This window comes from Hypanus sabinus, chromosome 2 (assembly GCF_030144855.1).
Source record: "Hypanus sabinus isolate sHypSab1 chromosome 2, sHypSab1.hap1, whole genome shotgun sequence".
In the NCBI taxonomy this organism is placed as follows: Eukaryota; Metazoa; Chordata; class Chondrichthyes; order Myliobatiformes; family Dasyatidae; genus Hypanus; species Hypanus sabinus.
The window spans coordinates 23471277-23535978 of NC_082707.1; the positions used below are offsets into that span (position 1 = coordinate 23471277).

At 42.7% G+C, this 64702-nt stretch overlaps 1 pseudogene; it reads right to left on the reverse strand.

The window, feature by feature from the left end:
* Positions 1-3994: 3994 nt before the first annotated feature.
* LOC132403287 (carboxypeptidase B-like) lies at positions 3995-40167 on the reverse strand (annotated as a pseudogene).
* Between the last annotated feature and the right edge of the window lie 24535 nt (positions 40168-64702).

Genomic DNA, 64702 nt, shown 5'->3' on the forward strand with positions numbered 1-64702 from the left:
TTCTTCTGGATTTTGGACCACTCGTCATGAAAATCACTGTGAAACTTCCCTATCATGCGCCATTCTTTTTTGAAATCACCATATTTAAAAATTTCAATTCATAATTCATGTCAGAATAACTGCTGCTAAGATTAAGGAAGACACTTATGTTGGTCCACAAACCAAACAGGTCATCCATGGCAAACAATTCAAAGAACTTCTACTGGGACCAGAGAAAATCGCATGGAAGGCATTCAAGGATATGACTGAAAAATTTCTTGGCAGCTTCAGAGCACCAAGCTACGTGCAGCTGGCCGGCAACATGCTTTAAGCACACAAAACCATGAAGTGCAACATGTCACTAAAGATTCATTTCCTGCATTCCCATTTAGACTTCTTCCCTGCAAATCTTGGCACTGTCAATGATGAACAGGGTGAAAGATTTCACCAGGACATTGCGGTATCAGGGCGACTGGAATCCATCAGTGCTGGCTGATTAATGTTGGACACTTAAGCCAGAAGCCTCAGACACTGAGTACAAACAAAAATCATTAATAAAGCACTTTTAGCTTAGTTGAATTATTGCAAAGCGTCAGCACACCTCATGCAATTAAACACGTTATATTCAATAAAAGTTAATTTATTGTTCCTGAAAGTTTCTACGTGATACAAGTAGGCTGAAATTATATTTATGTTCAGCTTCAAGTGGTCTATCATAACCACAAAAGAAATCTGAGGAAGCTATACTTCTGAAAAAAATTGTTGTCTGGCGTAACCTCTTCTCTGTTTCTCCCACCATTATCAGACCATTGGATAATAAAGCATTGAGCCTTTACTTTGAAAATGATATCATGTTTCTAGTTTCAACAATCTGTCAACACCTGCAAAGACAATGAAAATAAACATAGATTTATCCCTGGGTAATTGCGACTGAATATAAACTAAACAAATATCTGAGGGGCAGAAAGGTGAACTCAAAAGAATTCTTCATAGAAGTGGACGGGAGGAGATTTGTAAAGTTAAATTCCACACTAGTTTGCTGCTGGAACTATGTGGATACTGAGACACAAATCCAGATATAAATGGTATTAAACAGACTGTGGTAGCACTTCCGTGACGGTGGAAAGCAGGGGTATGTAGAGATGGGGGCAAACAAGGCCATAAGTCCCTCTCAAAAGCATTGAGAAATGAGGTTCAGTTCAGAGTTCAAAGCAAATTTTATCATCAAAGTGCATAGATGTCACCACATCCAACCCTGAGATTCTTTTTCCAGCAGGCGTACTCAGCAAATCTATAGAACAGTAACTCAAGTATAACAGGATCAATGAAAGATCAACCAGACTGCAGAAGACACCAGACTGTGCAAACACCTTATCACCATATCAGAATTACAGCATGGAAGCAGGCCATCTCGGCCCTTATAGTCCGGGCCGAACGCTTACTCTCACCTAGTCCCACTGACCCGCACTCAGCCCATAACCCTCCATTCCTTTCCTGTCCATATACCTATCCAATTTTACTTTAAATGTCAATACTGAACCTGCCTCTACCACTTCTACTGGAAGCTCGTTCCACACAGCTACCAATCTCTGAGTAAAGAAATTCCCCCTTGTGTTACCCTTAAACTTTTGCCCCCAACTCTCAACTCATGTCCTCTTGTTTGAATCTCCCCTACTCTCAATGGAAAAAGCCTATCCACGTCAACTCTATCTATCCCCCTCATAATTTTAAATACCTCTACAACTAAATAGCAATAAATAATGTGAACATCATATAACGAGATAAAAAGTCCTTAAAGTGAGATTATTGGTTGTAGGAACTCATTGGATAGGTAAGTGTGTGTAGTTATCCCCTTTTGTTCAAGAGCCTGATGGTTGTGGGGTAGTAACTGTTCTTCAACCTGGTGCTGTGAGTCCTGAGGCTCTTGTACCTTCAACCTGATGGCAGCAGTGAGAAAAGAGCATGGCCTGGGTGGTGAGGATCTCCGATGATTGATGCTGCTTTCCTACGACAGTGTTTCATGTAGATGTGCTCAAATGGTTCGGAGGGCTCTACCTGTGATGTACTGGGACGAGTCCACTACCATTTGTAGGACAATGTTATGGACTTGAGCAGACACGTGCCACATAACAGCAGGACGTACATTTACCCCCTCCAATATTCAGTGCTTTTTAATGTTAGCTCCAGTTTCTGATGGGAAGTATGTTCAGTGACAGGTTCACAATTCTGCACACTTTTGAGTCTCTGATTTAATTTTGGAAGGACAGTTGGAATGAGAGACTGACTTGTGTGGATAACTGCTTTATTGTTGCTGCATGTGCCAAAGTACAGTGAAAATCTTTGCTTTGCATGCCATCCATACAGATCATTTCATCACATCAGTAACATTACGGTAGTACAGGTCCACAATCCCTTTTCTGAAATCCTTGGGATCAGTTGCATTTTGGAATTCAGAATTTTTCGGATTTCAGAATCCGTCCTCATTGGTTCCGGGACTCCCCGTGGATACCAAAAATCGCGGATGCTCAAGCCCCTTACTTAATCTGTCTCAGTGTGGGTGGACTTTAGGATCCAGCGGAGCTCCAGACATACACACATCCTCCCGTATGCTTTAAATCATCTCTAGATTGCTTATAATACCTAATACAATGCAAATGCTATGTAAATAGTCATTATACTGTATTGTTTAGGGAATAATGACAAGAAAAATATTTTATTTTCAACAAAAACATTCAATAAAACATAAAAATAGACAGCTTCAAATGAACCGAACTAAACACATGGTAAATGACTTAGGGGAATAAATGTAGAACTTCACTGTCACTATAAAACTTCAGTAGCTTGTCTTTCTGTTTCTTTAAATCATATACAGTTGTAGTTCCAAAACCATATTCTTCAGTAAGACACCGCACAGACACATCACGATCAAGCTTCTGCAATAACTCCACTTTCTGTTGTTACGTACCCGTGACAGTGGTGTTGAAGCTATACTGGACTTAAGGTAGTGGTCTGGTGATGGTAGAGTGACGTCATTTTCCTGCCAGTCGAGGTCAAGTGACAGGTTTTTTTTAACAGGGTATGAAAGGAGGACCCCTCCCTGTGAGGAGGGGCAGTTTGTGGTTGGATTTGCCATTTTGACTCCATGCCACTGCGTGGTCCAATATTATGACACAGTTTGGTTGAAAGATGGAGTTTTATTCAATGCCTAAAGTTTAAAAGGTCATTGCCGGCAGTTTCTTTATAATACTGCCAGTTAAAAATCAGTGGAGAGTGAAGATCGGGGTTCGGGAGTTAAAAGATCGAGGAAAGTTGATTTCGACAGTGAAACAGGTTCGTCCTTGTTTGATCCTCATTCAGAAGGAATTCGTTGGCTGTCCCTGTGGTAACCCCCGTGAATAGCAGAAAGGAGTGGGGTACAGTTTTGTAAAGGAAAGGTCAGTGCCTTTAAGCCATTTCATTTTCATCTTCGTAAATTCTCTGGGAAAAGTATAGTTCGACAGGGAACCGCAACAACATGACATGAAAGAGAATTTAAAATGTCTAAAAAGTCTCTCCTTTAATGGACTGTAAGCATTTTGAACTTTTGCAGTACTACTTTGAAGAACTGTTTTTGCAACATCGCTTTAAGAACTGTTTAAGCTTCATTGCTTTAAGAACTGTTTAAGCAGCCACACAGCAGCTGATTTCCAGTTACGTTAGTGGTTTGTTTACTTTTGGGGGTTTGTTTTTCAGTGTTTAATTAATGTTTTATTTGTTATAAAAACCCCTGCGTCACTTATTTATTTATTGTTGCTGAATTCCTAACACTGTGTTATTGATAATGATAGATGCTTCCTTCTCTTTTTCTCATTGTTACCCATAGGGGTATCTGCAGCCCTTTTTGACATTTTCACAGTGAAATTAAACACAAAGTCAACAGTTAACACAAAATATCAGCGAACAGCAAATGCATATGTAACCAGGACAAACGCTGAGCCACAACTGACGTCTGGCAGCCTCTGCTGGTGCTGCCACGTCACACCTGAGTGACGTCAGCTGTTGGCGAGAAAAACTTTGGTTTTCGGAGGTTTTTGGATTTCAGAATTTCGGATAAGGGATTGCAGACCTGTACAAGGGAAAACAACAACAGAATACAGAAACGGGAGAATCTGCAGATGCTGGAAATCCAAGCAACACATGCAGAATGCTGGAAGAACTCAACCGGTCAGGCTGCATCCATGGAGAAGAGTACAGTGGGCATTGAGGGCTGAGGCCCTTTGGCAGGACTGGAGAGGAGTAGATTTACAAGGTAGGGGAGGGGAGAGAGGAACACAAGGTGAAGCCTATATACAGAATATAATGCATAGAGAAAGTGCAGTGCAGGTCAAGCAATAAGGGCAAAGAGGTAGATTGTGAGATCAAGACTGAATAGTCTTACAGCATTGGGGGTAGAAGCTGTCATTGAGCCTGGTGGTATGTTCTATCAGACTATTCTATCACTTGTATGTGTTTAGCGCTCCATTTCCAAATCCTTTATCCAAGATTTCGTGGGGTTCAGGCTCACATCTCAGTACAAGGCTCAAAATGAGAATGAGCACGGGATTTCATTTGCTTATTTTGTTCTGGACTGCACTGATAACGGAAAGAAGTGACAAAGATTAAGAGCTGATTTATTTTAGGTCGATTAACTTGCTTACTTTCAGCAGCTTCGTCATAGAATTCAAAGCGAAAGCAGCACGATGTTGTTTCGTCGCTATTGATTTTTCATTCCCAAATTGTTGCATGATTCCACTTAATAGTGCAAAAAGGATATTTTGTACAGTACTGTAATGTAATGAAGTTACACAGAGCTGTCCAGTGGGACTAACAGATATATCAGTATTGCAGTGGAGTAAAAAGAACAAGAACGTCATGAGAGAGAAGCTGGCCAAAGTTGATTGGAAGGGGAGACTGGCAGGGATTATGATTAAACTGGCGTAGCTGGAGTTTCTTGAAGTAGTTTGGAAAATGCAGGGTTGGTTCATCCAAAGAAGAAGCAATATTCTAAAGGCAGGATGAAGCAACTGCCTCTGACAAAGGAAGTCAAAACCAGCATAAAAATAAATCAGAAGGCATACAATATAGTTCAAATTCAAAGTAAATGTATTATCAAAGTAATTGTATGTCACCATGTTCATCCCAGAGATTCATTTTCTCATGGGCATTCACAGTAAATACAACAACACAATAGAATCAATATAGACCACACCCAACAGGACGGACAAACAACCAATGTGCAAAAGACAACAAACTATGCAAATACAAAAAGAAAGAAGGAAAAGTAAATAAGCAATAATCCCACCTCGGCAACTGTGGAATTAAATTTAGCTATTAACCTGGAAGTTAAAGATTGGAGGCAGTGGGCAGTGAGGAAGGTTTTCAAAGCTTGCAGAGGGATCTGGACCAGCTGGGAAAATGGGCTGAAAAATGACAGATGGAAGTTAATACAGACAAGTGTGAGGTATTGCACTTTGGAAGGACAAATCAAGGTAGAACATACAAGGTAAATGGTAGGGCACTGAGCAGTGCAGTAGAACAGAGGGATCTAGGAATACTGATGCAAAATTTCCTAAAAGTGGCACGACAGGTAGATAGGGTAGTAAAGAGAGCTTTTGGTACATTGGCCTTTATAAATCAAAGTATTGAGTATAAGAGTTGGAATGTTATGGTGAGGTTGTATAAGGCATTGGTGAGGCCGAATTTGGAGTATTGTGTACAGTTTTGGTCATCAAATGACAGTAAGGATATTAATAAAGTTGAAAGAGTGTAGAAAAGGTTTACAAGGATGTTGCCAGGACTTGAGAAATTGAGTTACAGAGAAAGGTTGAATAGGTTAGGTCTTTATTCCCTGGAGCGTAGAAGAATGAGGGGAGACGATAGAGGTATATAAAATTATGATAGGTATAGATAGAGTGAATGCAAGCAGGCTTTTTCCACTGAGACTAGGGGAGAAAAAAACCAGAGGACATGGGTTAAGGGTGAAGGGGGAAAAGTTTAAAGGGAACATTAGGGGGGGGGTCTTCTTCACATAGAGAGTGGTGGGAGTGTGGAATGAGCTGCCAGATGAAGTGGTAAATGCGGGCTCACTTTTAAAATTTAAGAAAAACTTGGACAGGTACATGGATGAGAAGTGTTTGGAGGGATATGGGCCAGGTGCAGGTCAGTGGGACTAGGAAGAAAAATGGTTCGGCACAGCCAAGAAGGGCCAAAAGGCCTGTTTCTGTGCTGTAATGTTCTGTGGTTCTAAATCAAAACTCATTACTTTGATGACCCATGAAATGGTTGGAGTTTGATCAGATCGCAGCTCTTTCACTGATGCTCTTCAGGAAGGAATTCTGTTGCTCTAATCTGGTCTCTGTTTTTTATGCTCTATTCAAGGCTGATAAGACCGAACCCTGCAGAGAGCTGCCGACAAGACCTGCTCCTTGGTCATCTCCAAGGCTGTGGTACATCGACTATTCCAGCGTGTCCACTGCTGCGAGCCAGCAGGGCCAAACTGCATCCCAGGGCGGGGTCCTCAAAGTTTGTGCGGAACAGCTGACTGGTGTGTTTACGGATATTTTTAATCTCTCTCTCTCTCCCGGTGTGTTGTGCCCTCCTTTTCAAATCATCCATCATTGTTCCTGTGCCTAAGAAAACCAAGGTAGCACGTTTGAACGATTGGCGCCCTATTGCACTCATCTCCATTATAAGCAGATGCTTTGAGAGGCTGGTTAAAGTCTACATCTGCAGCATGCTATCATTCACACTGGACCCTCTACAATTTGCCTACCGAAAGAACCAGTCTATCGATGACGCCATAGCCACAGCACTACACACCACGCTCACTCACCTCACAGAAGAGGGATGCATACATTAGAATGCTGTTCCTGGACTACAGTTCGGCATTCAACACCATAATCTTCTCCAGACTTGACAGGAAGCTCAGAAACCTCGGCCTGCATCCTGCCTTGTGCAGCTGGATCCTCGACTTCTTATCTGATCTCCAATAGGTGGTAAGGATGGGGTCCCTCACATCTGCCACTCTGGTCGTCAACACAGGACCTCCCCCAGGGTTGTGTCCTGAGTCCCTTCCTCTGCTCCCTTTACACCCAGGACTGCGCTGCCACACGCAGCTCCAATATGCTGATCAAATTTGCGGATGACACAACATTGATTGGCCTTATTTCTAGCAGTGATGAGACGGCCTACAGAGGAGAGTTTAACACCCTGCCTCATGGTGCCAGGACAACAACCTCTCCCTCAATGTCCCAAAAACAAAAGAGCTGATTGTGGATTACAGAAGGAATGGAGACAGGCTAGGCCCGACCAACATCAATGTGTCTGCAGTTGAGAGGGTGAGTAGTTTCAAGTTCCTCGGTACACACATCACTGAAGATCTCCCCTGGAAGGTACACACCGGCTGTGTGGCAACAGCATCTCTTCCAACTCAGGCGACTGAAGAAGATCAGCATGAGTTCCCAAATCCTCAAGACCTTCTTCAGGGGCACCATTGAGAGCATCCTGACGGGCTGTATCACCACCTGAAATGGGAACTGTACCAAACTTGATCGCTGGCATTGCAGAGAGTGGTACAGACCGCCCAGCACATCAGGACTTCCCTCAGCTGAGGACATTTACAGCAGCAGGTACATAAAGGAGGCCTGGAAGATCAACAAGGACACCAGTCACCCCAACCGTAAGCTGTTTCAGCTGCTTCCGTCTGACAAATGCTACTGCAGCATTGAAGCCAGGACCAACAGGCAAAGGAGCAGCTTCTTTCTACAAGTCATTAGACTTTTAAATTCACATGTCTGTACATTGCCATGGAGTCATAATGCTTAGATTTTTACTCCCTCATGTTGTGGGATGGATGAAAGATTTAAATAAATTTAAATTCAAATTCAAATTCTATTGCAAATCTAATTCCAGGGCTGAGCAATATGGCTAACTCTCCAAATCTTTTGAAGTGGCCGACAAAACAATTTTGAGTAAGTAAAAATGGCTGACCATGCCAGTGATGACAAGATCCCAAACAAAATTAACAGGAAGAATGTGTTAAACTGGCGATGCACCGTGTGTCAGTGTATGGCTTATTAGATGGGTCTTCAGATGAGTTTATGAATGAGGAAAAAGAGCTGGAAATTGAGATGTTTTAGTAGCTCATTTCAAATACCAGAATGACAGCAAGGTGCCATCTGTTCCAATCGGAATGTGACTGGAAACGCAGCTTGGACAGCTTGTGTTACTGTTGCAAAGAATGTTTATGACAAGACCTTGAGGGGATGGTACAAGAGGGGCAAAAGGTTTTGAATTATCACTCATCATCGTCATTATGTACCGTGTTGTAAGGCATGGATGATCACGGTCTTTGATTATGATTGTTCTTGGCAAAGTTTTCTACAGAACTGGGTTGACATTGCCTTCTTCTGGGCAGTGTCTTTACAAGACAAGTGACTCCAGCCATTATCAATACGCTTCAGAGATTGTCTGCCTGGCGTCAGTGGTCGCATGACCAGGACTTTTGATCTGCACCGGCTGCTCATACGACCATCCACCACCTGCTCCCATGGCTTCATCTGATCCTGATCAGGAGGGCTAAGCAGGTTTTCTACCTTGCCCAAGGGTGATCTGTAAGCTATCGGAAGGAAGGAGCACCTTACACCTCCTTTGGTAGAGACGTACCTCCACCCCGCTACCCAAGAATTCCAGAACCTGTCACTAAAATTCCAATTAAAAAAATATTGCCAAAGGGGAATAGATTGGTGGTGCTCATGGGTGAATGGACTGTTCAAAACTATGATAGCCAATTTGAAGGAGCTGTTCTTAAAATGTTGAGAGTGAGTATTCAGGCTCCTATACCTCCTTCCAGACGGCAGTAGTGAAAAAAGGGCATGTGAAGGTGAAGGTCTTGAACGATGGATGCTGCCTTCTTCCGAAACCGCTTTTTGAAGATGTCCTTGATGGTGGGGAAGCTAGTGCCCATTGTAGAGCTGGATGAGTCTTTGCAGCCTCATTGGACCCTGCCCATTGAAGCCTCCATTCCAGGCCATGAAGCAACCAGACAGAATGCTCTCCACCATGCACCTGTGGAATTTTGCTGGAGTCTTCTCTGGGAATTAGCACTGAATCAAGCCGTGGTTCCTAATCTGTGTGGTATTTCTGCCACCCTTTCTAGGCAGAGAGTTCCAGACCCCTATCACCCTCTGGTTGAAGAAAACATCTCCTCCAACTCCCGTCTGAGCTTTCTCCCAAGTACTTCCCATCTATATTCCCCCGTTTTAGAGAAGTTTGGTCAGGAAAATGGGTGCTTTCAACTTAGTCTTTCTCAATCCCGCATGATTTTATTTACTCCAGTTGTTTCCTCTGAGCCTCCTTTGTTCCTTAGCTTATATAATCATCACTCATTTTTAAAATGTTACAGTCCCAGCAACATCCTGGTAAACCTCTGCACCCTCCCCTCTGCAATCAAAACTTATGTGAATTTTAAGTAGTGGGGAACGGGGTTGTTTGGATTATTCTGAGAGCTGGCATAGACTTAAAGGCGAGTTCAGTGTCATATGTACACGTCCATGTTTGTACAGGTGCATCACAGTCACACAGTGTACTATAAGTAATACCCGCAAGAAAAGAATACTTAAGTTAAACAAAAATTATACATGATTTATACAAGAAAGAACACAATTTGCATAAAATAAATTCCATTTTATTGCAATGTGGTCAAAGAGGCTATATTGATGTAGAGATTAAGATTGTGGGATTTTGTAGGCTGGTTCAAGAACTGGGTGGTTGAAGGGAAATAGCTGCTATTAGCAGTTTGGGAGTTCAGGCTACAGACTTAGTAGCTGAACGGCCTCTTTTTAAGTCACCAAGAATGGAAAGAAAAATACAAGGATCTCTTTGAACTGAAGAAGTGGGGTGGGGTTGCCTGGCCTTCTTCAGCTTGTGGTATTTAGTTTGTGATACTCTTTGCCTCTTTAACCGTTAAATGCTTGGTAGATACAGCCCAGTCCATCACAGGAAAAGCCCCCAACCACCACCATCGAGTACATCTCCAAGGAGTGCTGCCACAAGAAAGCAGCATCCATCACCAAGGTGTCCCGACCATCCGGGCCATTCTCTCTTCTCACTGCTGCCAGCAGAAAGGTGGTACATGAGTCTTCGGTCCTGCACCAACAGGTTCAAGAACAGTTATTAACCTGCAATCATTAGGTTCCTGAACCCGCTAGATAACTTCACACCTCAATCCTGAACTGATTCCACCACCTATACATGCATTTCCAAGTCAAGTTCTCAGTCTTATCTTTCTTTCTTATTGGGCTATCGGTTAATTTGGACAACTACTTATTTGAGACAACTCTCGAGGAAGAAAATCAAATCAATAAAATAGCTGGGATTCCTTTAATTTATTTGGGACATGATGCCATTAACTTGGGCAGGAGGTGGTCAGTTACATGCACTTGTGTGGCTGTTAGACACTACATCATGCTTTGAGTGAACAGCTGAGAGTATTTATATTACGTTTTCCGTTTGGCCCAATGGACGCCAATTGAAATTTTACCTTACCACTTTTGAGAGCCTTGTCAAGATGCCATGAATGTATTTGACACCAGCTGAAAGAATTACGCTATTGGACCAAATTGAAAGCCTTCCGCCTAACTCCTCTTATTATCAGCTGGCAGGGATAACCGGACTTCCGAAAGCTACAATTGCATGCTTGATACATCAGCAAGGTAAACTGTGAGAAAACTGGGCATTACACGAGGCGTTATAGAGACTTCACAAAAATGAGCATTTGAAAGTAAGGATCCAGATGTTGAAGGAGCCCTCAAATAATGGTTTTCCATAATAACTGGACAAGGTGTGCATGTCAGTAAACCAATGTTAAAAATCGAATCAAAGGAGCTAGCTAAGAAGCTGGGTCATGAAGATTGTAATGCAACAGTAGTTGGTTGTGTTCTTGGAAACGTAAACACCAGATCAAATTCAAGAAAGCACATGGTGAGAAAGGTAGTGCTGATACTTGAAGAGCAGGAATATGGAGATCTATAAAACTCCTTGACTTGCTTCAAAAATGTTGTGGAGGTGATACCTACAATGCCGATGAAACAGGCCTTTTATTTATGGTTCCACACTGGACGGCTCTCTTTGCTACAAACATGCAACACTATCAAGTTCAAAGAGAGCACTTGATCGCATAACTGTGTTGTGTTGTTCAAATATGTCAAGATCCGATAAAAGTTAATTGTTGGTTATTGGGGAAAGTGTTAAACCTTGACGCTTTAAGGGACTAAGAATTGATAGCTTACCAATCAAATACTATGCTAATAAGGATGCATGGATGCCGTCCGAAATTTTTAAGAAATGGCTGATGAGTTGGGATATGAAACTACAGTGGAAATCAAACAAAATTATTCTGCTTGTTGACAATTTGCAGCATACCCAAATATAGAGCGTTTGATATACATCCAGCTGGAATTTCTGTCTACCAATACAACAGCCTTGGTGCAGTCAATGGATATGGAAATTATAAAATATTTAAAGATATATTGTGGAAAGTTGGTGAACCACATTCTTAAAGTGTAATGCTCAACTATCTCAGCTCGTACGTACCTGGGGGAGACCCCGTCCCCCATTCAACCTTGTCTCACGGTTGCTGTGCAATGCCGCCTGATATGGCCTCAAACATCAATCATCAGCCAGCACACAATGTACATTTTACAAATTACACTTCATAAATCTTACTTGGACTATGAGATTAATAAGGATACAATACAAAAAGGAATGAATGGAAACAAAAAAAAAGGTGCCAGACTTATCAAAGTTCAGTTTCTTCGTAGACACACAGTTGGAGCTTGGGACCTTCCTTCTTCCCCTGTAATCCGCTCTGACCCCACGACTCGTAGCTCGGGACCACCCGACGTGATCGACCAGAGCACTCCCAGCACGTCTGTCCTCCTCTCGATCTCCCCTCCGTCTCCCCACCAAAACCATATGTTTTCCCAGCCATATGAGACAGCATATCACCCCAAAAGAAGAATAACATGGATACCCATACGCAGTAACATAAAGAAGAAACCCCTTACTACTGACACCCTTTTCAACAGCCACGGAAATGAGTGCAAGGGTTAGCCTCTTACAGGCAGGACAGTTTGTCAGTGATAGCTGGCGAGAAATAAGCACTAAGACAATTCAGAATCAGAATCAGGTTTCTTATCATTGGCATGTGTCATGAAGTCCATTAACTTAGCAGCAGCAGTTCAATGCAATACATAATATAGAAGAAAATCAATCAATCAATTACAGTATACATATATTGAATAAATTAAAAATTGTGCAAAATCAGAAAAAATATATATTAAAAAAGGGAGGTTGTGTTCACAGGTTCAATGTCCATTTAGGAATCAGATGGCAGAGGGGAAGAAGCTGTTCCTGAATCGCTGCGTGTGTGCCTTCAGGCTTCTGTACCTCCTTTCTGATGGTAACAGTGAGAAGAGGACATGCCCTGGGTGCTGGAGGTCCTTTTCTGACACATCGCTCCTTGGAGACATCCTGGGTACTTTGTAGGCTAGTACCCAAGATGGAGCCAACTAAATTTACAACCCTCTGCAGCTTCTTTCAGTCCTGTGCAGTAGCCCCTCCATACCAAACAGTGATGCAGCCTGTCAGAATGCTCTCTATGGTATATCTATAGAAGTTTTTGAGTGTTTTTGTCAACATACCAAATCTCTCCAAACTCCTAATGCAGCATGGTTGCTGCCTTGCCTTCTTTATAACTGCAATGATATGTTGGGACCAGGTCAGGTCCTCAGAGATCTTGTCACTCAGGAACTTGAAACTACTCCCTGTCTCCACTTCTGATCCCTCTATCAGGATTGGTATGTGTTCATCCATCTTACCCTTCTGAAAGTTCAGAATCAGCTCTTTCATCTTACTGACATTAAGTGCAATGTTTTTGCTGTGACACCACTCCACTAGCTGGCATATCTCATTCCTTTTCATCTCCATCTGAGATCCTACCAGCAACGGTTGTATCATCAGCAAATTTATAGATGGTATTTGAGCTGTGCCTAGCCGCACAGTCATGGGTACAGAGAGAGTAGAGCAGTGGACTAGCACACATCCCTGATGTACACCAGTGTTGATCATCAATTAGGAGGAAATATTATCACCAATCTGCACAGATTGTGTTCTTCAGGTTAGGAAGTTGAGGATCCAATTGCAGAGAGAGGTTCAGAGGCCAGGGTTCTGTAACTTCTCATTCAGGATTATGGGAATGATGGTGTTTAACGCTGAACTATAGTCAATGAACAGCATCCTAACGTAGGTGTTTGTGTAGTCCAGGTGGTCTAAAGCCATGTGAAGAGCCATTGAGATTTCATCTGCCATTGACCCATTGTGGCGATAGGCAAATTGCAGTGGGTCCAAGTCCTTGCTGAGGCAGGAGTTCAGTCTAGTCATGACCAACCTCTCAAAGCATTACTGTAGTGGTGAGTGCTACTGGGCGATAGTCATTGAGGCAACTCACAGTATTCTTCTTTGGCACTGGTATAATTTTTGCTTTTTTGAGGCAAGTGGGAACTTCTAGTTCTAGTTGGTTGACACAAATTTTCAGAGCCTTACCAGGTACTCTGTTGGGAACTTCTGCCTTGAGAGGGTTCACCCTCTTTAAAGACAGACTAACATTGGCCTCTAAGTCAAGGAACACAGGGTTACCAGCTGCAGCAGGGATCTTCACAGCTGTGGTTATATTCTCCCTTTCAAAGTGGGCATAGAAAGAGAAGGCATCGAGTTCATCTGTAGTGAAGCATTGCTGCCATTCATGATGTTGGGTTTTGCTTTGTAGGAAGTAATGCCTTGCAGACTCTGCCAGAGTTGTCATACATGCGATGTTGCCTCCAACCTTGTTCGAAATTATCTCTTCGCTCCCACAAGTCATACCTGGTTTCAGACCAAAAACGGCTGGGAGTGAAAATGAAACGATTTCACAGCTTCAACATGCAGAATGAAGGCATCAACAATTATCATAAATGTTACAATGAAAATGAAGACTGGGGAGGGGGGGGGTGCAATCATTGAGAGCATTGTATCTAAACGTTAAGGTTGAGAATATGAAGATGGAGAAAGTGATAAAGGTGACAGAACTGAACCAGTAACTACACAGGATGCCAGGAAATTTATTGTTGGATTACGACTTCTTCATGCAGGAAGGCAATGAAGGCAGTCCATTATCTGCATGAGGTGTCTGCACTGATTTTGTTCATTTACAGTCAATCTAAACAACATGCCAGCCTACACTCTATGAATCCCTCCATTGGTAGCTAATATGAACTATCGCACAGTTTTATAGTACTGTAGTAATATTGGTACTATTCTAAATTGTTCCATATTTCATTTAAATACACATTATGTTACACAGTTAAACAGTAGTTTGTCTTTTTTTATACCTTTTTGCCCAGTTCCATGAAACTCTGGATGATTGGGACAGCTGCTTAATTGGGCCAAAATGTACTGGTCCCGATTTGTTCCAATTTACAGGAAACCACTGTATTTCTTTTAATTTGCACATTTTGTTTTCTTTTGCATTTTGGTTGTTAGTCACTTTGTGTGCAGGCATGCATGGATTCTATTGTACTCCCTTTACTGTGAATGCCTGAAAGTTTTAAATCTCAGGGTGGTGTCTCGTGACATATATGTACTTTGATAATAAATTTACTTTGACTTTGAATTAAATTTGCAGGTAAATAGTTTACACCAGAGGGAGCCAAATAGTCAGAATGCAGGAAGGATGTGTGATCATCTGATCCTGGTTTGACACATTCTGCAAGAGTGTGTTGAAAAGCACTGATGGGTATATAAAATCATGAGGGGCAGATTAAGTAGGAGACTTTTTCCCCCAAGGCAGAAGATAAACCTAGGGGGCATAGGTTTAATGTAAAAGGAGAAATATTTGAAAGGGGATATTTTTCACACAGGTGCCTGGTGTAAGCAATGCATGATCCAATGAACTTGTAGAGGCAGATACCATTATGAAAATTAAAAGATATTTATACAGGTAGGTAGAGAGGGATTTTCAGTGGGGTACAAGCCAAATGCAAGCTTATGGGACTAACAAAGTACTTGTACTTTGTCTAGTTCAGGTACTTCGTACTAATACTTCTTCTAGACCAATTCTTTTTACAATGTATGTCAACGATTTGGATAATGAAATTGATGGCTTTGTTGCAAAGTTCGTAGATGCTACGAAGATAGGTGGAGGGACAGGTATTTTGGAGGAAGTAGAGATCCAACTGAAGTACAGATTAGGAGAATGGGCGAAGAAATCGCAGATGGAATACAGTGTTGGGAAACAAACAGTCATGCACTTGGGAGTCCTTGTGCAGGATTCCCTGAAGGTTAATTTCCAGGTTGAACCTGTGGTGAGGAAGGCAAATGCAATGTTAAGCATTCATTTCAAGAGGAGTAGAATAGGAAAACAAGGATGTAATGTTGAGGCTTTATAAAGTATGGTGAGGCCTCACTTGGAGTATTGTGACCAGGTTTGGGCCACTTATCTTAAGAAAGATGTGCTGTAATGGAGGGGATTCAAAGGAGTTCATGAAAATGATTCCAGGATTGAATGGCTTGTCATATGAAGAGTGTTTGATGGCTCTGGGCCTGTATTCATGAGAATTCAGAAGAATGAGGGGTGATCTCTTTGAAACCTATTGAAAGGCGAAAGGCCTTGATAGGGTGGATGTGGAGAGGATGTTTCCTATGGTGGGAGAGTCTAAGAACGGAGGACACAGCCTCAGAAAAGAGAGGCATCCTTTTAGAATTGAGATGAGGAGGAATTTCTTTAGCCAGAGAGTGGTGAATCTGTGGAATTCTTTGCCACAGGCAGGTGTGGAGGACAAGTCTTTATGTAAATTTAAGGCAGAGGTTGAAAGTTTCTTGTTTGGTCAGGGCATGAAAGGATACAGGAAGAAGGCAGGAGATTGGCCTGAGAGGAAAATTGGATCAGCCGTGATGAAATGCTGGAGGAGACTGGATGGGCCAAATGGCCTAACTCTGCACCTATATCTTATGGTCTTATGGACTAATGGTCTTGCAGAATCAGAATCAGTTTTTTTTATCACTGACCTAAATGATGTGACAGAGGTTATTCTGCAGTAGCAGTACAGTGCAAGGAAATGAGGTGGTGCTCACGTATTTGTTGACTGTTCAGAAAGCTGATGGCATCGGTGAAGAAATTGTTTCTGAGTCACTGAGTGTAGGTCTTCAGCCTCCGATACCCCTTCCCGATGAGAAGCGAGCATGTTGCTTCCCTGATGGCGAGGGTGTTTTGGTGGTGGGTGCTGTCTTCTTGAGGCTCTGCCTTTTGAAGACGTCATCAGCGGTGGGGAGGGCAATGCATGTCGTGGAGTTGACTACAACCTTCTGCAGCCTCTTGTGATTCTGTGCATTGGAGCCTCCATGCTCTCTCAATGGTACTTCTGGAGAAATCTTTTGATAAGTTGTGCTTAGGGGCCTGTTTCTGTGCGGCTTTAAGGATGGTGATTCACTTGGTAGAACAGAATGTGGCCGGACTTCAGGGCCACAATGGAGAATTGTTGCACTCAGTAGAGGAAGCTTCAAGTCTAAGGCAGGTCTGAGAGGCAGGTATGGCTTGAAGGAACTGGAGGGCAATTTCCAACAGTATTTGCTTCGTTTATGTTGTCACTGGTTTAAGTAAATAATTGAGAGGTATAAAAACCATTAGATGGTGGTGGACCATTTAATTGCTATTCTGATAGTTGGACAATGAGAAAATTATTAACATTGTTGGCTCATCTCAGCAATTAATCTCTACCAATGCTCCATTAGCCATGGAGAGCAGAAAAACAGATTTATGGAGTTATATGATTCCGATGCAGATTTATTTATCACATCTACATCAAAGCATACAGTGAAATGTGTTATTTGCATTAATAACCAACACCCCAAGGATGTACTGGGGACAGCCCACAACTGCCACCACACATTCTGGTGCCAACGTAACATGCCCACAATGTTCATCAGGACATATCAAAACAGAATACACCAAGCGACAAAACAACAACAGCAAAACAAGCCCCAGTTCCTAACTCCCACCCACCCATGCACATACCCAGTTCTCCCACTCTAGTACTCCTTCAACCTCTAGCCCACTCATGGATTCACAAGCACTGGGCCATCGACTTCTCCTGTGAACTTACAGAGATTTGCAGACTCGGGTCTCCTGGGTCATTGGGCCTAGACACCTGGACTTCTGATTGACCTTTGGGCTTCGATCTGGGTATCTGCTTGATCTCCGGACTTTGATCTTCCAGTACTCGCAGATCAGGACCCAGACTCCATGCCTTGAACTCCAGACTCTCCAATGACAGGACCCCAAACAACCTTCCTGGCCTGTTGGCCTAATATCCAACCACAACCATTATCACTGGCCTTCAAGGATGGAGCTGAGGATTAGAGCCTGAGTACTAACTTCTTGACGTCCCTGTCCCTAAGTGCTAACGTGACCTCTAACTCCCACCTCAGTCCCCAAAACCATTCCTATGAACCTAAAAAAACCCTGAAGAACAACTAGGCCTGAGCCCTGATCTTGGTGGAGACACAGCCTAGCACCAGCTTGTATGATACGACATGGAACTAACTCTTTAGCCATCCAGTGTATCCGTACTAATCCCATTCCCAGCAACTAACGCGGAATATAGGATGTGACAGGACACGAAGAGCTCCTTCGGTGCACAAAGTCTGCACTGACCATGATCCCCCTGCCTGAACCTTATCACTATCCCATCATTCCCTGTCCATTCACATGTCTGTCAAAATGCCTCCTAAATATTGCTATCATATCTACTTCATCACTTTCCCTGAAAGCACATCCCAGATACCTGCCTCCCTCTGCGTATAAAAACTTTCCATGATATCTCCTTTGAACTTTTCCCCCTTTCAACTTAATCCTATGGCTCCCTAGTATTCCTAGTGCTTGTAGTGCTGCACCATAGAAAGCATTCTGCTGGATGCATTACAGCTTGGCATGGCAACAGTTCTGAAGTGACCACAAGGAAGCACAGACAGCTGTGGACACATCTCAGCACAGCACAGAAAACTAACCTCTCCTCCATGGGCTCCATCTGTACTTCTCACTGCCTCAGTGCAGCAGCTAACATGGTCAAAGACCCCACCCTACCTGGACCCTCTCCCCTCTCCCCTCAGGTAGAACAGACAGACAGACATACTTTATTGATCCCAAGGGAAACTGGGTTTTATTACAGCCGCACCAAGAATAGTGAAGAAATATAGCAATATAAAACCATAAATAATTAAATAATAATGTTAATCATGCCAGGCGGAAATAAGTCCAGGACCAGCCTATTAGCTCAGGGTGTCTGACACTCCAAGAGAGGAGTTGTAAAGTTTGATGGCCACAGGCAGGAATGACTTCCTATGATGCTCAGTGTTGCATCTCGGTGGAATGAGTCTCTGGCTGAATGTACTCCTGTGCCTAACCAGTACATTATGGAGTGGATGGGAGTCATTGTCCAAGGTGGCATGCAACTTGGACAGCATCCTCTTTTCAGACACCACCGTCAGAGAGTCCAGTTCCACCCCCTCAACATCACTGGCTTTCCGAATGAGTTTGTTGATTCTGTTGGTGTCTGCTACCCTCAGCCTGCTGCCCCAGCACACAACAGCAAACGTGATAGCACTGGCCATCACAGACTTGTAGAACATCCTCAGCATCGTCCAGCAGATGTTAAGGGACCTCAGTCTCCTCAAGAAATAGAGACGGCTCTGACCCTTCTTGTAGACAGCCTCAGTGTTCTTTGACCAGTCCAGCTTATTGTCCATTCATATCCCCAGGTATTTGTAATCCTCCACCATGTCCACACTGACCCCTTGGATGGAAACAGGGGTCACTGGTGCCTTAGCCCCCCTCAGTTATCAGGAAGATACAAAAGCCTGAACACACAACAATTTGGCTCAAGGACATCTTCTATCCTGCTGTTATCAGACTCTTGAGAGGACGTCTTATCTGATAAGATGGACTCATGACCTCACATTCTAACTCATAATTTGCACTTTATTACTTATCTTCTGTTTTTCTGTACCTATTCAATTCTGCATTGTTATTGTTTTGCTTTAATCTGGCTCAATGCACTGTGTAATGATTTGATCTGCAAAAGCAGTATGCAAGGTAAGCTTTTCACCGTAATCTTGACACGTGACAATAATAAACCAATACTGACATCACATTTCCAGCTTGGGGGAAAATATGATCAAACTTGTCTGTGCTCTGCATAATTTTATGTTCTTCAATCAGCCTGTCCCTCAGCCTCTGATGCTCCAAAAAAAAATTCCAAGTTTGTGCAACCCCTGCTGATAGTTGTACTTTCTAATGCAACAGGCTGGTGAACCTCTTCTGCACTATCTCCAAAGCCTCTACATCCTTCCTGTATACTGTGACCAGAGCTCTACACAAAACTCCAAATATGACCCGACCAATGTTTCTACAATTGTAATGTGACTTCACAATTTTAATACTCAGCACATTGACTGATGGACGTACAGTATGTTTGTTGAACGCTTTCTTTAGCACCTTATCTACATGTTTAGTCCCTTTCAGGGAGCTGTAGACTTCCATCTCAGAATCCCTTATCTGCTTCTCAGGGTCCTGCTGTTTACTGTAAAGTGTTTCTGTATGGATGGGAAACCTATGTCATGTGTAATGCTCTAGAGTCAGACATTGTATCCCTGCCCAGGAGCATCTGAAAAATACACCTCTGGTGCAGTAGAAGACCCAGAGAGAGAACACACTGAGGCATGATCCCTTTTTAGACAATTTAAACACCAGCTCAGATCAGTGGTGAGAGCCAACTTCGCTCGCTCTCTGTGATATTCACCCCTCTCTCCAGGGCATCGGGGACTTTTGCTGCAGTGGTTCCCGGGTACAATGCAAGGTACAATCCATTGTTTGGTCAATTTAAATGCTGTCCCAGATAGACTGAAAAGACAGGGTGTCAGGATCTGAGGTGAGCACTGATTTTGCTTGCTTTCTACGATGGTCACTCCTCTCTCTGTGGCGCTGGGGCTATGAAGGCTGTCCTGGCTGCTGTGCTCCATGCTCTCTAATATGATGAACTGATAACGGAGGCTTTGGGCCTACTCCGGGCTGCTCCGGGTTTCAGGTCTGAGGACTCAGTTTGGTTCAGAACGGTATTGCTCACTTCAACTGTTTGCATGATTCACGTTTTTCTCCCCCCGTTTGGTCTTTAGTTGAGTCCTTTTGGGTTTCTTCCTTTGTGGCTACCTGTAAGCAAATGAATGTCAAGGTTGTATTATTCTTTGGTAATAAATGTACTTTGAACTTTGAGTGAAACCTGATCGAGGATTTCGAGGCTTGTCAGTGAACCTGTTCTAAGTAAGTCTTTCATCCAGGATTAAGAGGGTGCTGAGAACTAGTGAAGGGGATTGTCTTTTCACTGATAATTACAAGATTAAAAGGTAATGTTTAAACGTCAGCATAACCCTAGGTGGAGATGCAGTTTGGCTATTTGGAACTAAAAGCCAGTGTTAAAACATTCACATGACCCTGATTTGAGCTGCAATTTAGCTCTTGTGCGTCTGCTATAAGCCAAACACGATGAGGGTATATTTCATAGCACTGCAGCAGCACACAGAAAATGCTGGAGGAGCTCAGCAGGCCAGGCAGCATCTATGGAAAACAGCAAACAGTCAACGTTTCGGACTGAGACCCTTCCTCAGGACTGGAAAGGGAAGGGGAAGAAGTCACACTAAGAAGGTGGGGAGAGGGGTGAAAGAAATACAAGGTGGCAGGCGATAGGTGAAGCTGGAAGAGAGGGAGTGGGTGAAGTAATCCACATGGTCAGGGGTGAAGGTATAGCAGTGGGAATTCATCCCCTGATCATACAATTGGTGCTGTAGAGAGATGCTTTAACTGCTGTGCTACCTTTGTCATACTGGGTGGGATATTTGCAGTTTCAAAACCATGCGATGCCTGATCGTTAACTAGCTCCTGGAGCCTTTGGATGCAAGTGAAGCTTCCAACAAAGAGCCTAAACAGTACATCAATCTCAGTAAAAAAGCCCCAGGGCATGTCCGTATTAATGACATCAGGGGCTAACATACGCTGAGCTGGCAGTACGCCTGTAGGATCTGAACCTGTTCCAGCTCCGAAAGCCATGCAGTGCTGTCATTGGGCCAAGGTGCGTGAGGTGCTCAAGCAAGCCGTCCAATGAACCTAAAGCTGCAAATGAAGTGAGAACCATGATTGGGGCAAGTCCCCTGCTCCCTGGGGTTACCGCACTCGAGACCTTAGGGAGGTGCATTTAAAATGCAACTTGGTAGCAAGTTTCTGGTCTTGGTTTCCTTGGACTGCTGGGTCCAGGCCTTCTTAATTCATTAGAATTACTTAAAATGAAGTTAGAGAGTTAGATAGTAAAACTGCACTGAAACAGGCATTCGGCCCATCTGTCCCACACTGTCCAAAGATGGGTCTCAGCCCAAAATGTTGACTGTTTACTATTTTCCATAGATGCTGCCTGGCCTGCTGAGTTCCACCAGAATTTTTGAATGTTGCTTGGATTTCCAGCATCTGCCAATCTTCTCTGGTTCATCACCTTTCTCATTTTTCATGGGCCAAGTATTAGCACATTACCCAGATGATATAATTGTTTTATTATGTAGCCTATTAGCTGGTTTATTCCCATCTAAGGAATTTCCCTGATCTTATTATTGAAGTGATGGATTTTTCAGAGGTGCAATCATTGCTTCTTTATTCCTTTTCACATTCACCTCTCGGCATCGTTTCTCAGCTCTTTATTTAGTTTGCTTAGTAATTGTATGTTTGTTTGTATCTAAAACAAACTTAAATCTTGAAGTTAAGGCAGCTCATCATTCTGGACTCCGTGAAGAACCGTAAAGATCAGAAAACAAGCAGAGATTCAACACCTTTTAGATCCATGTACCTGTCCACCTGCTTTTTAAAAGTGGTTCTTTTAAAAGTTTAAAATTGTTGAGGCAGATGTACCTGTCCACCCTCTTCAACACTTTCACTGAAGTCAGGGTCAGAATCCGGTTTATTATCACTAATGTCGAAGAGATCTGGAGGAGGTGATGTCTGAGGAAGGAGCACCTATCACTCAGGACCACCATCAGGCCAAGCCCTATTTTTGATGCTGCCATCAGGCAGGAGGTACAGGAGCTTGAAGGCCCACACCCCAACATTTAACAACAGCTTCTTCAGGTTCTTGAAGCAAGCCGAAAAATGCCAATTTTATCTTGGACTATATTTCCCTCAAAGTGCACTAATGTTGCTATGTTTATTTTTTTGTGTAAGTTATATAAGATAAAAGAGAAAGATTAACTTTATTTGTCATGTATACATCTAAACGTATAGTCAAATGGCTCATTTTGCATCAAAATCAGATCAGTGAGGATTGTGCCCATAAGAATTGCCACACTTCTGAAGCCAGTGTCGCATGCCCACAATTCATTAACCAGAGGAAACCCACGGGGTAACACGGAGAGCACACTAACTGCTTACTGACAGTGAGGGGAATGGAAACTGGATCTTACTGCCAGCTCTGTAAAGCATTGTGCTAACCAGCGTGCTACTGTGCCAGCCTGAAGCAATGCATAAGCTGCCTGAACTGTTGAGTTCCTCTAGAATTTTTTGTGTTGCTGCAGGTTCAAGTACAGCTACTTTCCTACAACCATTCGATGCTCGAATCAACCGATCAAACCTGTAATCACTAAAGTTTATCAACATTATGAACACTTTGCACTAAAATGGACTATTTAATTTTTTTATTCTAAATGCATTCTTTCTCATACAAATTCTGTATAATTTAATGTTTGTGTATAATGTTCAATTTATGTTTTTCTTGTGAATGTTGCAATGAAAAATGTACGTGCAGATGCATCATGGGCACAGGTTTTTCATGGCTCCTGTGCAGACTTGTGTATGTGACAATAAACCTGACTTTGGCTTGTCTTGGACTGATAGACACTGAGTTTGACTGATGTTAGTGGATCTGATAATCAAGATTAAAGTTTAACTGGGTGTCCAGTGCAATACTGCGTGAATTGTCATAGCACTCAATTTGAATATCTACTTGTTCCATTCATTTTGGTCAGATTGAATGGACTAAGCATTGGGAGATGGTCATTGAGTGCTAGTGGCTAGAGACCAACTTCATCCTTGTGCTAATTCCAGTTCAGATGGAGCAGTGATCCATCTGACCTCCCAGTGATCAAGCCACAGCAGACGGACAACTGGGCAGGTTGTGCTGTGAGCTTTGTTGTTCCTTCAGTCTGAGACAAAGGACAGAGATGAGAGGAACATCTCAGTACCTCGTTATCGTAATGTGGAACAAATATGCAGTAATAGAAAATATCCAAACAAGTTTCAATGGAGTTAGATACGTATGCAAGTAATTTTTAATAAAAGGAACATTGTAAAAGGAACTTCAGGCTAACTGTGTCCTCTGTTCAAAGGTTCAAAGTGTTGTGCATTCAGAGATGCTCTTCTGCATACCGTTGCTGTAATGTGTTGTTATCTGAGTTAATATTGCCTTCCTGTTAGCTTGAACTCGCCTGGCTGTTCTCCTCTGACCTCTTTAATTAACAAGTGTTTTCTCCTAAGGAACTCTGGTTCACTGGATGTTCTTTTTGTTTTTCACACCATTCTCTGTAAACTTTAGAGACTGTCAAGTTTGGAAATCCCAGGAGATCAGCACTTTCTGAGATACTCAAACCACCCCGTCTGGCACCAACAATCGTTCCATGGTTAAAGTCACTAAGGTCATAATTCTTCTCCACTCTGATGTTTCGTCTGAACAACAACTGAAGCTCTTGACCATGTTTGCATACTTTCGTGCATTGTGTTACTGTCACATGATTGGCCGATTAGATAATTGCATTATGAGCAGGTGTACAGGTGTACCTAATAAAGTGGCCACTGACTGAATAATCCTATGAGTAAAACAAGAACAAGTTGTCAAGGTGAATGTTATCCTACTGAAAGTGTGCAAGTACATTGTACTTGTGAAAAGTACAACCACTTACATTTTCAAAGTCAAAACTGCTTTTATTTCTAAATCTAAAGTCCAGCCTACATCCACCTTTAACTTTGACCCGTCATTAGGAGGTTTAATAAAGATGGTTGAGAACGTAAGTGGCGATGTAGTTGATTGCCGGCATAGTGTCTTCACAAGTTGGTTTGATCAGGGACTCAGGCAACAGGAAGCCATGTTTACCCGTGTCTTGGAGTTCAAGGGTAAACGCATATTTGACGCCGAGATCATAGGCCCAATCTTCCAGCTACCGCATCTAAAGGGAAAACACTTTTAATTGAGGCCAGTTTAATGAATATATTGTATAATATTCCACACAGTCAGACGAGACTATGTTTTCTGATCCCTCTGTTGGGCTGGATCTCTTCCTGGCCCATTTGAACTTGATGATATTTCAGTAACTGGTTAGTGGCCAGGTAGGCATAACAACATGGGTTTAAAAGCCTGTTGGGACAGATCACAGGAGTGGCTTGCTTGGCAAATGGAAGGAGCAGGAAGTCAGTGAGTGGCCCATAAAATGGTCCCAGTGTGTGGTCTTGCTTTCTTAAATAAGACATCAGAAATTCCAATACTGAAACAGCCTAGTTGGTCTCTGGCTATGCAATCGATCATCAGGAACCCTTCCCAAGCTACTTAGTCCAACCTCAGCCATGTAGCCTTCTATTCCCCTCTCCCTCATATAAATGTACCACAATCACCTTGAAATAGACCATAATACACAGGAGCAGAATTACGCAATTCAACCCATGAAGTCTCCTCTACCATTCCATCATTTCTGATTTATTATCCGTCTCAACTCCATTCTCCTGTACACACGAGGAAATCTTCAGATGCTAGAAAGTCAAGCAACACACACAAAATGCTGGTGGAACTTAGCAGGCCAGGCATCTGGTGTTTCCGATGAGGCCTTCTATATATTGGTGAGACCTGATGCAGACTGGGAGACCGTTTCGCTGAACACCTACGCTTTGTCTGCCAGAGAAAGCAGGATCTGCCAGTGGCCACATATTTTAATTCCGCGTCCCATTCCCATTCTGATATGTCTATCCATGGCCTCCTCTACTGTCAAGATGAGGCCACACTCAGGTTGGAGGAACAACACCTTATATTCCATCTGGGTAGCCTCCAAACTGATGGCATGAACATTGATTTCTCAAACTTCCGTTAATGTCCCCCTTCCCTTTTTACCCCATTCCTTATTTATGTATTTATTTCCCCTTTTTTATCTTTTTTCTCTTTCTTTGTTCTCTCTCTGTCCCTCTCACAATATCTCCTTGCCCGGTTTTCATCTCCCTCTGGTGCTCCCCTCCCCCTTTCTTTCTCCCTAAGCCTCCCATCCCATGATCCTCTCCTTCTCTAGCTATGTATCCCTTTTGCCAATCAACTTTCCAACTCTTAGCTTCACCCCTCCCCCTCCTACCTTCTCCTATCATTTTGGATCTCCCCTTCCCACTTACAAATCTCTTACTATCTCTTCATTCAGTTAATTCTGACAAAGGGTCTCAGCCCGAAACATCGACAGTGCTTCTTCCTATAGATGCTGCCTGATCTGCTGCGTTCCACCAGCATTTTGTGTGTGTGGCTTACATTCTCTTGTAACCTTTGCCACCCTTACTAAACAAGAATCTGTCAACCACTACCTTAAATATACCCAGTGACGGCCTCCATCTGTGTCAATGAGTTCCACAGATTCACCAGCTGGCTAAATAAATTCCTCCTCATCTCCGTTCTAAATGGACATACCATTATTCTGATGCTGTGTCCTCTGGTCCTAGACTCCCCCACTATAGGAAGCACCTTATCAACTCTATCTTGGCTTTTCAACATTTGATAGGTTTCAATGAGATCCCCTCATTCTCTAAACTCCAGCTAGTACAGCCTCAGAGTCATCAAGTGCTCCTCATACTTTAACCCTTTAATTCTCAGAATCATCCTTGTGAACCTCCTCTGAACCCTCTCCAATGTCAGCACAAACTTTCTTACATAAGCAGTTCTTTCAAAACTGTTCATGATATTCCAAGTGCAGTCCATCCAATGCCTTATAAAGCATTAAATCCTTATACTCAACATGTTAGCAAATGCCATTTCCAGCCACGTATTCCTCCTCACATATCTTGAGGACCAAGAACTGATCCATTGGATACTGTACCAGTTACATTCCTCCTATCTGAAAAGGGGCCAGTTCTTCCAGCTCACTATTTTGTCCCCCCCCCCCACTTGCTGACTTAATCCTAGCCTGATCATTGGAAAATTTACGATGTCCAATTAACCTATCAATTGGTAGGTCTTTGGACTGTGGGAGGAAACTGGAGCACACAGAAAAGCCCATGCATTCACGGGGAGAATGTACAAACTCATTTCAGGGAACTGCAGGAATTGAACCTGGGTCACTGTTTCTGTAAAACATTGTGCTAATCATTACGCTACTGTGCCACCTGCTGATACCCAAGGATATCGGTTTATGGTAAGTGGTGGAAAGTTTAGGGGAGATGTCAGAGTTAGGTTTTATTTTATACGGAGTTCTGTAAGTACTTGGAACACACTGACAGGGCTGGTGACAGAGGCAGGTACACTAGAGACTCTCAGATAGGCTCAAAGGTGGAGGGAAAATGAGGGATTATGTTAAGTGCAATAACAAGCTTGCACTCAATGTCAGTCAGCCCAAAGAATTAATTGTGGACCTCAGGAAGGTAAGGTTGAGGGAATACACACCAGTCCTCATGGTGGATCCCGATGAAGGGTCTTGGCCCGAAACGTTGGCTACTCTTTTCGCACGGATGCTGTCTGACCTGCTGAGTTTTTCCAGCGTCGTGTATGTATTCTCATGGTGGATCAGCACTGGAAAGTGAGAGCAGTCCAACGTTTCTGGATGTCAGTATCTCTGAAGATCTACCCAGGCATGACAGTGGCTATGTATACTTCGTGAGGAGTTTGAGGAGACTTGGTATGTTAGCAAAGACTCCAGCAAATTTCTATAGATGCACCATGAAGAGCATTTTAATTGGTTGCATCACCATGTGGTATGGCAGGGCACTGCACAAGACTGGGAAAAGCTGCACGAAGTTGCAAATTCAGCCAGTTCACTCAAGGGCACCAGCCTCCCAGCGTCGAGGTAATCTTCAATGTAATACTTTAAGAAAGGCTGCGTCCTCTATTATCTGACTTCTGAACAGACAATAAACCCATGGACACTACCTCACTTTTTTTTCCTTTCTTGCTAACTTTTTGCACTACTCATTTAATATAATTTTCTATATTTTTTATTGTAATTTGTAGTTTTTAAAAATTATGTATTGCACTATTCTGCTATTGCTATTGGAAAACAACAAACTTTGCGACTTATGCTGGTGATATTAAACCTGATTCTGGTCTGGCTTGACTGGTTGGATTGATTGTGGAGTAGTTACCTGTAGGTCGGCGTGACATTGCGTGATAAATTACCCACACTGCACTGTTCTGTTTTAAGTTCACTGTTCTAATTCAGAATAGCTCTTGATGTTTTGTTGATGACCCACTGTTGACAGTGGTCTGAAGCAGAGCTGGCCAACTTATCACATAGAACATAGAAAACCTAGAGCACAATACAGGCCCTTCGGCCCACAGTGCTATGCCGAACATATACTTACTTTAGAAATTACCTAGGGTTACCCATAGCCCTCTAATTTCCTAAGTTCCATATACCTATCTGAACCTCTTAAAAGACCCTATAGTATCCGCCTCCACCACTATTGCTCTCAGCCCATTCCAGGTACTCACCACTCTGCGTAAAAAACTTACCCCTGATATCCCCTCTGTGCCTACTTCCAAGCACCTTAAAACTGTGCCCTCTCATATTAGCCATTTTAGCCCAAGAAAAAAGCCTCTGACTATCTACAGAAACAATGCCTCTCATCATCTTATACATTTCCATCAGGTCACCTCTCAAACCCTGTCACTCCAAGGAGAAAAGGCCAAGTTCACTCAACCTATTCTCGTAAGGCATGCTTCCCAATCCAGGCAACATCTTTGTCAATCTCCTCTGCAGCCTTTCTATAGTTTCCAGATCCTTCCTGTACTGAGGTGACTAGAATTGAGCACAGTACTCCAAGTGGGGTCTGAGCAGGTTCCTATATAACTGTAACGCTACCTCTCAGTTCTGGAACTCATTTCCACAGTTGAAGACCAATATACAGTATGACTTCTTAACAATACAGTCAATCTGCTCAGTAGCTTTGAGCATCCTATGGACTTAGACCCCAAGATCCCTCTGATCCTCCACACTGTCAGGAGTCTTACTGTTATCACTACATTCTGCCATCTTATTTGACCTACCAAAATGAACCACCTCGCACTTATCTGGGTTGAAATCCATCTGCCACTTCTCAGTCCAGTTTTGCATTCTATCAATGTCCTGCTGTAACCTCTTACAGCCCTCCACACTATCCACAACACCCCCAACCTTTGTGTCATCAGCAAATTTACTAACCCATCCCTCCACTTCCTCATCCTGGTCATTTATAAAAATCACAAGGAGTAGGCGTCCCAGAACAGATCCCTGAGGCACACCACTGGTCACCGAACTCCATGCAGAATATGACCCATCTACAGCCACTCTTTGCCTTCTGTGAGCAAGCCAGTTCTGGATCCATAAAGCAAGGTCCCCTTTGATCCCATGCCTCCTTACTTTCTCAATAGGCCTTGCAAGAGGTACCTTATCAAATGTCTTGCTGAAATCCATGTACACTACATCTACGGCTCAATGTGTTTAGTCACATCCTCAACAAATTCAATCAGGCTTGTGAGGCTCAACCTGCCCTTGACAAAGCCATGCTGATTATTCCTGATCATATTATACCTCTCCAAATGTTCCTAATTCCTGCCTCTAAGGATCTCCTCTATCAACATCAACTTACCAACCACTGAAGTAAGATAATTTCCTGGGCTATCTCTACTCTCTTTCTTGAATAAGGGAACAACACCTGCAACCTTCCAATCCCCTTAAACCTCTCCTGTCCCCATTGATCATTGATCATCAAAGATCATTGCCAGAGGCTCAGCAATCTCCTTCCTCTCTTCCCACAGTAGCCTGGGGTATACCTCATCCTACTTGATGCTTTCCAAAAGCTCCAGCACATCCTCTTTCTTAATATCTACATGCTCAAGCTTTTCAGTCTGTTGTAAGTCAACACTACAATCACCAAGGTCCTTTTCCATAGTGAATACTGAAGCAAAGCATTCATTACCAAAAGCAAAGCAAAGCATGCTACCACCTCTGGTTCCATACACATTTTTCCACTGTCACACTTGATTTTTCTGGGGCAGTTGTGGCCAGACACAAAGGAAAGTAACATATTGCCCTCCAAACCATCCCCACCCCATATCCTACCTCACCCAAATATTAGCCTTTACAACCATATTTAAATGTAACCATCACGGAGAAAGTGCTCTGTGGTTTGCTCAATTCCCAGCATACAGGTCCCATTTGGAGAAGCAATCACCAACAGATGAAAATGTACAAAGGCTCTTCTATCACATTACTGTGGAATGCTGTTGCTTTTAATGTAATTTTTCCCAATCTTGCTATCTCTTTAGGGAAAAAAATGTTGGGTATTAGTCCCTACACGGTACTTAGCACACCAAGATGCGTTTGGGAGGTTTGAAAATGTAGCTGCTCCCTCAGACAAGAGGATGTGGAAATAGGAACCTCAGTATAAGAGATCGACCACTTAGAGACCCAGATTAATAAACATGGACAGTACACTTTCAAAAGATATTTGGATATGCACATGGATAGGAAGAGTTTAGAAGTATATGGGCCAAAAGAGGGTGCCGTGGACAACATAGACAAATTGGGCTGAAGAGCCTTTGTCCAAGGAGAAATTATTTCTCCAAATGGACCAGAAATTGTTAGGATTTGCTATCACAGGGAACTTCATTTCGTCAGTTGTCAAGGCTGAAATCAATGATCCTATGCTGTATGGCTCTCTGATTTTATGTTCTAATAGTAGGATGCTTACATATTGTTGATATTCCAGGACCATTGTAATAGTTAGTTCCATGAAGTCTTCTCAATTCTGCAACTGCATTTCCAGCTAGGGCATTCTGAAGTAAAACACCAGAAACAACCTTGGTTACTATTTATTGTTGTGTTTGTTATGTTATGATTGCACTTGCCCCTGGGAAACGCTGTCTCATTTTTGCCTCCAGAAGACACCGTACATCATTAAAGACCCCTCACACCCTCTCCATGAACTGTTTGTTCTTCTGTCATCAGGTTAACGTTACAGGAGCATCAAAACAAAAACTACAAGGTTACTAAATAGCTTCCTCCCACAGGCAGTCAGGCTGCTAAATAGCTGCTCTACCTGACTCTGCTTTGGACACTTTTAACTTGATTTTAACTGACATGTGGCTGTTGTGTTTTACTATTTATTGTCGTGTTTACTATTTATTGTTGTGTTTGTTATGTTATGATTGCACTTGCCCCTGGGAAACACTGTCTCATTTTTGCCCTGCAGAGTTGATGTATGGTTGGAATGACAACCAAGTTTTTGAATCTTGAATCTTGAAACTTGAATCTTCTCCCCACATACCCATCTATTACCCCAGACTCACTCATCTACATAAAAGGGTGAATTTTTGATGGCCCATTAACCTGCCAGACTACACAGAGTTGGGATTTATGAGGAAGCTGAAGCACACGACACAAACTCACTTGGTCTCTGGACCATCATTGAAACTACACGTAGACAGCATCAGAGATCAGGACTATGCTTGGACTGCTGCAGAAGCTCCTTTTCAGTCCTGGCCCCATTCATTGACTGTTTATTCCTCTCCATAGATTGCTGCCTTGCCTGCTCAATTCCTCAGGTGAAATTGGGGAGTTCATTAAGAAGGATATGTCTTTGTGGTATTGAGTCTGGGCAAGATTGTAGTCGAAGAGCAGTGATTATAGGGGCACAGTGCGAGGGGGTCTCTCAGAAGTCCTATTGAGAAAGGAAACTTTTTCAAAGTAGGCCTCAGAGAGATTTTAGTTCTGCTTCCGAGGCAGCAGGAAGGACATTTCCCAAAACTGATGGAGCTTTTCTTCACATTTCCCCATTAAGCTCCAGTAACATTCAAATTCAATTATAACTTAACTTATCTGAGGTGAAGGCAGTCACAGAGTGTCATGTCAGGCCAACTTGTCAAAGGATCAGCTATGAAGAGATTGTGAAAACTAAGCATTCTTCTCTCCTTTGTGAGATTTCCACAGGCCTTGCGTTGTCACTGGCCTGCTGACTGACAAACTCAGGAAAGTGCCTGTAAAAGCTGTCAATCATAATAAGGCCATTCAACTGTCCAGGAGTCACTTCCTGCCTCACACACACATTTCAGGGTGGAAATAGCCCAGGTCTGATTTCTGAAATTCACAGCTGAACCACCCAATAGAATCCTGGATGAACATCGGGTGTCAACGCCGGAGCAGCAGGAATAAACAAATTCTGATTCATTGGCATCGTTCCTTCCCACAAACATAAAAACTAAAACCATTTCAAATCTAGTCTCACTACCCCTCATGCAGAAGGTCTCTGTCAAAACGGATAAACTCACAGCACCACTTGGCAGCAAAGTTTCGGTTGGGGTTGGTGCCTGTACAGTTATTGCCAGGATACTTGGAACGCGTTTTTCCTCCAAAATCAACTCTACATACAAAACACAGAGAACAGGCACGTAATTGGCTAAAATACTGGTTGGCTTCATCATTACAGGTATAATTTATGCAGACTTTCAATCTGTGCCATTTCCCTCAGGTACAATAATTATGATTTAATGGTGCAGCATCCTAGCACAGTATCTCTGGATTAATATTGAAGGTTGTACAGTGTGGACTTTCAGTCCATGATGTAGAGCTGACCCTTTAACCTACTCTGAGATTAATTAAGCACTTCACTCCTATATCATCATCACCATCATTATGAGCCATGTCGTATGATCATGGTCTCCGAAACCGTGATTGTTTTTGGCACATTCCACAGAAATGGTTTGCTAGTGAGGCTCATATGACCTGCTCCCATGGCTTCATGTGACTCTGATCAGGGGACTATGCAGGTGCTATACCTTGCCCAAGGGTGACCTGCAGGCTACTGGAGGGAAGGAACACCATACACCACCTTTTGTAGAGACATATCTCCACCCCACCACTCCTATATAGCCCTTCATTTTGCTATGCCTTTCTAAGGGTCTCTTAAATATCGCTAATATGTGTGCTCTACCACTGCCCACCACTCTGTGTAAAGAACTTTCCTCTGACTTTCACCTACAGTATACTTTCCTCTAATCACTTAAAATTATGCCCTCTCGCGTTTGTCATTTCTGCTCTGAGAAAATTCTCCACTCTATCCATGTCTCTTATTACCTTGTTCCTCTCTAATGCGTTGCTGACCTCTGACTAGGGAAGCCTCCAGTTGTAGTGGCTTCAGACTTCCCTCTGTTTAGAGACTTCGAGCACAACAGCACAAAAATAGACCCATCTAGCTAAACTATTATTCTGCATAGCCCTCACTACCCTCCCATCCTTTTACTTAGAGTCATCGAGTCATAGAGAACTACAGCACAGAAACAGGCCCTTCGGTCCATCTAGCCCATGCTGAAACCACTTGAACAGTTCACTCCCATTGACCTGCACTGGGACCATAGCCCTCTATACCCCTACCATCCATGTACCTGTCCAAACTTCTTTTAAACTTTGAAGTCAAGCTCGTATGCACCACTTGAGCTGGCATCTCATTCCACACTCTCAAGACATTCTGAGTGAAGAAGTTTCCCTTTATGTTCCCCTTAAACTTTTCATGTTTCACGCTTAACTCTTGACCTCTGGTTGTAGTCCCACCCAACCTCAGAGGAAAAAACCTGTTTGCATTTACCCTATCTATACCCCCTCATAATGTTGTATACTGCTATCAGATCTCCTCTCAGTCTTCTATGTTCCAGGGAATAAAGTCCTAACCTACTCAATCTTTCCTTATAACTTAGGTCCTTCATACCCAGCAACATCCTTGTGAATTTTCTCTGTACTCTTTCAACCATGTTTACATCATTCCTGCAGGTACGTGACCAAGACTGAACACAATACTCCAAATTAGGCCTTATACAACTTCAACATAACATCCTATCTTCTGCACTCAGTACATTGACTTATGAAGGCCATTGATTTTGAACCAAACTTCTCAACGTCTCTTCGGTGTCAAAATCGAACCTACAGCCACCATCTCCTCTTGCAGCACTTTCCACACTCTTATCCCCTTAAACTGCTTATTTGGACAAACAACTTCTCTCCATCTGGAAATTGAAGTAAAATCACTACCATTGTTAGTAATCTGAAAATACCAGAAAATTCAATGGATCAGGTAGTATCAGCAGAGAGTGAGAAATAGAGTCTATGTTTTATTTCAAACACCTTTCAACAAAATTGAGTTCTGACAAATGGTTATTCACCTGAAGCATTAACTCCATTCTGCTGCCCCTTCCTCAGATGCTGCCTGACCTGCTGTGTGTTTCCACCGTTTTCCTTACTTGTTTCCACTCATCCATTACTGGATGCAGTAGAACGGTATGAGAGTTCAGAGCAAGGAGGGAGGTTCTGATAGTGCGCCGCCTGACACCACCTGACACCTGTTTACCTGTTAAATCCAATCAGCTTTCAGATTAGCTTGAGAAGAGCAAAGAGTGGAAGAGAATTGGGCAGACCAAGAGGCCTCCACATATTATAACATTTATAACATATTTATAACAATTATAAAATTTCATGGCTGCTCAGAACAAATGTCCCTTTCTAGTTAAGCAGGTTCATCTACTTCCCTTCAACCATGTGGTTCTTCAATCACTGGCAAAATCTAATCACCACTACAGATTAGCAACACTCTAATCATTTTGCTCTAAAATAAACCTTGTTTTTTAAAATTATGTTAGCTTCTTGTAAAACTTGTCTATAATTTCTGTTTAATTTGCATTTTCCTTGTGAATGTTGTTTATATGTTGCTGCAAGTAGGTTTTTGTGCATACTGAGCATGTACTTGGACATTTAATAGCAAACTTAAGCTTAAACTTGATTCAGAATTTAGATGATGTAGGCCATATGTAATTTTTCTTAGGGTATAATAAGTGCCATATGAACTGTGATACAGGGGTTCCTCAAGGTTGTTATAGCTGGGGTAGTAGTGGGGAGAAATTCCAATGATGTGCGCCTCTTACAACCAAATCCAGCTCCTGGCCTTCACATGTGGTTTAGCTACTAAACCCAGCAGAACTGTCTCTACTGACAGGTGAAGGTGGGTCCCTGCCGCCTTAGAACCAGTCACTTCGGGCAGATGGAGCTTGTCAGCCGTGGTTGGCAGCTCATCTAGGAGAAGGAAAACTCTGATCTCAAACCTCCGCTGCCTTGAGACTAAACCCACTCATGAGGAAGGCTTTAGGAGTAAACAGGGAAGAATCTGGACCTGGAATCTCTAAGGTAGTCCTACGTCGAGTTCAATGCTGACTGGCAACTCCTGCGATGCTGCTGGTACCAAACTGTATCGGTCCCTGCTGTTCCTTTGTGTTCATCGGATGTCTGGAGAGAGCAGGCTCGCTACATGGGCAACAACTTGTTCTATATATCATACTGCCCTGGCTTGCATATCTAGACAATTAAGACGCAACATCCATGGTTGACTCTGACCGACAGAGGCCTCATCATGTAATGTAAGACAGCCTCGAATTCTGCATTGGGGTAGCATCATTGCACAGGGTTGAATAAACTAGTGAATGAAGCAAATTCTGTTTTACCCACTGACATGGTTGCTGAGGACAATACCTGAACAACACTGTAGATATGGGAAGAAAATAACATTGCAGTGGATTCCTGGCCTATGACCAGTCAGATGAATAGATTGGAAGAGAACCAAGTCAATACTCAGTCACTAGTATCATATGCACAATATTTTACACAATGATGCTTACCCCAGTCCAGGTGTAAGAGTAACCATCCACATTTACAACTGGAACAACCAGGAAATCCAATTCATTGAGAAGTGTCTCCAGGGGGGAGCCAGTTTCATGGGATTCAACAGCCTACGAAATATAATGGATTCAGAATGAATCGTGTGTTTCTCAATGTCAGTAAGAAAGCTTCTGTAACTAAATTACACAGCTGAGGTTTCTCCACTGACCTCCTTCACAAACCACTGGCAAAAGGCGGGAGAAATCCATTCCCGGGCGTGGATCCCACATTCCATGAAGATGGCAGGTTTCGCCACACCCTTTCTCTTGCCAACCTTGAAGAAGGGAATTGGAGCTTGTCATCAAATTCCCAGCTAGCACTGCCACATATAACCACGAATCTAATCGAGCCTTTAGAAAATCCAGAACAAACAGAACTGCAGATGCAGGAATCTGAAAGCTGGAAGAACGCAGGCAATCAAGCAGTTCTCATGGAAGGAGAAACTAGTAAGTGGTTCAGGTCAAGGACCAGAACTAGAGGAAGGGTGGAAAATATAGAACATAGAGCAGTACAGTACAGGAACATGACCTTCAACCCCTGGGTTCTACATGAAGTAATTAAACTAGTAATTAAATTGGACTAAACTAATCCCTTCTGCTTACATAATGTCTAGATCCCTCCATTCTCTGCACATTCATGCACTTCTTAAAAGTATGGTAAATGCCTTTATTCTATTTGCCCCCACCACCTGCCCTAATTGTCCATCTCTCAGCTTCTTATGGTGGAGTCCTTCCAGCATTTCTGTTTTTTTAAATCTGAAAATACAAACCTGGACTTGAGCCAAAGACAGGTTTTGCTGGGGGCAGGGGTGGTGTTTGGATGTCAATTCAGGAATCTCAGATAGGATGGTTTCTAAATGTCCTGCAGGATCCAACTGGAATTCCAGCCCACTGACAAAATGGTTGATCATCTGAAACCCCTCTGGTCTATGAGAACAAATGGGCACATTGGGAGTAAGAGCATTAATTTAGGGGAGGGTCTAGAAGACTCTGATCTGGGGAAGAGTGTTTGGACAATTGTGGTAGAAGTTTCCATTGGTAGTGGGAGGGGCAGACATTTGTTGGGGAGCAGGAACATTTGAGCAGTAGTTCACCAGTAACCTCATTGGTGAAGCTCCCCAACTTTCCAAAGGATCACTTCTTGCAAGCTCAGGCTTTCAGTTGGTTGGGTTTCCCAAAGCTGGGAAATCCTCTCTAACCAGACCTCGCCAATCTCACCAATGCCACTAAATTATCAAGCCTCTTTCACAGATGACTGGCCACCTAGCCCTCATCCACCACGACTAAAACTGTTCTCCAATGGCTTCTAGATTAACACAGCAATGACACCCCATATCTGAGAGACAAAATTCAGTTGTTGAGCAACAAAAATTTCTGGGGGAGACTAACAAGTCAGCCAGCAACTACAGAAGGGAATAAGCAATCAATATTTGAAGCTGAGACTGTTCATCAGGAAGCGACTTGGCCCCAAACATTGACTGTTTATTCCACTTCATAGATGCTGCCTGTCTTGTTGAGTTCCTTTGGCATTTTTTTGTGTGCAGTTCAAGATTTCTAACATTCGCAAAATCTCTTATGTCTAGGAAATTTAGCCTTTGCTATCTGGGTGCAAGTTGACAAGGTGCAACTCGGGGACCAGGAACAACACAAGCGGAATATTGGATGAGAAAGGCAGCATGTAATCATCAAGGACACCCACCATCCAGGTTACGGTGTTTTCTCACTGCTGCTATCAGGCAAAAGGTATACAAGCCTGGGCATCCCACATCACAAGGTTCAGGAACAGCCACTTCCCTACAACCATCAGGTTCTTGAAACGATCTGCACAACTCTAATCCTATCCAAACAATGGAACACCATGGATTTGGCTCCAACTGTGTTTTTGTTCTTTGTACTTAGGTCTTGTTTCTGCCTTCTATTCCATTCTCTCTCTTTGCACTATCTTGTATATTTTATTTATAATTTACATTCTGTGAGCTGCTTATACCAATTTGCCTATGATGCTACTACAAGCAATGCTTTCATTGTATTCATATCTCATGGTACTTGTACACATGACAGTAAATGCAACTTAAGCATGATCTTACCCAGATGCTTCTTCCCTCATAGCTCTTTCCAAATTTCTTCCCGAGAAATTAGTGTTGGGTAGGTTTCTGCTATTTTGGCAGTCCAAGCTTCAATCTACAATTGATAATCAAAGCTTTAATAAGTCTTGATGCATTTGTACCATTATTAGTTCAGATGTTTCGGTCTGATAAAGAAGACTTCTGTAGCTTACAAGCTATTGATAATGCGCCATGGTGATTCCAGAAGGATGATTGCATTCCCTACAGAACAATAGGTATTGATATCTCGTGGAGTGGCCATCACATTATATAACCATATAAAAATTACAGCACGGAAACAGACCATCTCAGCCCTTCTAGTCTGTGCCGAACGCTTACTCTCACCTAGTCCTACTGACCTGCACTCAGCCCATAACCCTCCATTCATTTCCTGTCCATATACCTATCCAATTTTACTTTAAGTGACTCTACCACTTCTATTGGAAGCTCGTTCCACACAGCTACCACTCTCTGAGTAAAGAAATTCCCCCTCATGTTACCCTTAAACTTTTGTCCCCTAACTCTCAACTCATGTCCTCTTGTTTGAATCTCCCCTACTCTCAATGGAAAAAGCCTATCCACATCAACTCAATCTATCCCCCTCATGATTTTAAATACCTCTATCAAGTCCCCCCTCAACCTTCTACACTCCAAAGAATAAAGACCTAACTTGTTCAACCTTTCCCTGTAACTTAGGTGCTGAAATCCAGGTAACATTCTGGTAAATCTTCTCTGTACTCTCTCTATTTTGTTGACATCTTTCCTATAATTCGGTAACCAGAACTGTTATCTCCTCTGTTCTCTATATATCTGCTACCAAAACAACAACAGCCACAGAAACAGCCTTAAAGGTCACTGAAAAGAGAGAACTTTTTGGTCAGTGCCCCACAGAAAAGCAGATGACCCCAACCAACAAGGATAGCATGGAGTCCACAGTGGCTGCAGTGCCCTGAAGTCCACCACAGCCAGAGCCTGTGATGAGATTCTGGCTGTCCTATTAGAACTTTGCTGAGCATGGCCTGATCCCGGAGCTAGCTGACCACATACACAAAGCACCTTTTGTGTTAGAAGTATTTACTGGTGGCAATTGAAACAGATCTCTGGGCACTGGGAGGCCAGGGAGTAACAGGAGACCCTTGGCTTAATGAGCAGAGGGTTACTTTGATCTTGGATCCGATGCTGCTGAAAGGAGAGCTGTACGACTAACCTCTCCTGTGATGTGGCATGTGATACAAGCTGTAACTCCAAAAAGATGTGGGTTCCAAAATCGCACCACGCACGAGCACATATTCCAAACTCGCACTCCAGTGCAGGACTATTAAGAGATGGTCACATTGTTGGAGATACTTTGATCTGGTAAAATTAATAGATGCAAAAGGTTCAAATGAAATATTCTTAGAAAATCACCAAAGTCTCTCAATAACTTGATTGATATTATCCATCAATCAAAGCCTGAAATGATGACCTGCATATTTCCAAGAGAGATGCTATATGAACCTGCTGTAAATTAATTTTCTGCCAAATTCTTACAGTTCTGATGTAGTTCATGTAATGTCTTGCTAAAGGCACAATATAAGTAGCAGTCTTCATTATTAAATCGATTGAACAGATTGCATGCATGTCACTACAAGGGAGGTGCAGTGGTTTATACAAAATATGGTCAATTTTAGGTTGACATAATTAAATACAATTCGTTGCACATTCCAGCAAAGAAAGCATGATGATTAAAAGGCATTAATATTATCAGGAAATGTAAATAACCCCCAACAGTTACTGCTAAAAGAACTTGACGGGGTCAGGCAGCACCTATTGTAGGAGTAAACAGTCAATGTCTCAGGCTGAGATCCTTCATCAGGACTGATGATGGATCTTGGTCCCGAATTTTAACTGTTTACTCTTTTCCATTCATGCTGCCTGACCTACTGAGTTCCTCCAGCATTTGGTTTGAGTTGCTTTGGATTTCCAGCATCTGAAGACTTCCTCATGTTTGTAGTTTCTGCTAATGTCCATTTTCAACCTAGTAGAGGTTTTCTATTGTTAGGGTATTTCAGTAGGCTTCTAACCAGATGTAATGATCTGAATTCCCATACTATCATTACCGAAAGAAATATTATTAGAAAATCAGAGTATTTACCCAGTGTCTGGTCAGGATTTATCCACCAACCAATGCTTGGACAGATGACCTGCATATTTCCCAAGAGAGGTTATGTGAGTTGCTGAATATTAATTTGGTCAAAGTGAGATTGTCTTAATTAGATAGGCTCTAATGGCTACCAGCTGTCCTACACCAGACTGTGTGAACAATTTGAAACAATCCTGCAATAAAATTCATTTTACCTGTTCCCAACTGTGATAATTTTCGTAACTGTAGTTTGCTTTTGAACACGTCTCATCAAACTGGCCTGTAATCAAGACTTGCAGGTTTTCATTTAATACCCTGTAGGAGACAAAGCATTGTTTCATTTCCAGTAGAAATGGAGTTATTAAACAATGATAAGACTTGATGAATGTTTAGACGGGAACCTGAAACTGACTCATATTTTAATCCAATCTTCTCCATCTCACTTAGCATTTCGGAAACCCACTCTCCAGAGACCCTGATTTCCGCAGTCGAGTTTATCATCAACAACTCTGCCCAGGTTGGCAACCAGAAATCCACCTACGTGCACAGAAAGGACCCAATTAGTTCTTTAGTTTATCTGCACTGACTTCAGCTTCATCTGGCAATAAGAAATATTTACCTTCTCAATGTCAGACATAGTCCTTAAGAACTGGACGTGTTGTTCATTTCCAGGTCTCAGGCGCAAAACTTTATCACTTATAGAACAAAAAAATAAAGTCAGATTAAGTTTGTCTGGGACAATTCCCCAGTTCCATCGCATCTACAACACATGCAGGGACGTTCCTTACCCGGAGTGCTTTCCAATGCGAAATGCTTCCGAAATCACTGCAATAAGCCCCAGGAACAGAAGTCCTTCCATCATTTACCTCGGATTGCCTGACACCCCAAGTAGATTGGACAGTCATATATACCTTGTCCAGCCCAAATTACCAACAGGTGACTGCTGTGTAAAACTCAGTTTTCTGCTTTCATCCTAAAATTTGCATGACACAGGTGTCTGGTGACGTTCCAATAGTTTATCATATTATTATGAGCTTTGAAACAATCTGATCATTGCCTGCAGCCACTCCCAAGTTGAGAAGGGATTAGAGATCACCCTTTCTCTTTAAATCACTTCACTGCGATCCCAGATGTCACTATGTTATAATCTTTTAAACCCACCAAATTTACCAGGGAGGTGCTGACTGCCCTCAAACTGTGGTACACAAGTCTGTGTTGGGGACACTCTGGGCAAATAATGGGGCTGCTGGTAGAGTTGCTTCTTCCTGGCTCCTGTGATTTGGGTTCAGTCCTTCATGGCTGGCGCTGTCTTCAGAAACAGCTCCTCTGAGCGGGGAGCCGGGAACCATGTGAAAATTAACTGAGCTGACCTTACACTGCAGTACGATCCAAACGTACACAAGCAGACATTCATTCTGAACTCACAACAAGAGCATACTACAACAAGAAGAGGTGCTGGTGTCTGCCCAGCATGTCCGTTATGCATTTAACGTAAGTATTCGTCCAGGGTAAGGGAAACATTAGAGAGGCGGACTGAATCCAGGCCATGTTTCCCACCGCTACCTCATTTGAGGGTTGCATTCAAAATTTTCCTAAAACTCATAAACACAAGAGATCCTGAAGATGTTAGAAATCGGGAGAAATGCACAAACTATTGGAGGAACTCAGCAGGTCAGGCAGCATCTGTGGAGGGGATTGTTTATTCTAGAACCTTGTGCATGTCCCCTAAACTCATTATCCCTTGAAGATACTAGCAGCAGCATTCCACTTTGCCTTCAAGAGAAGTTTCTGGAAGGTCACAGCGGGGGTATAATTACCCGGTGCCCCTCAGCAAGCAAGAGAGTGTCAGGCCTGCAGAGGCAGGCACTTTCCTGTCTCCACCTAGGTGACAGGAGTCACCCGCCATTCATTCCTAACCCATCACCTGCAGCCTATTTAAACCCAGCTCTCATCCACAGTCCTTTCTCACCCATCAAACCTGCCAGCCTCAACCAGTGGACCCAGTCTTCAGTTACCTTGCTGCCTTGTTGTGTTACGTGTCTGTTCTCTCTTGTTTTGAGGCCCTTCGTGGCTTGTTATCTTGCTATCTTGTTATTAATAGTTATCATTCACTGCTAAATCGCCTCTGCTGCTCTCCATTTGGGTCAAGCCTCCTTTACTCCTTCTGAAGGGATGCGTGAGCCAACGGTGGATCCTGCAGCATTTGCTGACCTGAAGGAAGTCATCTGCCAACAGGAGTACCCGATCCAGAAACTGTAGGAGACCATTGATCATCTGCTCACCATTCTCAATGGGCTCTTTGTCATGTTACAACAACTCTTTGCCACTCATCCTCCTCCCACAGAGGCTAGTATTTAGTGCATGAACACCTCAATGGATCCTGTACCTGATGCCACAACTCCCTGTCCCAGTATGTTATAGACTTCAAACTCCATAATCACTACCTTGGTCTTCTCTTTCTTGAGTGGGCGAGCTCTGACTTGGCCTTTTTGCTAACTGGGAAAATAAAGCCGCCATTTGCATTAAGTGTGAAGAACTCACTGCTGTGGTGTACTGGGTTCTCAAGCATCCAGGAAGTGGAACGGAGGACTTGGATTTCATTTTTCACCCGTGTCAAGGCTCGCGCTTGGTGTTGGATTACACTGTGGAACTCAGGACTTGCTTGGCAGTGGAAGCACTACAGGCCCGCTACCATCCTGGCCTATCAGAGTGCTTGAAAGACAAGCTGTCTACTAGGGGATGCCCATCGACCTTGAAAGCCTCATAACTCTGGCCATCTCAATTGACAAGCGTGTTCAGGAACGACCCTCCAGATCACTAGACAGAACCGCAGGTGCATTCCCAGAACCATTTCAGGCTGCAGAACCCTCATCAGCACCACTTCTGGAAATCATGCTGATAGGCAGAGCCCCTTTAACTCACCCAAGGTTGTGAGTATCGATGCAGAAATAACATGCACTTGCTACAGAGTCACTGATCACCCAGGAATCAAATGCCTACTGTGTGCAGTGAACAGCACAACCAGGTAAAGATGAGGGGCCTTCTATCTGGTAAGCTCCCCCCGGCCCCTCATGCCAGCATGATCGACTAACTCAGTCTCTTTGTTCTCCTCCACACTCCGACAGCTCAACGTGCACAGGAGGCTCTGGCGGATTCCGGCAGAGCAGGTAACTTACTGGGCCAGTCACCGCGTGTGCAGCTTTGACTCCATACCAACCCTATCTCTCACCCCTTCTGCACAGCAACCATTGACGGACACCGCTTTGGGTCTGGGATGGTCAGAGCACACAGATGGCCTGTGCACATGAGCACGAGAGCATTGTCGGTCTGTCTGATTTCTCCTGACTGCCTCACCTAATACCCCACTCGTCTTGGGTTATGCCTGTTTCTCCTCTACTGACCACCATTTCACCTGGTCATCCACTTCACTGCTGAGTTGGGGACCCACCTGTCTGCACCCTCAGTTGACTTCACCCTGGAAATCCATGGAGACAGAGGAAACCCTCAACCTCATCAACTCCCACAGAAATGCCATAACTTCAGGGTAGCTTCCAACCTGATGGCATGAACATTAATTGCTCAAACTTCCAGTAACTACCTCCACTTCATTATTTCTATTCCTGTTTTCCTCTCTCACCTTATCTCCTTACCTGCCCAACACCTCCCCTTCCCTTTCTTCCATGGTCTTTTGTCCTCATCTATCGGATTCCTCCATTCTCCAATCCTTTATCTCTTTCACCAATCAACTTCTCAGCTCTTTACTTCACCTCCTCTCCCTCTCCCAGTGGGTGTTACGAATTGTATGACTTCCTCCCCTCCCTACATCTTCTCATTCTGACATCTCCCCCTCCTTTCCAGTCCTGATGAAGAGTGGAGACTCAACGAATTACCTGTTTATTGCTTCCCATTGATGCTAGGTGGCCTGCTGAGTTCTTCAAGCATTTTGTGTGTATATAGCCATGACCTTCAGTAAAAAGGAAGCCAGCAACCTGATGCTTCACACCCACACGACGATGCTACTGACCTCTTCCTTCCCAAGCTGTTCTCCCTCTCACCTCCTCAGTTCCAAGCCACGAATGACTATTCTGTGGAAGTATTACAGCAAGGCTTCTTTCAACCATCCCAGGCCCCAGCTGGTGCAGGATTCTTCTTCACCAAAAGGAAAGTTGTGGGTCTCCATCCCTGCATTGAATACTACAGACTCAACAAATTGACCATTAGGGACCATTACCCATCTCCATACAACAGAACTGAACCCACATCGGGCTCGCTGGGGCTTTCTCTTTGAGCAATTCCTGCTGACCTGGCTCCTAGGAAGACGCCCTGTCATGGCAATTTGACCCAGCTAAAATGGAGATCGACCTTCCGCCCATCTTTCCGTCCTCCCAGATCCTCACCCCGATCATCTGGGATCCCGAGAACAAGATCCACCAGGTCCCGCAGCACAAGCCTAGTCTGGCCAACACACCTGACAACCACATGTGTGCGTCTGGTGACAGTGCACTCTGTGCCACTCTAGTGAGCCCACCCCTCACCCCTCTCCAGCCATCGCGGTGCATGGCAGATTCTGGATTTTCTGTCACACTGGTTCTGGTTGTCCAACAATCATGATCACAAATGTACATTAGTTTTTGCTGCCAGCCCTCAAGGTGCCTGGTCCAGTTCCTCGAAACAGCGGCTCTCTGGGCTGCTGCAGTCCTTACCGATCCCTCGACTGTGGTTCCACATTGCCATGGATTTTATCACAGGTTTTCCACCTTGCAATGGGGCCTTGGTGATTATGACAATAGTGGACCAGCTCTCCAAGGCAACTCACTTCATTGCCCTCTCCAAACTTCCTTCAACTGCTGAGACAGCAGTCTCAACAAATTGACCATGTTCTCCAACATGTAATTTACCTCCGCAGCTTCCCTCAGGACATTATGTCGGACCAGGACCCACGATTCACCTCCCACTTCTGGTGAACTTTCTGGTCCATCCTCCAAACATCAGTGAGTATGTCCTCTTTCTATCATCCACACAACAATGATCAGTCAGAAACAGTCAATCAACAAGTGGAGAAGTTTCTGCAATGCTTTAGAACCTCTAACAAATACACGGGGAAGGAGTACACACCCCCAGCCGAACTGTCCTACAGTCTACACACCTCTTCACCCTTTAAAGTGTTCTCTGGCTACCCCATTATTCCCTACAGAGGAGTCAGTGGTGGTGGTCACATCTGTCACAGCCCTCGTTTGCTGCCGCCAGAATACTTAGAAATGGCTAAGTCCACCACTCTCTGTAGCTTCTTGCCTCTCTGTGTATTGGAATTCTAATATCAGGCCAGGGTGCAAGCAGTCAGCCATTGTATGCGTGTGTGAGTGAGTGAGTGAGTGTGTATTGTTATATGCACAAGTACATAGAACCATAGAACACTACAGCACAAAAACTTTATTCTGCTAGTCCCATTGACCTGCACTCTCCAGACCTCTCCCATTCATGTATCTATCCAATTTATTTTTAAAACTTAAGAGTGAGCCCGCATTTACCATGTCAGATGGCAGCTTGTTCCACCTTCCCACCACTCTCTGAGCGAAGAAGTTCCCCCTAATGTTCCCCCTAAATCTTACCCCTTTCTCCCTAAAGCTATGACCACTCGTATTTATCTCTCCAAATCTAAGTGGGAAGGGCCTACTCGCATTTACTTGTTTGCATGGGTACGATGTAAAACTTACTTGCAGCAGAGACACATACCATTAAATGACCAGTGCCGTGCATTTCAGTGCCAGAACTAAGATTGGAGTTCAATTCCACCGCTGTCTGTCAGAAGTTTATATGTTCTCCCCATGACCGCATTGGTTTCCTTCAGGCACTTCGGCGTCCTCCCACATTCCTAAAGATACCTGATTAGTGTTAGTGAGTCTTGAGCATGTCATATTGGAGCCCGAAGCATGGCCACACTCGCAGGCTGTCCATTGCAATCTTCATTGATTTGATTTGATGCAAACGACTCAGTTCACTGTATGTTTCAATGCACAAGTGACATATGGAAAAGTCTTTTTTCTCTTTCTTTCACCTTATGTGTGTATAGCATAAGTTATGCATGTTTTATACAAGAAAGGGTGCAAATGGAACAAAAAAAAGTCAATGTTGATGCAAAGTGATCAAAGTGGTCATAGTTACTTGTGTCGGTGCTTAACTTGGCTCATGTCTTAAATCCTCCCCACATCTCCCTCCTATTAACCCACAGATCTCAATCCCATGGCTGTTCCACAGCGATTGGGTCTCTGCTGGTGGATCCAAGGGCACCTGATCATCTTTATACATTTGCTTGATATAAATGAGTTAAGAATATTATTATTAATTAAAATACTGACAGAAGTATAGTATGGTACTTACCTTTCCTATTCAGGTCAGTAACTACATTCAAGTGAGCACGATCCCACCAGACAGGCCAACAGGCAAGGGGCCAGGTATGAAGTGCACCCAACCCTCAGCTCAGTACAGCAGAGTTCTTGCAACTTTTCACTCTGTTCAATACTTCACGTGTGCGAATTTCCTTCAAAACATTTCACCTGGCATCGTTGACACCTGAAAGAAATTATTTTGAAGGTTGTCTATTGACCTTTATTCCCTTGCTTGAGATCTATTTGTTCTCTGGTAGAGTTGCTGTTTCAGTTTCACACACACAATTCTGGAGGTCAGATACTATCTACAGAGGTGAATAAACTGTCAACAGACTCCAGGCTGAGAACCTTGGCCATCACAGTTTATTTCCTTTATAGATGCTGCCTGACCTGCTGATTTTGTGTGCTTCACTAAAGGTTTCCAGCAACTGTAGAATCCTGTGTGCCAATGATCTGCTGTTTGACTTTGTTGGATAACACAGTATCAGAGTCTACAGTAGTAATATGAACCGCCAAGGCCAAGGTTTTAATAAACCTCAGCACCTAAATATATGGAGAGTGGTCCTCAGCTTGCTGCCCGCAAGTTGGAAGTGTAATTGTTATATGTGGATAATGGATTCAGAGCCTTTCTGTCTGGTACCTCACTGTTCAGTGGGCTGTGTATGTTTTGTTAGAAGCAGGGTCTACAGGAAGAGGTGTTGCCTTGTAATTCTTATGGATGAGGGCATCACCTTGCTTTAAGAAGATAATACTGTTAGAGGCATAATTTTCTACCTTCAAGTGCTCCTTCAGAACTGTGCTTAATTATGCCCTTAACCCCTTAGTAATCCACTTATCGTTGCCTTCTTAAGGGTAATTGTTTTCTTATGCAACTTCAAAACGTTAAACTACTTCAAGGGAATACTCGGGAATCCGAAATACAGGTCTAACTTCAAGTTTACTTGAAGTGAGGTGCGCATGTATCACGTGGTAGTGTGATGATGTTTGCAATTCACATATTTATACGTATAATCCATAATGAATTATTTAAATGAGCAGGAATGCTTAACCAACCAACTTATATGTAAGACTACTCAAATATTATTGAAATATTAAATACAAAACACACTCCGTGCTTAGCTATACACTCCGACTCAATACAGATTGCATCTCAAGTACAGACGCAGTATATTACTGTATATAATATAATTATATACAGACATCCATGGGATAGTACATTTATATTGTGCCACTCTGGCTTAAAGATTCAATTGCTGTGGAGGATTTCTTATTCTTCTGGGACAAATTCTGTCCTGACAAGGGGAATCTCTCTGCTTGGCAGGTGAGACATGGCTGTGAAACAATCTCAGGTTCTGGGACCTCTTCTGTGGTGGTTGAAGAAATTGACACTGAAAGTGGTTCTGACAGCTCTGGACATCTTTCTTCCCCATTTCTCTTTCTAGATCTACTTCAATCCTTTTTCTTTTCCATGTTCCTTCTATCTTTCACATCTATCCCTTTCTCATTCACATTTTTTCTATGCATCTCTTCCCTCCTCTTCTTCTTCTTCTAGTTTGTGCATCTTGATCTTTGGAAAGTTGTTTACTGGAGTATTCTCTTATTAATCCTTCTCTTGCCCCCCTTTACGATCTGGCCTCTCTTAGTTTCTACATCCACAACATAATTTGATGAATCCTCTGTTTTTGTATCTCCTTTGACTCCTTTCTTTTTGGCCTTCCGTTCATTCAATTGGGCTTTGGTCTTTGCATCTTCTTTTACAACCAGTTTTTTGTCTCCCACTAGAAGTTTACGCAATAGCCTTAATGAATTCTGGTTCTTTATATTCACAAAATCCGATTGCTTGCATTGTTCCTGAAGCTTCCTGGATTTCTTAGTAGCTTGAAACCAAGCCACAGTTCGCAAGTAACTGCCAGATTAAAATATCAGAAACTTTCTCAGATAAATTGCCTACAAAAACTGTTGTAGTTGGACCATTGATTTGGTCATCTTCACAATTCCTCTGAGCAGCATGGCCTATCCTTGGTCCAATATGCTTTCCAATCAGAGGAACAGAGGTTGGCACCACCACCTGTTCTTCCTCTGTTGGGCAACAGTTCATGTTATTTGGCATGGAGACAACTGTGGAATCATCCAGTACCATTCTTATTTTGCTTTTGTGTAGCTTCATTGCATGCATTCAATGCATTGCATTGCATTCATTGCGTGTAGCATGCAAACGATGGATGGATCTCCCAATTTGTAGTTCTCCCAGCTAATCACACCCCAGAAGGCTGGTCTTGTAGTTTTCTACCACATAAAACCTGAAAGTGGCTTGTTGCTTGTTGTATTTCACTGTCATGATTGTCATTCCCACAGTTATTTTTCTCCAGTATAAGTTCTTAGCTGAATATCTGCAGGCTTCAATTTAGTATTTTGGAAATGCTGTCCAAACTCATTTTGTGAAATAACTGAACCAACTGAATTAGTTTCCAATTTCATTTTAATTAATTTTCCATTCACTTCTAGTGTAAGCCATTTTGTTTCTCTATTGCTAATTTTCACATTGTATATTTCAAGGCTACACAGTCCTCTGTCACTCTCAACATTATTAGAAATTTTATCAACAGCATGCAGATTAGTGCTCTCTTTGAAACTGTAATTTGACTTTTTATCTTTTTCTCCTCTGTGCAGTTCTTTTATTCTGGTCTGCCTGACAAGCTCTTTGTATGTGTCCTACCTTGTTGCATTTTCTGCAAGTTTCGCATTTTAATTTGCATTTGTTTGGTGTATGTGAGCCCCTGCCACAATGGTTACACAATTTGTTCAGCTGGGCTGTTTTCTGTTGAGCCAATTTAATTTTGTTCATGCTCACTTTCATTCCTGACTGCCACTCCATTGCACATCTCTCTCTCTCTCTGTCTGTCTGTCTCTGTCTCTGTCTCTGCAGTTTCAACTGAAATGGAGATTTCAACTGGTCTGCCCTTTTAAATATAAGTTGTGTTTCAGTTAGGAGCAGTGTTTGAATGCTTTCTTGTGAGATTCCACAAACTAAAAGATCTCTCAGTTTATCATTAAGACTATTACTGAACTGACGATACTCAAACAATCTCTTCAATTAAACCACATATAGACTCCCCTTTCTTTTGGTTCCATTTATGAAACCTAAAGCATTCTGCAATCAACAATGGCTTCAGTCTAGGTGTTCTTGCCTTACATTTACAATATCTGCAAAGCTCATATCCGAGGATTTGGTTAGAGCAGTCAAACTTCAAAGCAAACAGTATGCATTTAAACCCAATGAACTCAGCAAAATTGGCACTCGCTTCTCATTGGCTATTTCACTTGCTTCAAAACACTTTTCCAACAGTTCAGCATACATGAGTCAGTTACCCATTGTGCAATCAAACTCATCAATCTTTCCAATGTAGCCAGCCATTTCTTTTTTTAATGATTATTTTTAATTTTTTTATTTATTTTATTTCATTTTTTTTAATGATTATTATCAACTGTTACTCACTCTTTATGAACCCATGAATTCTTCCATTTACAGCCTTTTTTTAACTCGTTATATCTGCATGTGCTGGGCTGTGTATTTTTCTGTGTTTTATTAGTTCAGATGTCTCACTGTGCTTGAATGGGTCGACGGTCATCTTGGCTTTGTTTTAAAAATACCTCGTCAACAATATTATGTTTCATAACTTCAAAACCTTAAGCTAGTTCAAGGGAATACACGGGAGTCTGAAATGCGGGTCTAACTTCAAGTTTACTTTAAACGAGGTGAGCACATGTCACATGACATATGCAATTCACATATTTATACATTTGTAGCCCACTAGGCTTGCCCACATGTTTGCCTAGGGGAATCAGCTTTCGGCCCCGCTAAATAAGGCATTCAAGTTTGGATTGATGCTGTGTAAGGTACACCAGTACAAACTCACAACACAAGTATCAGACAGTACACAATAAACGATCACGTGATTACACTACATAACTCTTATTTTGTTGTTTGGTTATTAGAGAAACAAAACATAAAAGAACCAAAGGCACCACTCTTATTAAAGTTAACAGTTCATGCACAAAAATCGTTGGAGCTCACGCCTCCGGTGTTCCTCCTTAAGTGACCTCCGCCGAAACGCCGCCAACCTCCGGACGCTCAAATTCCCACAGACTCCATCCAATGATCACCGAGTGCTCTCCACACTTGTTCTTCCTCCTCCCTCGCCTTGGAGAACCCCGCGAAAAGCTCAGTTCCCAGACATAACAGATAGAAGAACATGTCTCCCATTGGTTAGATCCCCATTATCTGTAGTTATAACCCAAACATCGCAGCTACAGTGAAACCATTACATCAGCAGTTAGCATTACAAAGAAGCCTTTTCATTAGCCTTAGCAGTTAACATTACTGAGAACTCAGCCCTCCGCACACGGACATGTAAGACACAGTTTCTTTATGTACGCCTTTAATCTCTCCCTTTTCCAATTTAAGCTTTGAAATTTCAACTTTACTCAGTCGGATCTATCGAGTAACAGTTATAATTATGGCTACTCTCAGAAGCACCAAAAGAAATCTGGACCCGGGCAATGGGAAGCCCAAAAAAACTGACGACTTCTCGGAGCAACCCCCCTGGGTGTCGAGACTAGAGTCTCAACTCAGCAGTATCGGCATTGAAATAACTCAAAAGAGAAATTTGAAGGAAAAATTGACTTTCTGAACCTTGATCTTAAAGAAGTTAGTCGAAATGCTGCTGACCTTTCTTCTCGTTTGGAAAAAGCCCAACAACGGATCGTCGATCTTGAAGCTCGATCACGTCGGGATAATATTCGAATTGTTGGCTTGAAAGAGAAGTCAGAATTGGCCGACACACTGGATTATTTTGCAAAAATGTTTCCGTCTTTATTCCGGAGGTTTGTTCGCTTCCTCCAGATATTGAAATGGCTCACAGAATCGGCACTTTAAAACTTTTGGATCAAGGTAAAAACAGACATATTGTTGTGTGTTTCCTCCGTTTCAGAGATAACCGTATTATTAAGCTCGCGAGGAAAAAAAGGCTGTTTCAGTATCAAGATTCAGAGATTTGCTTTTTTGAAGATTTTCCATGTGAAATTGTTAAGAAGCATGCCGGATTTGCATCAGCCATGAAATTAGTATATCAAAAAAAGCATTTTCCACTGCTCCAGTATCCAGCTAAATTAAGGCTTTTGGTCAAAAGGTCTGGTGCTCATATTTTTGATGATCCAGCCGAAGCATTGCGTTTTATTAACTCTTTACCTGATGAATTTGATGATGAGCCTGAAGCCTGAAGTTTGAATGATTTATAATGGCTTGATTGTCTCGCGGTGTAAAGAGTGATGAGATTGGAAGACTTGATGGTTACAGAAAGTTTTTACCTTAAAATGCATTTTCATCTCTGAAAAAGACTGGTTTGGATGGTTTTAACCTCAGAAGACAACGGGAGAACTGTTGATAAACTGTAGATAAGTTTGAACCACCTAATAGTTTTTTTCTGCAGCATTTAAATGAATTAATTTTTTTTTGTTCTGTATGCTTTAGTAAAGATCTTTTAAGTAATTATTTGGATTTCCTTATGTTTTAAAGATAGATTGGACAATTTAAAGATGGTGATTGTTTTTCTTTTGTGCAGATATTTCAAGAATTGTTTTGGATGTGTTTTTCTTCCCTTATCTAATTTTATGAAGGTTACTTTCAAATTGAAGGTCGTTTTGTTTCAAAAGAAGAGTAGAATTACAATCACAGTATAATCTATTACTAACATATCCTATTGAAGGATATTTGCTTAAATTGAAAAGTCAATTTTATATTTTTGGGGATAAAAATAATAAGCTCTTAGCTTCCTAATGAAGAGCAGCTGGAGCTAAAAGACAAATTTTAAAGATTTGTAAAAATAATGGAGATACAGCAAGTAACCATGAAGATATTAATAATACTTTTCAAGATTTTTACTCTGATCATTATAGATCTCAATTTCCTGCAGATTCCTCCAAAATGGAAGCTTTTTTACATAAGATTAAATTTCCACAAATTTTTGTTGAAGATTAACAGATGCTTGATACTCCAATTACTGAGCATGAAACTCAGAAAGCTATTTTATCAATGCAATCAGGTAAGGTTCCTGGACTTGATGGTTATTCAGTGGGATTTTACAAAAAATTTGAAAGATTACATTCTCCATATCTTTTAGAAATATTTTATGAATCCTTTGAGAAGGGTAATTTACCTTCTTTTTATGAAGCAACTATTTCCTTAATTCTTAAAAAAGATAAAGATCATGTTGAATGTTCATCATATAGACCTATTTCACTATAAAATGTGGAAGCAAAAATTCTCTCTAAAATAATGACTAATCGCTTGGAAAATATTTTAACTAAAATCATCTCTATGGATCAAACAAGCTTTATTAAAGGCTGTTACTCTTTCTCTAATGTTTGGAGATTGATGAACATTATATATTCACCACTATGCAAGCAACCTCAATGTGTTATCTCTCATGATGCAGAAAAGGCATTTGATAGATTTGAGTGGCCATATTTATTTAAAGTATTAGAAAAAATTGGTTTTGGTAATAATTTTAATAGGTGGATTCAAAAGATTTATGAGAACCCTATTGCTACAGTCATTACTAATAATTACAGGTCTTTTTTCACTTTCTCATGGTACTAGATAGGGATGTCCATTAAGCCCTTTATTATTTAATCTTGTATTGGAGCCTTTAGCTATAACATTATGTGAAGCTAAAAATATTCATGGTCTCTCTATGAATGGAACCATACATAAGATTTCTCTTTATGCAGATGATCTTTTGATTTTTATTTTGAATCTTGAGAAATCAATTCCTAATCTTTTGGAAACACTTAAAGATTTTGGTAAATTTTCAGGATATAAACTTAACTTGAATAAAAGTGAAGTAAATGCCCCTGTTAGTATATATAACGATATTCCTTTTAGAATTGTTAATACATTTAGATATTTAGGTATTATAATTACTAAAAATATAAAGATCTTTATAAAGCTAATATAGTTCCTTTAATGGACTCCATGAAACAACTATTTCCTAGACGGAATCCACTTACTCTTTCTTTAATAGGTCGTATCCATGCTGTGAAAATGATGATTTTACCTAGATTTTTATATATTTTCCAAAATATACTTATCTTTTTAACTAAAAATTTTTTCGATCAAATCGACTCTCTTATTTCTTCCTTTATTTGGAACAATAAGAGACCAAGAATTAACAAGTACCATTTACAAAAATCTAAAAAAGATGGTGGACTTGCACTTCCTAATTTAAGACTGTATTATTGGGCTGTGAATATTAGACAATTATTTTTTTGATTATACTGGCTTGATAAAAGCCAAAAAACAATATGGGTTGATTTGGAATTAAAAGCTGTTAAACAATTTCACTTAACTTCAATATTAGGAGCTCCATTACCTTTACAGCTCTCTAAAGTTCCAAATTTAAATCTTCACCCAGTTATTAAACAATCCCTACGGATTTGGGTTCAGTTCCGCAATTTTTAAAATTTTAAACAATTTAAGTTCTCTAGTTTTTATATCGAAACTTTTCATTTAAACCTTCAATAACCAACTCCATTTTTCTCCTAAGGAGAAATAAAGGGATCCGGTCTTTTACAGATTTATTTGGTTTTGGTCGATTGAAGACTTTTGAAGAGTTAATTACAAATATTCTCTTGCTCATACACATTTTTTGCAATATTTTCAGGTTAGACATTTTTTACAACAATATTTACTTAAGTTTCCATATTTAAAAGAATCTGATTTGTTGGATACCATTTTGAAGTTGAATCCTTTAGAGAGAGGTTCCATTAGCTGAATTTATAATTTATTTCTGTTACAAAAAGAGAACCTACCATTAAAGATTAAACAAGATTGACAGAGAGAACTTAACATGATCTTCGTTAATGAAGATTGGCTTCGAGTTTTGAAAGACGTAAATTCTTCTTCTATATGTGCCAACCAAGGTTTAATTCAATTTAAAAATGTTCACCGTTATTATTTAACAAAGGAGAGACTATCTAAAATATTTCCTAGTACAGAGAACTACTGTGATGATGTAAAACTGAAGCAGCTACTTTGTCACATATGTTCTGGTCATGTTCTTCATTAAAACTGTTTTGGAAATCTTTATTTTCTACAATTTCTAAAGCTCTGAAAATTAATTTAAAACCTAATAGACTAACTGTTCTATTTGGAATAGTTCCACATCATATTTAGGGTATTTCATCTTCAGATCAACATGTAATTGTGATACTTGGAAATCGGATACATATTTAAGTATAGACTCTTGGAAGAAAAAAATCTATGGCTGTATTCCATTAGGAAAAATTACTTATAATTTAAAAGATAAATATGAAACATTTCTGAAAATTTGGAGCCCTTATTTACAAAAGACAGGACTAAACATATAGATGCTCTGAAGATGAAACAATTGGTTATTTGGGGAAAGAAATAAATATATATATTAAAGTTATTACGAACTCCATGGAGCATGTGGGGATCTTCTGATATCCAGGCATTCTTTCTTTTTTTTTCTCTTTCTTTTTCTTTTTTTTCTATAGGATAGTTAGGGGGGAGTGGTTAAGGGGAGGGGGAAAGGGTTATATACATATCTTTTTTCTCATATTTCATTCTGTAATTACTTAAAAATGCAATAAAAAGTTTTCAAAAAAAACATGTAATTGTGTTTGTTACATTATTGGCACGAAGGGCTATTTTATTAAAATGGAAAGATATCTTTTCCCCTACATTAATTGAATGGTTTTCTCAAGTAATGTTCTGTCTCAGTTTGGGAAAAATTAGAAGTAGAACTTTTGATCCCCGATTCGATTTTGAGAGAAGATGGGGTTCTTTTGCCAAATATTACCATTTAATTTGAATTATTCTATATGGTTTCTTTCCAATTTTTTTTTTATATAAATATGAATTGGCGGATGATGACTCTTTCTCTTTATATATTTAGATGATGGTTAAACGTATTGCTCCGTAGGGTTGATTACTAATGGTTTTCTTTTTTCTTTTTTTTTTGTAGTCAGTAGGTTTTTTTTCTTAGTTAGATGGGGTTCTTTTTTTCCTTATTTTTCCTATATATAAATTTTTTTAAATTTCTATTTTTATATATTATGATCAGCTTTTTTTCTTCAGCTTTATTAATTGTATACATATTAATTTTTTGAAGTTTTGTATCATTTTATAGCTGTAGAAGATTATGTACCAATAAAAAAATTCTAAAAATTAAAAATGAAACATTACTGAGAACTCTACACATATAACCTGAAATGAATTATTTAAATGAACAGGAATGCTTAACCAACCTATATAGATATATATGTACAAGATTAGATTATTCCAATGTAACTAAAATATTAAATGCACAACAGTAACAGTTTCTCATTCTATTCTAAATCTGGTCCAAAAGGAATGTCTGTAAGAATTTTATGGCACGGAAGTAGTGTTTGTGGGCAGAACAATAGCGCAGCGGCTAGCTCAATCAGTTTATAGCACCTGCAATCACTGACTGGGGTTCAATTCCTGCTACCGCCTTTAATACTGACATATGTTCTCACTGTGAATGCAAGGATTTCCTCTGGAGGTGAGGAAAATCTTTGGAAGTTATCAATGTGTAGCATTCTACGTTATGAAAAACATGAGCTAAAACCTAAAGAGAAAAAAGATTGCCTTTATGTGTCAAATGCTTTTCGTAACATACAGTGAAGCGTGTCACTTGCTTCAAATCAAATCATTGAGGATTGTGCTGGGAAACCCGCAAGCAACATCACTCCTATGGCGCCAACATAGTAGCGTGCCTGGAACTTACTAACGGTAACTGTATGGCTTTGGGATGTGGGAGGAAACTTGGTTCGGAAAAAGAGGGAGATCTACAATAAATATAGGCAGCATGGAGTAAATGAGGTGCTCAAGGAATATGAAGAATGTAAAAAGAATCTTAAGAAATTAGAAAAGCGAAAAGAAGATACGAAGTTGCTTTGGCAAGTAAGGTGAAAATAAGTCTGAAGGGTTTCGACAGTTATATTAATAGCAAAAGGATAGTGAGGGATAAAATTGGTCCCTTAGAGAATCAGAGTGGACAGCTATGTGTGGAGCTGAAAGAGATGGAGGAGATTTTGAACCATTTGTTTTCTTTGGTATTCACTAAGGAGAAGGATATTGAATTGTGTAAGGTAAGGGAAACAAGTAAGGAAGTTATGGAAACTGTGACAAATGAAGTACTGGCACTTGTAAGGAATATAAAAGTAGATAAATCTCCGGGTCCTGACAGGATATCCTTGGGACCTTGACGGAAGTTGGTGTAGAAATAGCAGGGGCTCTGACAGAAATATTTCAAATATCATCAGAAACGAGGATGCTGCTGGAGGATTGGCGTATTGCTCATGTGGTTCCATTGTTTAAAAAGGGTTCTAAGAGTAAACCTAGCAATGATAGGCCTGTCAGTTTAATGTCAGTGGTGGGTAAATTAATGGAAAGTATTTTTAGAGATGGTATATATAATTATCTGGATAGACAGGGTCTGATTAGGAATAGTCAGCATGGATTTGTGTGTGGAAGGTCATGTTTGACAACTCTTATTGAATTTTTTTGAAGAGGTTACGAGGAAAGTTGACGAGGGTAAAGCAGTGGATGTTGTCTATATGGACTTCAGTAAAGCTTTTGACAAGGTTCCGCATGGAAGGTTAGTTAGGAAGGTTCAATTGTTAGGTATTAATATTGAAGTAGTAAAATGGATTCAACAGTGGCTAGATGGGAGATCCCAGAGAGTAGTGGTGGATAACTGTTTGTCAGGTTGGAGGCCAGTGACTAGTGGTGTTCCTCAGGGATCTGTATTGGGTCCAATGTTGTTTGTCATATACATTAATGATCTGGATGATGGGGTGGTAAATTGGATTAGTAAATATGTAGGTGATACTAAGGTAGGAGGTGTTGTGGATAAGGAAATAGGTTTTCAAAGCTTGCAGGGAGATTTAGGCCAGTTAGAAGAGAGGGCTGAATGATGGCAGATGGAGTTTAATGCTGATAAGTGTGAGGTGCTACATTTTGGTAGGAATAATCCAAATAGGACATACATGGTAACTGGTGGGGCATTGAAAAATGTAGAACAGAGTGATCTAGGAATAATGGTGCATAGTTCCCTGAAGGTGGAATCTCATGTGGATAGGGTGGTGAAGAAAGCTTTTGGTATGCTGGCCTTTATAAATCAGAGCATTGAGTATAAGAGTTGGGATGTAATGTTAAAATTTTACAAGGCATTGGTAAAGCCAAATTTGGAGTATCGTGTACAGTTCTGGTCACCGAATTATAGGAAAGATATCAACAAAATAGAGAGAGTACAGAGAAGATTTACTAGAATGTTACCTGGGTTTCAGCACCTAAGTTACAGGGAAAGGTTGAACAATTTAGGTCTTTATTCTTTGGAGCGTAGAAGGTTGAGGGGGGACTTGATAGAGGTATTTAAAATAATGAGAGGGATAGATTGAGTTGACGTGGATAGGCTTTTTCCATTGACAGATTCAAACAAGGGGACATGAGTTGAGAGTTAGGTTGACTTGAGTTGAGACAAAAGTTTATGGGTAACATGAGGGGGAATTTCTTTACTCAGAGAGTGGTAGCTGTGTGGAATGAGCTTCCAGTAGAAGTGGTAGAGGCAGGTTCGGTATTGTCATTTAAAGTAAAATTGGATAGGTATACGGATAGGAAAGGAATGGAGGGTTATGGGCTGAGTGCGGGCCAATGGGACGAGGTGAGTGTAAGCGTCGGCACGGACTAGAAGGGCTGAGATGGTCTGTTTCAGTGCTGTAATTGTTATATGGTTATATGGTCTCCAGAATGACAGTATCAGGATAGACATGCAGCCTCTCCTCTTCGATACTGAGACCTCAGATGAGCTTTTATTAGAAAGGTTAAACATCGCCTGTGCTAATGAGGCGGAAAGAAGAAACTAAAAGAAGTTTAACACTCCACAGTCAGCAACAAGTGTAAGCGTAGTGCAGTCAGAGGATCGGCCATCTGCTAAGTGCCGTGTGAAGGAAGACAAAACACAGGTTTCCCCGGAACTGTTAATGGAGATACAAGAACTTAAGACAGGTGCAGCTTCTTTAAATGGTCTCAGTGCAGAGATAGCTCGGATTAAAGAGACTACAACAGACGAGGTTTCAGCAACAGCCCTGTGCCCCACCTGCAGTCAGGCCAGATAGAGTCCCTCCTCAGTCACCTGCTTCACCGCAGCAGTATTACAACAGCTACAGTCAGCCGCAAACACCTGCTCCAATACAGCCTCAGTATGGACCTAATCAGTACACTAACCGCTCTGTCCATGCTCCATGGAGGTGTTATGTCTGCCAGCAGACGGGAGCAAATGGACGCTGCCTTCACTGCTACCGATGTGGAAGTGGAGAACATTTTCAAGCTGGCTGCAAAATTAGAGGAATCAGACCGTCGAGAGAGGCTCCGTTAAACAGGGAATGGTTACCACCACAGGATGGGTGTAAACCATGACTAGAAAAGAGTCCCAGAAACGTACAAATTATGGCAGTATAGACTCACCTGGCAAACGGAAACAATGGTCATCCTGTGAAGAGAGGAATGTTAACACTCTGCCCCCCCTTAGCTCGGGTCGGCCACCCCCACAGTCACCTCGCTAGTTGGCAGACAGTGTATTGTCGAGTGTTACCCGGATGGCCACCAACGGCAAGCTTTATGGGACACAGGCTCTCAGGTGTCGATAATCGATGAAAGATGGAACGAGGAATACTTGCCAACCACAAGGCTGAGAGATGTCTCCGAGATCCTCGCCTCATGTGATGATTTGACATTGACTGCTGCAAACGGAACTGAAATGCTGTACTTGGGAAGGATTGAAACGGCTTTCCAGCTAGCCTCTGAACCTGACCGAGCAGAAGAACTGATCATTCCAGTGCTTGTAATGAAAGGCTGGCACCTGTCTCATCCCATCATAGGCTTCAATGTTATTGAGCACATCCTGACTAAGGCCGAGAAGACTAAACAGTACAGCACGGTGAGGAAAGCTTTCCCAGGTCTCAAAGGAAACAAGGTGAGAGCTTTTATCCAGGCTGTTAGTGCAGAGCAAGAAGATGAGTATGCAGTGAAAATGAAGAAAGAGGAGGCTGCAGTCTCAAAACACAGTAGTATTCAAGTTAACTGTTGTATAGCTGCACAGCCTTTTAAAGGGGACGTGACCATGTTATTCCAGCCAGACCTGAACCCGCAGTGGCCAGGTGGTCTTGAGTTTTATGACACACTAGTCAGAGTCAGGAAGGGTGTACTCCCAGTTATCACAGTTGATGTTTCTAACCCAACTGGCCATGACATTGTTCTGCCGGGGTGCACTTTAATCGGCACAGTACAAACTATTATGACAGTTCTGCCCGCCCCGATTTCTGAGAAAGTTGCAACACCAACCGCTGTGAGCCACACCAGCTTGAAACCCACAGGCCATGCCAGTGAACAGTGGGACCCACCTGTAGATCTGAGTCACCTCAGTGAGAATCAGAGAGCAGTAGTGAGACAGATGCTTAGGGAAGAATGTCATTCCTTCTCAAGGTCGGACAATGATACTGGCTGCATTGGAAACTTGCATATGACTATTTCGCTCAAAGACATCGAACCAGTCAAACGTACATATATATCAGTGCCAGGCCCCCTGTACCAGGAAATGAAAGGTTACCTCCACGATCTGATAGCACAGGGCTGGGTCAGGAAGTGTGCGTTAGAAAAAAAGATGGCACCCTCTGGTTGTGCATAGATTACAGAGACCTGAACAGGAAGACCCATCCCGACCGTCAGCCTATCCCTCGTGTCCAAGACATCATGCACAGACTAGGTGGTAGCTCCTGGTTTTCCGTCCTCGATCAGGGAAAAGCTTACCACCAGGGATTCATGTCAGAAGAGAGCAGACCGCTGACAGCTTTTGTTACCCCGTGGGGGCTTTATGAGTGGATTCGCATCCCCTTCAGCCTCATGAACACCCCTGCGGCCTTCCAACGTTGTATGGAGTTGTTTGGAAGGGCTTCGGGATGACATCTGCATTCCTTATCTGGATGAAACACTGGTTTCCAGTAAGACCTTCGACGACCATGTGAATAACATATGAACGGTGCTGCAAAGCCTCAGAGAGTACGGCATCAAACTCAAGCCAAGTAAGTGTGACCTATTCAAGCGTGAGGTCCACTACTTGGGCAGAAGGATTTCTGCAGAGGGCAGTAGAATTGATCCAGCCGACTTCAAAGCTGTTAGACTCTAAAAGTCATCAGACCTCAGACTGTGGGCCAACTCAGAAAAGTGCTTGGTTTGCTCACCTACTACAGGCAGTACATCAAAGACTTTTCACGGAAAGCCAGTTGTCTGTATGAGCTCCTGAAAACAGACCCGGCTGAAGTTCCCGACAACAGAAAACCACAAACAAGGGTAAAGAAAGTGAGCCATGTTGTACCCTCTGACAAGCCGATCAAGTGGACAGACCAGCACCAACAGGTACTTGAACAGCTGATTGACTGTCTGCTCAATCCGCTAGTGTTAGGTTTCCCTGATCCAACCCAGCCGTTCATTGTACACACGGATGCATCACACCAGGGCTTGGGAGCAGTACTGTATCAGAAACAAGACGGCAAGCTTAGAGTTATTGCTTATGGCTCTGGCACATTGATGGCAGCTGAAAGGAACTATCGCCTCCATGCAGGCAAGCTAGAATTCCTGGCTTTAAAATGGGCGATCACTGACAAGTTCCGCAATTATCTGTACTATGCCCCAACCTTCACTGTATATAGTGATAACAACCCGCTCACCTACATCCTGTCGACTGCAAAACTGAACGCAACCACTTCCAGGTGGGTTGCAGAGTTGGCTGATTTCCACTTTACAATTAAGTACTGACCAGGAAAAGAGAACAGTGATGCCGATGCTTTGTCGAGAATGCCGCTGGATGTAGAGTCACTGATGAGAGAATGTTCAGAGGAACTGCCGCCTAACACCATCGCTGCCGCCATACAAGCTGTTGAGGTACAGAAAGAGTCCCCTGCAACTTGGTCACTCACAGCTGTATCCATGTCAGCCTCAGCTGAAAATGAGTCAGCCACTGCATCGATCAGCCCCATACCAAAAGAACAGCTAAGGGTAGCACAAACATCAGACCCCATCATCTGTCCTGTGTTAGAGAGTAAACTGTCAGGTTCCAAGCCACCAGTCAGAGAGCTGAGAGCATTCAGTCCGAGGACAAAATGCCTGTTCAGAGAATGGGACAAGTTGACAATAGACGATGATGGCATTCTACACCGAACCACCACTGCCTGCAAGCAATTAGTCTTGCCAGAAAGCTACAAAGGGAAGGTGTTGGAAGAACTGCACAATCACATGGGACACCAATGTGCTGATCGCACAGTACCGTTAGTGCGTGACTGCTTCTTCTGGCCAGAGATGCAATCAGACGTAGAGCACTATGTGACCAAAGCCTGTACTTGTCTAAAACAGAAGAAGCCCTGCCACGATACCATTGACAAATATTGTGATGACACAGCCATTTGAATTGGTGTGTATTGACTTACTCCACATCGGCTGATGCAAAGGTGGATATGAGTACATCCTTGTTATTGTTGATCATTTCACACGTTTTGCTCAGGCAAACGCAACCACATCAAAGTTAGGGAAAACTGCTGCAAATCTCATCTTCAATGACTATGCCCTGAAGTTTGGCTTCCCCTCTCGCATCCATCACGACCAAGGAGGAGAGTTCGAGAATCAGTTGTTCAGTCAGTTAAAGAAACTCAGCGGAGTGGCGGGGTCCAGAACAACGCCCTCTCACCCGATGGGGAACGGTCGAGTGGACATTGTTGCAAATGCTAAGGACGCTGACGGAGACACAGAAATCAAACTGGAAGGAGTCCCTGAACAAACTGGTGTGTGCCTATAACTGCACATGCTGCGAAGTGACAGGCTACTCACCATTTTACCTCCTGTCCGGGAGATCACCCAGGCTGCCAGCTGATATGCTCTTTGGACTGCACACAGAGCCAGGTTCCAGTGATCAGCGAAATTATGTGGAAAAATGGAAACAAGGTATGGAGGAAGCATACGCCATTGTGAACCAAAATGCTCAAAGGGCTGCCGAAAGGAGGAAAAGGTACTATGACACAAAGTAAGGAGTTCAGTGCTACAACCCGGTGAGCGTGTCCTGACACCCAGAGGAGGACCAGGTAAACTCCAGAACTATTGGGAGGACACAGCCCACACAGTAGTGAGAGAAATGGGGTCAGACCTGCAAACTTATGGTCAGACCAGAAAGGGGTAAGGGACGCTCCAGAGTCCCACACGGAAACTTGCTAATGCCCTGTAATCACTTACCTTTTGAGACACAACAAGAGATAGCTACAAATGACCAGGAGAGACAGAAAAGGAGATTCTGGCCTGCACATCAAACTCAGGAATCGGATGAGGACAGTGAGGATGAGTGTGAGCTTCATTATGAGCCGCTCCGGCCCCCCACGATGCCAGCAGAGACATTGGGTGGACCGGAGATGGAGCCTGAACACAGGCACCCACCAGCAGAAAGGAGGGTTGAAACACAAGCTCCTGTTGCACCACCCACGCAGCCCCCTGAAGGGGATCAGCTGGAGGGGTTTAGTGCACCTGCTGAAAACCTGCCTGGTGAGGAAACAGACTTACCTGATGGAAATCTGCCTGGTGAACATTCCTCACACCCCTCCTCTTCATCAAGTGCTGCTACTGAACCTGAGGAGCCGCCCTACCAGCTGCCACACCCGCCCAGACGTATGTCAGCTTGGCATCCCTCCCTGCTACAGTGTCCAGCCAGCACCTCAGATGTTGCCTCTCTAACATGCACCAGGACTGGTCACATGGCTGCCACCCGTACAGCCGTACTACTTCCAGCCTCTCCCCCAGTGGTGAACTACATATACCTGTCTGGACAACCCCCCCCCCCCCACCCGACGGATCTTGTGGCTCCTCCCACTGACCCCGGTATAAAGGCGATTGGGGCCTGAGCTCTGCCCTCAGTCTCCAGGATGTAGCATTGGTCAGTTGCTGCTTGTTCTTTCTTCCAGTCAATAAAAGCCGATATCTCGCCTCCCGTCTCAGAGATTTATTGATGGTGCATCACCCCCCCCCCCCCCCCCACCCCCAACCATGTATGGACGCCAGCCACTGTGAGCCTACAGACTTGATGTTTGACTAATGTCACGGGCAATTCATAGATTGTTTATGCAGATCATTGCCATGAGAGACTAATGAACTGTTGAAAGGCTGTATATAGACTGTCTCAGTGGCCCTTCACCAGACAGGGACTGTGGCCCTGTAATTATGAACTGTTGACAGTCATCAAACTGTGACCCTTGACCCTTGAGTACCAACTCACAGAAGGTCTTCAGTGCCATGTTCATGAGAGACTGGAAAAAAAGGGAAAAGGGAAAATTTTTTAATGTTGGGACATTTATTTTTGTAGGGGAGTGCATGACAAGTTAAAGGATAAGACACTAAAGATCTGTTAAGTTAAAAATTGTTTAAAAATAGTAAAAACACATGTTAAAAAGGGCTAAAATACTAAAAGGTATTTAATTCATTTCATTGTTTCTTTCATTTTTTATTGTGTAAGGTGTGGTAAAGTATGCATACCTGTCTGGACACTCCCCTCTGCTGACTGCTTCTGTGGCTCTGTCACGTGGTGGGGACAAGGGTGCTGGGAGAGGACCCACAAGCAGGACACAAACACATCTTTCTTAGGTACAATAAAATAGCGTTTATTACTCGCTACACAGATGATCAGGAAATCAAGGAGGACAAAGAGGAACATGAACCTTGGACCAAAGGACTGGGGACTAGGACTGCCATGGACCTTGGACTTGGACAGAGGGAAAATAGACAGCCGCGGACCTCGGACTTGGACTGGGGAACATGGACAGCCGCGGCCATGACTGGGACCCTGGGGACTGGGACCTTGATTCACCGCCGCCAGACACTTGGATACCATGGATCGCTGCAGCCAGAAACGTGGACACCAAAACACAGGACAAGGAATCTTGAACCAGGAGTCCTCCTTCAGATCAGGCACCGAGCCGGGACTCTTCGAGGGGTAAACACAGACAGCGGGCAGGAACGTCGAGCCAGGACTCCGCCTTCAACTCACCCTTGGTAGACTGACCTTGCCCGGACCCACTCTGGCGATGGAAGGTGAATTGCTGGTACTCCGATGCGGGCTGGATCACTCTGGTGATGGAAGGTGAATTGCTGGTACTCCGATGCGGGCTGGGTCGCTCTGGTGATGGAAGGTGAATTGCTGGTACTCCGATGTGGGCTGGATCACTCTGGTGATGGAAGGTGAATTGCTGGTACTCTGATGCGGGCTGGGTCACTCTGGTGACGGAAGGTGAATTGCTGGTACTCCGATGCGGGCTGGGTCACCCTGGTGACGGAAGGTGAATTGCTGGTACTCCGATGCGGGCTGGGTCACTCTGGTGATGGAAGGTGAATTGCTGGTACTCTGATGTGGGCTGGGTCACTCTGGTGACGGAAGGTGAATTGCTGGTACTCTGATGTGGGCTGGGTCACTCTGGTGGTGGAAGGTGAATTGCTGGTACTCCGATGCGGGCTGGATCACTCTGGTGATGGAAGGTGAATTGCTGGTACTCTGATGTGGGCTGGGTCACTCTGGTGACGGAAGGTGAATTGCTGGTACTCCGATGCGGGCTGGGTCACTCTGGTGACGGAAGGTGAATTGCTGGTACTCTGATGCGGGCTGGATCACTCTGGTGATGGAAGGTGAATTGCTGGTACTCTGATGTGGGCTGGGTCACTCTGGTGACGGAAGGTGAATTGCTGGTACTCCGATGCGGGCTGGGTCACTCTGGTGACGGAAGGTGAATTGCTGGTACTCCGATGAGGGCTGGGTCACTCTGGTGATGGAAGGTGAATTGCTGGTACTCTGATGCGGGCTGGATCACTCTGGAGACGGAAGG